The sequence below is a fragment of the Pinus tabuliformis genome, chromosome X (assembly GCF_031772625.1).
Source record: "Pinus tabuliformis cultivar Carrire ecotype Pingquan chromosome X, CPIR1, whole genome shotgun sequence".
NCBI classification, from domain to species: Eukaryota; Viridiplantae; Streptophyta; class Pinopsida; order Pinales; family Pinaceae; genus Pinus; species Pinus tabuliformis.
The window spans coordinates 588,403,213-588,475,301 of NC_142308.1; the positions used below are offsets into that span (position 1 = coordinate 588,403,213).

General features: G+C 36.8%; 1 protein-coding gene across 1 annotated transcript; it reads right to left on the reverse strand.

Annotated features, from left to right (window-relative positions):
• Nucleotides 1–42,628: 42,628 nt before the first annotated feature.
• Nucleotides 42,629–50,149, reverse strand: LOC149141391 (putative WRKY transcription factor 25). The gene is made up of 6 exons (XM_089449694.1): nucleotides 49,367–50,149; nucleotides 48,192–48,368; nucleotides 47,101–47,650; nucleotides 46,809–46,974; nucleotides 46,530–46,688; nucleotides 42,629–43,690 (listed from the first exon to the last, which is right to left on the reverse strand). Exons 1-6 carry the CDS (start codon nucleotides 49,733–49,735, stop codon nucleotides 43,108–43,110), a joined length of 2,004 nt encoding a protein of 667 aa, XP_089305820.1. The 5' UTR covers nucleotides 49,736–50,149; the 3' UTR covers nucleotides 42,629–43,107.
• Nucleotides 50,150–72,089: the final 21,940 nt, after the last annotated feature.

Consider the following 72,089-nt stretch of genomic DNA (forward strand, 5'->3'; position numbering starts at 1 on the left):
GAATCAAATGAGGAATCGGATGAACCAGGAGAAGAGTCAGTATGGGGACTTAGAGGGCTTTGAACATGAACCTGGTGGGGAGGTTTAATATACCCAAGCGGAAACTGGTGGTGAACGCCTAATAGTCTCCACGATAAATACCTTGGTGGCGCAATGGTGGTAAGACACACGTGATAGGGAAATGGTGAAGGGAGATCAACAATATGCCTTTGTCTCGATGAGGAGAGAAAAATTTATTATGTTAAGTCTTGGCTTGGCGGTGTAAACCAAGTGCCCTTCACTTAAGGTGTTCTTGTGTATGTGAGCGTATTTATTGATTAAGCCTAGATCATGTTTGTTAAAAAGAAAAATATTTGCTAAAAATAAATTGAAATCAACAACAAAACAATTAACTAAACCCCACCCAAACTGGGTTTGCAAACACTGTGTTGGTTGGTGGCTAAATTGAAGGAAAACACACTAAAAAGGTCAAGAGATCTAATTTTCGGTGTGACTGCGATCAAGTAACACTAGGCTACTGGAAAGTGGTGCAGCAACAACAAAAAACTAGAGAGGAAGATTGCTGCAAAAAGAAAAGGAGATGGGTGAAACACCCAGGGCAACCGATGGGACCCTAAGGCCAATGACCAAACAAGGTTTAATATGAAACTATGGATGGTGACAACCTATCTTTAGAGATCTAAAACAAAAGGTTACAGATCTAAGAAATATGGTTGACAGTGTTGCAGAAACTCAGACTACTCACTCAACTAAACTCCTCCTATAAAGGTGGAAGCGTACTAGAATCCTTAAGGGGTCGAAATTCCACTTCGATGAGTAAATTAGAGCAGATCACGGCATAATCGGGATGAGACAGAGGTCAAATAACCTAGTAGACAGCTCTTAGAAAAACTGAGAAATATTATTTGATAAAAACTCGGAAACCCTAAAATCGCAGGTACTGACCTATTTTTAGGTGAGATCGCACTTTTTGGGCTGAAAGGTAAGCTCTGGACTCCATATCACAATTTTTGGGCTGAAAGGTAAGCTCTGGACTCCATATCACAATTTTTGGGTTAAAATGTGTGATTTCTGCTCCTTGATTCCCAATCGACAAATCTCGGAAAAAATTGTCGTCTCTGTCGCGGCTAGTTCCTGTGACCTGCAAAAAAGACCAGAAAGCTTGCGGAAGTCAGAAATTTAACATATCTAAGGTTAAAAAGCTAGGAAACATTAATAGACTATAAAAAGAAGAAACCCTAAGCCGAAAACGGAAGGTCACCCATGTTTCTAGATCTGAGGTATAAAACCAGTGGAGTCGCCAATTTTGTGGTTGGCAACAATAAAAAAATCCCAGGTGGAGTCGCCAATTTTGTGGTTGGCAACAATCAAAAAATCCCCGGTGGAGTCGTCAATTTTGTTGTAGTGTTTTCTTCTCAAAGATGTACGAAAATAACCCACTTAAGATTGTGGATGACAAACAATATAAACAATATAAATCGCTGCTAAACATTGTAGATATATAGCAACTGATAGAACCAAAACCTGTCAAAGTCCTCACCTATGCCACAATCATAGTTAAACAGCAAAAAGAAATAGTAATAACTTCAATCATCCAATGAAAACTAGATATAAAAAGAATAGTTTTTATTATAACACCTGTGAAGGGAAAAAATAAATGTTACCAGCCCCCCCATGGGATGGGTTCTTGGCTATCCTCAAACGTCTTCAGCTTGTGTAGAGTCTCTCTCCTCTATAATGTGTGAACTGAGCAAATAATGGTGTGCGACAATGAAAATAATTAGAGTTACAGCAACGAGTGCAACAATGAAAATAATCAAAAGTGAATAATGAATGGAAAACCCTTCTATTTATAACAAAATATTGAGTTATCCTCGAATAATGAGCAATAATAAAATATTATTAACCCCATTCTTAGAATAACCACTTGGAATATTTTATTATATTTGTTTAAGAGGCAAAAAGTATTTAAACTTTTATTTAAAAATAATAAATAAATAAATTATTTATTTATCATCTCAAGAAATTGATTAAGGAAAGGGCCTGGAGTATGCCCTAAAACTGCTTCTGCTTGGCTAAGAGCTCGTCTTCCTCGGACGTAAGGAAACAGGTTAACGGCCCAAGACCCAGAGGCATCTGGTAGGAGTGAAAGCCTGCTCCCTTATGGACCACCAGCGGGTTATTTCAGGTGGCGTGGTTTTCCTTGATAACAGTGATGTGTCAACTGACATTCGCGGATAGCAGCCAGAGATGGCTGTCCTCACTGTTGGTTTGACAAACTGAGTTTGATAGGTTTTTCCACCTTTTGAAAAAAAAAAAAAAAAAAAAAAAAAAAAAATTGATTAAGGAATAATAAAAAATAATGATTTATTTAATTATTCCTAAGGGATTTAGTCAAATTTGACAAATAATAATAATTAATTAGTGATTAATTAATTATTCCTAGAGAAAAATAACATAATTAATGATTTATTTTTTTATTTGTCATAATTGGGTCAAATATGAGAAAGAATAATAATTGAACAATGGTTTAATTAATTATTCCTAGAAGAAAATCAAATAAATAGTGATTTATTTAATTATTCTTCATGCGTTTAACTATAAATTACTTAACAAAGATGGTTTATTAAGTACTTTCTCACAGTGAAAACAATTTTACTATGGTAAAATTGGCTTTACATGGTGTACTTCGATCCATCTAGTAAATTAGGCTAGATGATCAATTTTTAGTGATAACATAGGTTATGGTAAATTTCATAAAATGAAATAAGGAATTAAAAACTCAATTTTCTTAATGTCAAAATTTTGGCGAATATGTTAAAATGAAATATTCAAATTAATACTAAAAGGACAATTTTCAAAATTCAAAATTTGCCTTTCCTCCGAGATAAGTTAGGGCATTAATAATCAATTTTAAAAATAAAACAAAACCCCTTTTTATGGTGGTGATTTGGCTGCTCTAATGCCTCTCGAATACTATAAATACAAAGGTGTTTTATCCATCAAATTATGATTAAACAATTGAATTGAATCAACTTATGACTGAACTAGCTTTCGGCCCTATGGAAGACAGACATATCATAAGGATGCTCAAAAATCCTTATTTGATGTTGTGGTTTTGAATGTTAGCTTTGGGAGATTTTTTTTTTCTCTATGGGCTTACAGTTTATTGGCTCTGGGTTTTAGGGCTTCGTATTTGCAAGTAGTCTTCATATTTCTTGTGTACTTTGCGGCCAGGAGCTATCAAATTCCAAAATGGGTATGGTATTCGTTGTTTGGAGTACATTGTTGCAAAAAATCTCTGAGATTTTTCGTGAGGGATGAAGTATCTTATCGGCCATCTCTTAGAGTCCCTTATCTTGATGGATTAACTATAAATTAGAGGCATAGGTGAAGCTTGTGGAAGTTATTAAAAAAATGGGAGGTGCATATCATCTCACTATTTTTGTATCGTTAACACAGCGGTTATGTAGGACTATTTTCACATTATTATATGCAACATAAAATTTTAGTTCTTGTTGAACCAAGAAGCTCATTCTACAGACTAGTATGAGGTGTAAGGATGTCCGTCCATTGTCAAAGTTGAAATCATCAAATTTGAAATCTTGATCATGCATGCCAAAATAAAAGTCTAAAAAAAATTAAATAACCATACAAAACATTTAAATAATATGGACTCATAAAAAAATTACACTTAAAAACACTACATCTCTCTAGACTCATGTTAAATCCGTATATGATAAATCTGTATATGAAATGTATAGTAGTAATATTAGAAAAATCAAGAGAACGTTTCTACTTTAGCTATTCCGAACAAGGCTGAACAAACGGTATTTGTATGTATACGATGCATGGCATAAATTACAAATTCGAGTCTCCAAATTGAAACGAATTATGTGATTTGCGAGATTGGGCCCATTGTCATCCACTTGATTCAATGGCAAAGAAAGATTAACGAAGTCGATTCATGTTTTCCCATTCTTGCGATGCCATATTTTCCATTGAATATCAAATCCCACATTCTGAGTCTTGATATATATATACCCTGGCGTGATCGGTGACATAAGTGTTAATGCACCATGCATATTGCTGAAGGATATCCATTTATGCTTATGTATTGCAGGGACAATGTGCATTGAATAGATGAAGAGACGGAGTTTGTGCAGTGGCCTACAAGTCCCAAAATTGGTCAAATATTTAATGTCAAATTTTCTCAAGTTGTGCAGTGGCGTATTGAAGTTGTTACGATTTGTTCAATCGATTTGGTATGAACCTTTTCCGTTTAGCTTGGGTTGAGTTTCAAATCACAGAGCTGCATTCGATTTGTTGTGTTATAACATTGGAGTTCTTCTGCAAGCATATGCCAACGTAGCTGCAAGGTTCAATCAAAAGGTTGACGAAGACACGTGAACCGTGCTTGCTTCAGGTGGTTATAATCAATTCCAAGTGTCGAATTATTATATTCATATATATCAAGGTCATATGTCTGTTAATATTGGAGAAATCAACTTTAATTTTATAAAGTTACTTTTCGTGTCAGCTAGAAAATAGACCTTTCATAGCACCAAGACCAGAGCTGGGGTGAATTGTAGAACAGTGCCCGGAAAGGAGAAATTGTAGAAAAAATAATTCATTAAAAGTTTATGGGGTATTAAAGTAAATATTGAATCAAATTGAAAACTGGAAGAAGCACTACGCAGAGACGGCTCTAGAAATTACAACAATTTTGGTTAATAGATCTAGGATACCAAAATCTGCAGCCATTAGGGTTTAGGTCTCATGATTTGGTAGGTTAATACACTATAGTTGTTATGTACACTTGATGAGATTTGATAGTTTGATGAGCAAAGAGTTTGCAGTGGCCGAAGTTGCAAGTTGCATCTTTGTTGCAGTTTCAGAGAATGCTTTGAGCAGTAGTTGTTACAAGAGGACCTTTTTGGAACTTAGTTGCCTATGCAGTGAGGGTGTGCCTAGGGTTTTATCTTGAGCGGGTTTTGTCATAGATAAATGTATATGGTTTGAGTCAGATATGTAGGTAGTGATATTAGGGTTTGATTCTATTATACCTTTTTAATAAGCAAGTTTTGTGATAGAGGAAGCAAAGGCAGTTAAGTGGTCTTGGTACTAATGTTGGGCATAGACTAATTTGTGTGATAGTTGATGTAGTTGGAGCAAAGATTGTATGCCAAGAAAAATCATATTTGGTTATGTATTAACAATACATTATTGTAGAGAAGTTGAGCAGTGGATTGATAGAGTTTTTTATGCTAAGGTTTGACATTCATTTTGAACAAAGGCAAAATTTCTTGACATATTTTAAGCATAGGTGGATCTAGTCTGAAAATTGTGAAACGTAGTTCACCGACTGAATAGGGTGGCAGGGTGGTGCAAGGCAGCGAAGTAGAGTATCCTTCAGATTGGAACTTGAAAACACTTCAGGGTGGTAGGGTGGTGCTAGGGCAGGTTGGAGCCTGCACAGAGAGTTGGAGTGTATGTCCAGTTGCAGCTGGTAAGTAGGGTGTTGGAGAATCCTTCAGGGCGGAGCCTCTAAACTAGGGTGTTGGAGCATCCTCCCAGCTATAGTTGGTAAATCAGAGCGTTGAAGTGTCCTACAGCTTGGAGCCTCCTTCAGTTGGAGCTGAAAATATTGATTTACATTTTATTGAAAGAAAAATATTAAGAAGTGTTTGGTGGTTTTTGTCCTAGATGGGTTTCCACCTAAAATCTTTTTCCATTGTCTTTATGGTTGTGCATTATTGAATGGTGTTGTATATTGTTCATATGATATTTATTTATGTTGATGAAATGTTAATGATAATTAATACTCTATAAAGTTTAAAAATACTAATTGATAAGAAATATTGATTCACTCCCCTCTCAGTGTTTCCAACATTTTTATTATTATTACGTTTTAGAAATAAAATAAATTTAGACCCACACATTTAGAGGAGACAATGGCTTATACCTACCACTATTTACTTCGGTAAGTTTAGCTTTATTACCTACCATATGAGAATGAAACCGAATTAATATTAAACACAAAAGGAAAGAAATAAATAAAGTATATCACAAAAAATTCTACATTATTTAATGGTTTTCCATAAAATACAAAAGTTTGAGCCATCATTGGTAATCATGGATAGGGCTAGCCGTGAATGCTACTTGCAAAACCTCACCAGTGTATAACCCAATTCCAATATTTATATATTATATGATATATATATAATTATATAGTACAATACATACATACATATATGTATAGGTGTGTGTGTGGACCCCGAAGATTAGTGACCACTACATCCACATAATATTTATACCAAGAAGATCCGCGTGAAGGGATCACTTTTTGTCGACTCAACCATAAAACCTAACCCCACCGGTGTCTAGATCATTGAACATATGACCTCTCAATAGAAAAAGTACTTTAATGGTGGATACTTAACCAATTGAGCTAACCCTAAAAACTTGTACAAAACATATATATTACAACAACAATGAAAATTATGTTTGCAAAAAAATATAAACATGAAAATTGTATTTACAAAAAAAAAAATAAACTCTAAAAAATTATTTACCCAGAATAAATAAACCAAACTTTAAAAAAAAAATTATTTACCCAGAATAAATAAACCAAACTTTAAAAAAAATGTTGGATAATGAAATAGTTCTTTGTATGTATTTCAAACCTTTGTCAACTAACCAAACTCATGTATGAAGAATACCTATCTTCACCATGTAGAAAATCTCTCTATGTATCCCCAAACCTCTTGAACTGCACAAAGAGAACGTTTTAAACAAAAAGAGTACATGGTCACTTACATCCAAATGTGCAATTGAGATAAAGAGCCAAGGTCAAGCTCAAACCTCCACAATAACCCCGCATAAAAGAATTGCAAAATAAATTATACAATGACGGGGGTAGAGTTTTTGTATGAAGGATTATTTTATCGTGAGAATTGGAGTGGGAGACACATGGGCCTCATGGGAGAGGAGTCACATTTCCAAGGCCAGATGGGATTAAATTTTAATCTTTATATTTATTAAATTTTATTTTTATTCTTATTCATTTTATTTTTAAATTTATTATTTTATAGTATTTTAGTTTGTTTGTATATATAATAAGATAAATAATTAATCACTAATTATATTAAGGTTTAGAAAATAATATTGATTGATTAAAGTATTTTTAGTGTATTAAGGTAATTAAGAGTAATTAATTAATTTTGGTTAACTAATTACATTAAGACGTAATCTAACTTATTGATGAAATGACTTTTTTCAAGGTATTTTTTCTGGTTAATTTTAACCAAAATCCATAGATATTTTAAAAACTTGAGTTTAAGTTGTTTAATCTGTAGAATTTGAGTGTCCTGATGGCTTTTCAGGGTGTTGAATCCATTTATCCATTCAAAAATGAATTTTAAACAACAAAAAATCACAATCTTTCTTGAAATTGTATTTGTCGGATTTCAGTGAAAAAGGTTATTTCATCTATAAGTTAGACAACACCTTACATTAATATAGAGTTAATTAATTATATTGAGGGATGATTAATTAATGTTAACTAACTTAGATACTTAACTAATGTTATAATATTAGTAATAATAAGTTATAATATTCATTAATGTTATTAACATGGGGGATTTGACATGCTAGGGAGACAACTAAGGTAGGTGCATCATAGCTAGTAATGAGAGAGAGTTAATAGGTTACATGACCCTAGCTAACAATGGGAAAGAATTTAATAGATTCTTTAGGATCTAATAATATTAGTAATACTCATTTAGATGCATAGTTAAAAGTAAACCTTACCTCTAACCTTATGTATGTGTGTGAGAGTAAAAAAAAAGGTTGTGAATGTCCTCAGTTGCACTAATAAACATCATATGTGATGTAGAGGTTCAACAAATTCATAATGGTAAGGGAATGGGGAAATTAGATCCTAGGAGGATCATTGTAAGGACCACCTCTACTCGAACCACCACTTGTTAATTTTTCATAGGATTATATTGTTCTTTGCTTTGATAATTGCATATCTTCATTAACACATTGACTTCACCCCACAACATTATAACATTATTCAGATTTACATTATTATTCATCGGAATATGAAACTATGTAGAAAGAACAATATCATCATCATCAATGTAGTTGAATATAAAGAAACAATAGAAGAAAAGAATGCACACATAGAGACACTAGGATTGGTCGGAGACTAGGGCAAAACCCACTATGGCAAAAATCCTCAGAAATTCTTCTTCTTCTTCTTAGATTGTCATCAAATGATTCAACAAAAGAGGGTACAATTATCCATATCTTTATCTGTGAATCAAAACAACTAAAACATCCATAATATTACCTTAAGCATGCTTTTAATTAAAGACCATGATTCTGAGGACTGCAATGCATTTTCACTAACTGTAGTTAACTGCTGAATATGGATGTCACTAAGCAGAAACTTCGGAATACTGATACTTCATCTTATGGTATTGGATGCATGCAGAGATATTATGTGCGAGCATTTAATACAGATTTGGATATTCTTTGGAGAACTAGATGAGTGTGTCTCGGAAAGATTTGGACGCTCTGAGGAGAATTGTATGTAGACGTCCAGGTTCCAACTGCACTACAGAAACCCTAGCCTCCCGGACGCTCCCTTAGACTCATTGTGTGAGCATTCGAGACTGATCTGGACACTCTCTGGAGAACTGGATTTGAGCATCTAGGAACCAAACAGAATTCGGAGACCCTAGCCTCTTGGACGCCCCCTTAGATACTATGTGCGAGCATCCAAGACTTTCCAGACACTCTCAGGACCATATTGTGCCAACTTCCAAGGACGAAATATTTTAGTTACATGCGAGCATCTGAGACTCATAAATCCTAGACACGTGCGAGCTTCGACCCTATGGTTTTGAACCCTTTGCACGAATTTTCCTCAATCAGACCTGTGCGAACCAAACAAAAGAGGAGAGAAGAGAGTGTTTGATTGTTGTTTCCAAATGAGCTTGAGGTCCCTTATATTTATAGTCTTTCATGATGTTCCACAAAATGTTGAGGCCGACCTGTCCAATTTTACATGTGCTTAGGGCCAACCTAATCCATTATACATGAGTAAATAAATAAATCCAAAAACCAACTTTTGCTTGTCCAAATAAGGTGATCTTTAGGTTGATTTTAGTCCTCTTGAAAAGAGAAATCTATTGCAATTATTATCTTCATCATATGAGCTTCCCAAAGTGGAATTTAACCACAATTTCATAATTTTAACAGTCCCTCTCAACTAGGGATAATTAAACCTGCCAATATTTGTCCATCGATCAATATGCCATTCTAGTATCGTCAAGTGTTATCATGTATCATCACTAATCATCTCTATTATGTAGATTAAATTCCATGACCATCTCAAGTGTTTCATCATCAATGTACATCTCCATCTATCCCTTGCTTATTTCTGCTTATCTCTTAATTGTTTCTGCTCGTATTCTGAACATTATCAAATCTAGAAGAAGAAGACCCTCTATCCATCAGGATACTACCCGGAATACCATCAAAAATCATCGTCGGAGAGCATATCATCAAGGAGTACATCTCAACCTGTAACCACATCAGGAAGCACATCCCGACCTGGAATCTCATGGGGAAGCTATACATATACAACACCATATTGAGCAATAGGATATCCAAACACACAGAGGAGCACATCTCGACCCTGGGATCACATCAGGGGCTCAATCGCAACTTGGAGCTGCATAGCGTTATATTGACCCATCTTATTGCTTATTGATCTTCCCATAAATGACCCTAAATAGTCATGTGGTAAAACACTTGCATCATAATCAACTTGGGTTGTACACCCCAAGTACACTTTCAACTTGTTGGCTAAACAAGGAGTGGTATTCCCAACAAGTCTTACTTATGGGTATGATGCCAACTAGGATATACTCTTCAAAGACCAGATAGGGGAGAAGCAATCTTTGACCCTATGAGGATAGCAAAGCAACATCTCCAACCTTATGGGTAACAAATAGGGTTCATACCCTATTTTCCAGAGTTCCCTCAAGAGCCCTCTATCTCAATTCCTCACCTTAGGAGCTCAAACAGGGAGGAAGAGTTGGCTTAGTGTCCTCGATCAGCGCTGATCTCATCATACGCAAATTTGGTATCTTCTTGTCTCAATAACAGTTTTTTCCTGTTCATAAAGGACATCAAATAAAATATCATGTTAGATCATAAATAATCATATAAATCACAAAAGGATATCATAATCATCCTCCCTCTCAAGGAGGTGTCAATCAAAAGCCTAAGCTTGTATCGATCAGTTGCAATATCTCAATATATGGAAGTATCTCAGTCCCAACTATATATATGGGATTCTCTCTCATAGCATCCATCCATGTCATATTCATATCCTGATCAAACGAATCTCTAAGGAGATTCTACATCATGCCTCGTAGCTAGCCATGCTAGCAACATCATACTCAATCTCGGTCGAGTGTAAAGTTATGGACCTTTCATCAATAATATCATGGAATATCTCATATTAAGGCAGCACTCATATGTTCTCATCAGCAATAATCTCCATTAACAACAACATATCCATGCAGTCACATATCAAAGGAGAAATATCTCAGCCTCAAGAATAGAATGTCTTGTGCAAACATTTCAAAGGATGTTCAGTGGCAACTATATGTGAATGAAGCGGCTCAATCATGAATTTATTCAGGTTCTATGCACATCAAGTGTATATATATATATATATATATATATATATATATATATATATATATACGGATGGATGTTCAAAGATGGAACATCAATTCTTTAATAAACTATCAAATTCCATGTCAAGTTTAACAACATTTTGAACTTCAAATCAGAGTGTCCAAGGATTCAAAAACATTTTTGCACAACCTTGAAATATAGAATTTCTTTCACAAAATTCAGAAATCGATTCATCATGTCATGATACATCATTTCGAGCTTCAGAAGTCATCTCCATCTTACTTAGATCATCAGAGGCTCATCACCTATCAAGATTAGACCATAATATGTAAAAACAAAACCATAATCAAAATTAGGGCCATACCTTGGAACTCATCATCCTGACTTCATCAAATAAATGTCAAATATGGACATATCTAGATCGGGCAGCTTGCTTCATACAATTATTTCTACAAGCACATTGCCTTACTAATCCAACATAATCAAACTTACATAAATCAATGTTGTATCAACAAAGTCAGCTCATTAGAGTTTAGAAGTTAGATCAAAAATATTACCAAAGTCATCAATATCATAATATCAATTCTTTCAACCAGGTGACAGGTAGAGCTCATATCAAGTCTTGACTTCATTTATTATCATTCCAAAAGGTTTGTCATATATCATGAAATACCAATCAAAACTTAATCAAGTGATTCTCATAATCATAATACAAGTCATTTATGTCACTAGATGCAAATGCATACATCAAGGATAAGTCATGCACGTTCCATTTTCATATTGAAACACAACTTTCAATACTTCAATCATTGTGCTAGGAATAAGGAGGAAAATACAAAACCAATTTTTTGAATACTCACATAACTCATTACTATGCCCACATAGCATTGATATAAGGGCAAATCAACAATCGTCAAATCAAATCATTTGTCATCGAGACAAGTCCAAATTTGTTACCGTAGAGAGATTTATAGTCCAAAACATATCTCAATCATCAATTCAAAGTTCTAATTCATTGTCAAGCATCATGTCAAAGCTCCAAACACAAATCAATTATATCAATCAGCCAAGTCATGCCAAACTCTTGTAGCACAAACCTCAAACATAATGATATATCTATATGTATGTCCCGGTCACCTGCAAACACAAGTCCAGTCTTGATGTTCATAGTATGGCCAACATTCAGGATTTTCCTACTTGCAAAGCTTATTTTTATTTGCAGTGCATCTATAGTACTAACATTTTCTAGGTGAACATTTGATTTTATGCACAATACTTCATTTTTTTGTAATCAGCAATTTAACACAACTTTAGAAATCAGTTTACAGTGGCAGAATATGTCAGAGACACCTTGATTCACAGTTTAGACATCTTTAGAAAACTTCGGATGATGGTCAACTATAGTCAAACCCTTGGAACCTCCCTTCAGGTTAGCATGGGAGTATCTTTAGCTTCCTAGACGTTGACTTGACCATATCATGCATGCGTCCAGGGATGAAATCTCTCAGTTCTGTGCCTGCATCTGGAACAGAAACCCTAATGTTTGTATGGGATACAGATTTGAGACTTTGATGAAAATCAATAATGTCAGATGCACTAAATCATACTTCAACAGTACAGAATGAAAATAGTAGTTTGAGAAGAGATTCTCCCTCTGACCGGGAATCTACTTCATGCATCTTCATTCAGGTCGTCAACATGTCTCTACTAGAGTCATGTAATAGCATATATGTTAGATCATAAACATATACCTATCATGGTCATCAACATCATGTCATCAATATTTCATCAAGGGTTAGATTATAAATATTAGTGCAGCAGATAGATGTGACATCGTATGACCATAATAACACTTTATATCAAGACAATCCATCAAGTTAGGGCATTTAATTTAACCATATGCCATCAAGCCATGACCACAAGTAGTAAGATATCTAGAATATCAATATCATAGTTATACCTCTAACATTAAGGTTACCATGCTAATCATGATCAATAGGATCAAGTTAGGTCATACAATCAAACTTTTAAAAAGAGTGTCAAACTCTCTTTCCATTATCATGTTTATCACAAGAATTATCAAGAGTATCATCTACTAGAGTCAAGGTGTCATCATTCTTTATAGGATCAAGATATCCAACAGATAGATGTTAGCCAAACATCAAGTATATCAATGTATCAACATTAGATAGCCTCATGGTATTCATGGAGATCAAAATTTTCAACACCAAGTGCATCATTTCATTATGGTAAACATAGATCCAAGTCACTTTCATATGCATGTATGAGCCATTAAAGAAAGAGACATTCTCATCATACCTTAGGGCTTACCTAGCCATGAATGTTACAGTTTAAATACAACATACCATGCATACCTTATGGTATTCAAATACCTGTGAACCTTTTTATTATACATGGGCAGCTTGTAGCACTTTGTCATAGTGTCTCTTAACCTTTTCTAGATCTAGCAATCTTTCTTACATTTCAAATGATCCTTGAGAAGGACCCACTCATCACATCTCGATTAGGAGGTTAGAAACATCCATATACACATGTAGGAAGTATAAATAACAAACATAACAATCAGATCCATAAGTCTAAACAAAATTAAGAAGCATCATAGGTCAAGATATACTTATCTTCAATTAGAGGTGATCCTCTCCCTCTTGAACTAACCTTCAAGAGCCATTAAAGTCAATTGTCCACATAACAATGTTGCCTTCAATGAACCAACCAGGCCTACTAGGGATTATCCCATCTAGGGATTCATCAAATCTTTCACAAGTTCTTGAGCCTCCTTACATTGACTATGCTATATCCCATGTCTTTTCCATAAACCATGGTTTTCTTTCCAACCTTAACCTCATAGAAACCATAAAACCCTAATAATAAAGTTGCCTAGCGTTTTCTTCAAACTCTATATTTGTTTTTAGGTATCCACCATCCTCCTACTGTTTTTATCAATGGTGTCATCGTCGGGTCATCTCCATGGATATTCTTCAGCCCAACTCTGGTTCCATGTTAACTTTTCATAGGGCTATATTGTTCTTTGCTTTGATAATTGCATTTCTTCATTAACACATTGAGTTCACCCCATAATATTATAATGTTATTCATATTTACATTATTATTCATTAGCATTTGCAACTATGTAGAAAGAAAAATATCATCATCATCAATGCAATGAAATATAAAGGAACAATAGAAGAAAGTCATGACACATTAAGACACCAGGATTGGTCGGAGACTAGGGAAAAACCACTATGGGGAAAACCCATGGAAATTATTCTTCTTCTTCTTAGATTCAAAAAAAGAGGGTACAATGATCCATATCTTTATCTATGCAATAAAACACCTAGAACATCCATAATATTACATTAATCATGCTTGGACTTAAAGACCCTGATTCTTAGGACTGTAATGCACTATCACTGACTGTAGTCAACTGCTGAATATGGTTGTCACTGAGAAAAATCTTCGGAGTACTGATACTTCATCTTATGGTATTAGATGCATGCAGAGATACTGCGTGTGGCTATCTACGACAGATTTGGATGCTCTCTGGAGAACTGGATGATTGCATTTGGGACAGATCTAGACGCTCCCAGGAAAACAGTATGTGGGCGTTCGGGGTCCAACTGTAAGAAAGAAACCCTAGCCTCCTAGATTCTCCCTTAGACACCCTATGCGAGTGTTCGCTACTAATTAGGACACTCTCTAGAGAATTGGATGTGAGCATCTAGGAACCAAACAGAACTATGGAAGCCCTGGCCTCCCGGACACTCCCTTAGAACTGTGTGTGGGCGTCCAAGACTTGTCGAACACTCTCAGGACCATATTGTGCTAGCGTCTAGGGACACAAAAATTTAGTTACGTGTGAGCGTTCAAGACTCCAAAACCCTATATGTGTGTGAGCTTAGACCGTGTGGTTTCAGACCCTTTGCGTGAAATTTCCTTAGTCAGCCTTGTGCGAACCAAACAATAGAGGAGAGAAGAGAGCGCTTGAATTTTGTATCCAAATGAGCTTGAGGTATCTTCTATTTATAGGTTTTCATGAGGGTCCACATAATGTTAAGGTTGATCATTCCAATTGTACATTGGCTTAGGGCCGACCTAATCCATTATACATGACTAAATAAATAAATTCAAAAGCCAACTTTTTCTTATCCAAATAAGGTGATATTTAGGTCAATTTTGGTCCTCTCAAAAAGAGGAATCTATTACAATTATTATATTCATCATATGAGCTTCCCAAAGTGGAATTTTACCACATTTTCATAATTTTAACACTAATTCCATCACTGGAGTTGAACCTCATCTTTTGCTCCCTAGAAGCAATAAATCAAACTTTAAAGGGGTGCTAAGCATATACCCCCTCCATCTAGGGTAAGAAACTCTGAGGGATAAATTAAATATGAATGAGGACCTCCAACTAATGATATTACTAGGGATATTCAAAATATTAATCTTCCAAAGTTTGTTGGAGGTTGTGTCAGTAAACATGCAAAATCTTGGCTTAAAGTAATGACAGGATGCTTTACATTGAGGGAGTATACTTCTAATTATATGTATTTTTATCTCCTCCTCTCTTAGCATTCAAGCATCCTGGGTCTTAACCCCAAAGATTCAGTCATTGGCATAAAAGTGGGTTACCACTCCATGGAAACCAAGACTTTTGGTAGCATAATTTTGTCTCAAAGTTTTGAAACAATCTCCAAACTCCTTTTGGCACCTTTGGAGTCCATTTGTTGGGACATACATTGTAAGTATTGCAGTTGGTCCACAAGCATTATAGGGTTTTTACCCTTGGATCTTCATTCACTACTACAAGATTATTTTTATAAGTATCACTACGTTAATTGGTCTACATTACATAGGTTCAATGACCTCTATAGTAACCCATGTTTCTCTACAAACCCTTGGCATCCTTTGTGGCCCTTTGCACTTGGTATTCATGCATTCATTGTTATTATAGATTTATACAACCATGTCATAAATTGAAACATTTGTATGCATAAAATATAAGCTTGGAAAACCTGATTTTAGCCAATTCTCAACTTGTCCTCTGTGGTAGGGCCTCCATAGAAGCATAATAATGGATGGAACATAGGGAAACAATATTCAACGAAACTCATGCAGGTTCCATGACCTCTATAGAACACTTTTGGCTAAACTCATGAAAGTTCCATGACATTTATATAACACTTAAGAGGGTGCACAATAGCTCATCTTAAAGGAATTTTTTGTTATCTCGAACTGGGTTTTCACAAAATTTGATTTGGCTTTATGGTTTGAGAAATATCATGGATTGAACTCACACATGTTTATAAATCAACACAACCATGCATAGCTTGAGTTTCAAGGATGGTTTTCTCACTCCATATATTATTACAAAGCAAGTATATTATATGAATAGAATGGTTTCTAAGATACTTAAAATGAATCTTTGACAAAATTTGATTTCATCACCTGTAGCAAAATTTATTGACAAAGTTGCAACAAGAGGTCCATTTCTAGAAAAATTCAAACAAAGCCATGGTTATGCACCATCCACAAACCCATGGTTATGGGTAAACCACTCAAAACCCTTCTCCAAGCTTGCCCTTACCAAATCAGTTATGACTCATCCAAAAATCCATGGTTATAGGTTAACCATGCAAAACCCTTCTCTTCATTGGCACTTGACACGTTGTAATCATGATGGTTATGGGTCATTCGCAAACAGTCCACGGTTAAGGGTTAAGAACACAAAACCATTCTCTTCATTGGCTCATGGAATATTGTAATCATGACAGTACATTAAACATAATGGGGTGCCTTTATTTTAGTATGAATGAATTATGGGGAGAATTATTTTCTAAGGGGGGAGGATTGATTCGAATATTAGGGAGGCTTATAGTCTAAGTTTAGATGTATAAGCCATAAAGTCACCTTTTTATTGTAAAGGGGAATTTGATAGATATGTAACTAATAGAGTAAACCCTAATTAAAAGCTGACACCATCAATGAGACACCTTATAAGAAGGCAGCAGGAAGAGAGTGAAGATGGAGAAGGAGAACTCTCAAAATTGGCCTCATTGCATGTAATGGTTCTTCTTAGTGGAATCCTTCTCCTCCAGTTCTCTCTCTCTCTCTCTCTCTCTCTCTCTCTCTCTCTCTCTCTCTCTATATATATATATATATATATATATATATATATTTGTAATGAATTTTTTGAGGAAAGGTTTAGGAAAAAGATTACCTACCAACATACATACATATATATATATATATATATATATATATATATATATATATATATTTGGAATGAATTTTTTGAGGAAAGGTTTAGGAAAAATTACCTACCAACATACATAGAAGGTAATGGCTTTCCATGCTTTGGTTCAGGGAAATCAAACATTATAATATTATAAGACAAGGTCCATGGAATTAGTCAAATACGTCTTGTACATAGATACTAATTAGTGCTAGTCATATCATTTCATGTATGGATTGAATCCTAAGAGGGGAATGGTAGAAATGTGGAAATTGTATTCAATTGTTGAAGCAGTTGAAAATGTTCGTTATGTGGAAGAGAATGTGGACTTAAAAGAGGGAACATGGGTTTTATTTCCACAACAACAAAATCCTTTGGGAAATCTCCCTTGGACCTTCCTTAGGGGACGAAATTCTAGGCCACCATCTTATGGAAGTAGGGTTGTACCTAGAACAATGGTAAGAGGGATTTCAATGGTTTCCAGTGTAGCCTTGTCAACATCCTCAAGAAATCGTGCAAGTCTAGGAAAAATGCATGGAGTTTATAGTAAGGGTAGAGCTCCTAGTGCAAGAAGATCAATCCAGAGGGATCTACAAAACCCTATTTAGAATCCACCTTTTGTCATTTTTTAGTGATGTAGGGGACATCATTACCAACATGATTCATTCATTAGAGAAATTTTGAGGTAAAAATGGGCCTCAAAACAAAAATGTACAACCAAAATCAACTTTATAAGAACCAATAGCATTCAAGATGATGATGTCAACCATGGGGGATTATTCACCATTTTGGAAGTAAAAAGGTAAAAAGATAAAATAATAAAATTAAAAAAAAACTACATCTTCAACTTGTATTTTCAACTTATCTCCCCACTGCTTTACTCAAATTTTGAGCGGGAGCACTCGTTGGATGCATAATTTAATTACTCATCCAAGGAGTACCCATGATCCATACTTTTTATGGACCCTACTACATGAAAATTTATAAATACATGAAAAAAGGTTATTGCAATCGTGTTTTTTCATGTATTTAACATTTTTCGTGTAGCAGGGTCCATCACCTTTTTTCATGTATTTATCATTTTTCATGTGGCGGGGTCCATCAAAAGTATGCAACATGGGTACTCCTTGGATGAGAAATTAAATATTGCATCCAACGAGTGCTCCTACTTGAAATTAGAGTAAAATTGTGGGGAGATATGTTGAAAATACAATTGAAAAAGTAGTTTTTTCTATTTTCCCTCCCAAATTGGATGAGATAATACAATCTTATTTTATTATTTCCTCTATTATTTTATAATATTCATTCCCATTTTAGACCTAAAAATTTCTCTAATGTGTGTCACAACTTGGTACCAAATGTAGAGAAGGAAAGGAATTGATGGGAAGAGTAGGCATTAACTATCAAATTTATGCAATGGTTGATAACCATCAAGTTGAATGCCAATCCATTTTGGTGGAGACTTTAGGTATGAGAAATCATGTAAAAGTTAAATTTATGTTTGATTATGGTGCAAAAGATAGTTTCAATTCACCATATGCATTAGAAAATGTTTGTTGTCAGCCTCTAAGCATAATGAATTTTAACAAATAAGATGGATTTTGGGGTAAAACAAGTGGTAGGACCTAGTTTTCACTAGTGTTTGGTAGACCTATGGGGTGCGTACAATTGATCCAGGTGGACATTGGTGGAAACCCACCTATTCCACTTGGACCCCCAACATTGTTTCCTATCAATTTCCTATTTCAACATGTTTCTATTTTGGAAATTTGGGTCCTGAACTTTCAAAGTTGTTTTGAGTCCTTAAACAATGTCTTTTTGGGGAAACAGGCAAACATAAGTCAAAGAATATGTTTGCAGTTGAAATTTGTTTTTCTTGGATAGATCTTTTTAATGGGATATCGTGTGTGCCAAACGAATATTGTATGTCAAAGTTACAACCCCAGGAAGTTGATGTTCCAACCAACCCCATTGGGGCCCATAAGCTTTTGGTGCTTCATCTCCTAGGGTTAGGTTTTTGGATGTTTAGGGTTTCTCATTACTTATTCATGATAAAAAGGCCTCGAAGCCTCATTATAAAATAGTTCAAAAGGCATGTAGTTGTCACATCTCTTCTCAGAGATAGCCTACCATCGCTCGAACTAGTTTGCTTTCATTCTGCATGTAAACAAATTTCAACATTTACTATTTATTAATTGAAGTTTAGTTTCGTTGTATCTCTGTGTTTTTGTTTAAATTTGTATTTAATTTTGTTCCTTCATAAATCCATATCAACAACTAAGTTGAAGGTTTATTTCATTTCCCTAGGAACATACAATGTAATCATCGAAATGGATTGGCTACAAGCTCATTGAGCTTTGGGTGATTGTTTCAAAAGGAAAGTGATATCTTTAGATGATGAAGGAAGATAAATTGAGATCTACTGTATCAATAGGGAATTGTCCCTACAATTCATCTCAATGATGAAGGTTAACATTTCCTCAAGTAGGGTTGTAAATTGTATGTGGTTGAGGCAATAAATGACAAGAAGGGACCCTCCTTAGTTCAACACCTAGTTTTGTCACAATTCAAGGATGTCTTTCCCAAAGAGTTGCCATGGCTACCTCCTAAAAGGGATATTTATTTCATAATCAAGCTAAATTAAGTCATAGATCCAATATACAAGACACCATATAGGATGATGGATTTTTAACTTTGTGAGTTTCAAATGCAGTGAAAAGAATTGCTAGACTTGGGACTTATTAGAACTAGTATTTCACCTTGGGATGCATCAATGATTTTTGTCAAGAAGGATGGTTCCTTGATATTGTACATATATTATATGGATTTGAGTCGATTTGTAGTGAAGAATAGGTATCCAATATCTTGGATATATTATTTCTTTGATCAGATGAAGGGAGCAACATTTTTTTCAAAAAATGATATGCAATCAAGATACCACTAGTCAAGGATTAAGGAGAGTAAAGACATCATTTCAAACTCAATTTGGGTAATATGAGTTCATAGTGATGCCTTTTGGTTTGACCAAGGCACCAACAATATTCATGAGCCTCATGGATGGTGTATTCCAAAAGTATTTCAACTACTTTGTGTAGGTCTTTATGGATGACATTCCTGTATATCCCAGGAATAAAATGGAACATGAAGAACACTTGAGGGTTGTGTTGACATGATTAAGGTAAAACAAGTTGTATTGAAAACTGTCAAACTGATTTTCTTTCAGGAGGATAACCAGTATCTCATCCACGCCATATCAAAATGGATTTTGATGGACCCAAAAAAGGTGAAGGACACAATGAACTAATTAGTGCCGAAAAATTCTCATGAGGCATGAAACTTCATGGGGCTAATAGGTTACTAGAAAATATTTGTTAAAGGGTTCGCAAAGGGTTCATTCATCCATTATTGTAGTGCAAAGGAGTTGGGTAAGAATTCATGTATGAATGCAGCACTACATTCATTGAGTTAAAGAGATTACTAACTAGTGCAACAATCCTCCAAGTGCCTAATATGGATAAGAACTGCACATTCTGCACAAATACTTTAAAGTGAGGATTATGAGATGTGTTAATGCAGAAGGGGTAGAAATAGTCTATGAATCTAGGAATTTGAAGAAACATGAGGATATTTATGCTAAACATGATTTAAAATTGGAAGTGATGATGCTAGCTCTAAATATTTGGAGAACTTAACCTGTTGAGAGAAGTTTTGAGCTAATTATTGATCATGAAATCCTAAAGCATCTCTTCACTTAAAGGGATCTTAATGCTAGTTAGAGATTATGGAATGAATTCATGAGTGAGTATGATTGTGGGATTTTTTACATCAAAGGAAAGGAGAATGTGGTGGTTGATGTACTAAGCAAAAGACCCCAAATATTCTCCCTGCTACACTTAAGGGTAAAATTAAGGAGTGTGTGGTAGAAACATTATTTGGAGATAATTGGTATTTAAATGTTTCATCACTTCTCCTAAATAGGAATAATATAAAACCAAATTTTTAGGGTGGTGTCGTAGGGCCAAATGGATTGTTGAGATTTTAGGAAAAATATATATCTGTAAGGAAGGGGATATACAAAAAAATATCCTCTTGGAATCCCATAGGGCAATTTATTATGTGCATCCTAGTGTGAAGAAGGTGTATGCATACATGAAGAAAATTTCTTGTGGGAAGGCATGAAGAGTGACATAGCCTAGTTTTTCACTAAGTTTCTTAAAAGTTAGTAAGTGAAGGCTAACCATCACCACCCAGTAGAACTCATACAATCACATGGTATTCCTATGTCCAAGTGAAAAGTCATATCTATGGATTTTGTTGTGGGTTTTCCACTCATGTCACAAAGGCACAATCCACATTGGTAACATTTGATAAGTTCACTGAAATTTCACATTTCATACCAATTAAAGAAAGTTATGATTGTCAATAATGTGGCATGAATTTTTAAGTTATCTGACTGCATGGGTTACCTAGAAAGATCATTTTTGATAGAGACTCTTGATTTATGTTTAGTTTTTTAACAAGATTTTGGTCAACACTATGACTCAATTACACTCAAACATTGTATATCATTTGAAAACATATGATAGAATTAACTATTAAATTAGGTTATGGAAGACATACTTATAATGTATGTTATGGATAAATAAATCCAATCAGATAAGTACCTACCATTTATAGATTTCAACTACAATAATAGTTACCAAAATTCAATTGGGATGCCTCCTAATCAAGCTCTGTATGGGAGGCCATATAGGACACAATTAGTTGGAAATGATTGGAGCATAGAGTAATATTAAGGCTTTAATTGGTACAAAAAATGTAGGAGCATTTGATTTATATTATATGATGGTTAAAGGAAGCTCGGGATAGACAAAAGGGCTATACTAATGCACATAGGAACAATCAAAGTTATGAGGTGGGGGATGTTTATTTTTTATGGTTGGGTAGCATCGGATAGGTGTTCTAGCCTCAACTTTGGTCAGAGAGGCTAAGAAACAATAGATCTCCAAAACCCAAGAAACGTTTCAGGAGAAAACACCTAGAGATGGCTCAATTAATTTAAATAGTCAATAATTAAATATTTCCTAAGTCTAACTTAATAAAAGTGATTAATTAACAGGAAATATTTGAGAAAGGTGAGATTTATCTAGGAACTCACATGGATCGACTCAATGATTATCTTAGTCATTGATGAGGATTTAACCATGGGCATTAGTGAGCCAATGAGAGATTATAAGAGGAGATCGATGGGGTTGGAGAAAGATACACTTGTGAGATCTATTTCCTTGGAAGATCGAGCTATCTAGCAGCACTAGCTAAGCAGGGAAGATGAAGCCAAAAGGGGAGCAGAGATAGTGATTACGTAGGAGATTCTAGTTCTAGAGAGGCAATAACAAATAACATAAGTATTTCACATGAAGTTGTGTCGGTGCTTCATTGAGAAAATCAATTTCGCTGAAAGGGAGGTCAATTCAGCTTCCAGAGGCTGGGAAAATCTTCTAGAGGGATAGAGAGTCACTTCCAGCAGTGGAGACATGAAATACGGCTTGATCAGAGACTAAATCGAGCCACACGTGTGAGGGCCTGTAAAGAGGCAGCGCAAAAGACCTGTGCAAGGGTTTGGATAGCCAATTTTCTTAGGTAGACAGTTGTTAGGATTGCTTGTGGAGAGAGAATTTTCTCTCTAATATTTTTTGTCATATATTTTCTGATTGGATAGCCAGTTGGGCATCCATAGATTGTACTTAGATATTTCACTCTTGCATAATAATAAAACCCTCATCTCTTGCACCGATTTTCCCGCATTAGGTTTTTCTGGGGACAAGTGTCTAAAAATAATTGTGCTCAGTATTTCTCAATTTCCAACAATATATTTTCTATAGCGTTTTTATGGTGAAAATTGTAGTTGTGATTTTATTCGTTATTTTTTGTAACAAATAAAATGCACTTAATTTTTAATCAGTTAGAAGAATAATTTCCAGTTTCTACAATAGATTAAAAATTTCACATGGTATTAAAGAATTTTTTATCAGATCAGAGGCTCGGAGATGGAGAGGTAGACATTTCGCAGTTCAGATGGAGTTTGAGCATATTTATTTTGAGTCTGCACAGAGGTTGGCCAAGTAGTTCGAATTGTTGGACAAGGTTCAATTTTCCAGTTGCAGGTGACAGGAAGAGTTCCATTTGTGTAGTAATAGTTCCATCAAAAAGTAGCGATGCCAAAAATAAGTTCCTATGAGAAAATTAGTATTCTCATTGGGCAGATCTGGGTGTAGTAATTTTGTAGTAGTTTTGCAATAAAAGAATCAATGTTAGGTGGAAGAGAAATTGCACGGTCGATTAAGCTTCCTGAGGCCGAGAAAATATTCCAGAGGATAGAAGACTCACTTCCAGTAGCAGATACAGGAAATATGGCTTGATTAGAGGCCGAATCAAGCCACACATGTGAGGGTATGTGTAAAGGTAGCGCATAAGGCCTGTGCAAGGGTTTGGACAACTATTTTTCTAAAGGAATTTCTTGATTTCCAGTTGCAAGTGGTAGTAGAAGCTAGCATAACTACGCATTCCAAGAGGGAGTACGAGTGGTAGAAAAAGGAGCCAAGAAGGAAAGGAGGAGATTCAAGTTTATTTCCCAGTTGTGAGTTTTTCATAAAATGGCCTCAAATGGTCTTCGAGATCAAGATAAGCTAGATGGTGCCTCAAATTATTATATGTAGAAATCCAAAATGTATTTCCTACTATATGAGCATGATTTGAAGATGTATGCAAAGAGAGTTGTAGTCGTACTGACAAACCCAAAGCAGCTAGAGAACCACAATAAGGAGATGGCTAACGAAAATTAGTTGATCCTCTATGGAGTTCAAGATCATGTAGTCTCACACATAGCATCCAAGAATACGACCAAAGAAATGTGGGATGCTCCCGCATCACTCTACTAGAATCCTTCCAAGAATCGGAAGATGTTCCTGAAGGAAAAGTTGAGAACCTATAGGATGTAGAAGGGAGAAGGAGTTACTCCCTACCTCACTAAGATTGAGGATGTCCGGAATGAGCTTGCCACAGTTGGAGAGACACCCCAAGATACTAAGTTGGTGTGTGTAACTATTAACGATTTCACCGATGAATAGGCTACTTCCATCCAAGGGATCACTAGACGAGATCAGCTGCCAAGTTGGGATCAATTATCAGAAGATTTCATGCAGGAGGAGATGGGACTTGCTCTAGTCAAGAGTAGTCTCAGTGGTAGTTGCAGAGGATCGAAGAGTGTGAAGGAGGAGGAAAATGTATCCCTTGCATCAAAGGGAAATTCAAAGAAAGGTCCCATTCAAGGATAAGGCTCATAGGGAGGAGAAAAGAAGAAGAACATTTTGTTGAAGATCAAGTGCTTCGGGGGTGGTGAGTTTAGTCACTACATTACCCAATGTCCGAAGAGAAAGAAGGACAATAAGGAGAAGTAGGAGCAGGAAATAGCTTCAGTAGAGATAGGCAATTTGTCTTCCAGGTTAGAAGATGAATTTGCTTTGTATGCAGCTATACCTCCAGGAGAGAAGTGGAGTGACATTGAACTCTAGTCACCAGAGTTGCAGAATTTTGGGCAAGGTCCAAGGAGGATTACATCTAACAGGTGTTTCGTCATCGATCAATACCCTTGTTACAAGGGCCCAAAATATTTAGTAGTAGATGAATCAATGTCAGATGACATAGTTAGTTCTTGAGATCCGTTGCAGTACTAGATGCAATTAGATGTTGAGGGGCACAAAGCAGTTGTAGTGCAATTAATCTTAGTGGATAGTACAGAGACTGGTAGCAGTCAGATTCTCATGAGACAACTGCATTTCATAGGACAGTTGATTCAATTCTCGATTGCAGTACTTGTAGCAGCAACAACATGAGATCGTTGCAGCGTAAAGCAGAGTTGGCAGCAATACAAGTTGTACAGTGCAGTGTTAGCAGTAGCGCATATGTGGGATGGTTCATCTCAGAGCATTAGATGAATCAGTTGCATAGTGGTTTGGTGGGCAGTGGAAAATTGTCATAGTTGTCATACATCAGCAATGTGTATGGAAGGATATTATGAGATAGTCTAGAACACCTTCCTTACTAATAGGGAGTGTTAGTTTTTTATGGTTGGGTAGAATTGGACAGGTGTTCTAGTCTCGACGTTGGTTAGATAAGCTAAGAAACATTAGATCTCCATAACCCATAAAAATTTTCAAGATAAAACACCTAAAGATGGCTCAATTAAGTTAATTAGCCGATAATTAAATATTTCCTAAGTTTAACTTAGGAAAAGTGATTAATTAACAAGAATTAATTGAGAAAGGTGAGATTTCTCTAGAAAATCACATGGATCGACTCAGATATGATCTTATTCATTGATGAGGATTTAATCATGGTCGTTGGTGAGCCAACGAGAGATTATAAGAGGAGTTCGATGGGGTTGGAGCTAGATATACTTGAGAGATCGTTTTCCTTGGAAGATCTAGCTATCTAGTAGCAACAACTGAGTAGGGAAGAGGAGTTCGAGCAAGAAGGGAAGAAAATTTACTGAGGAGAAGAGACAGTGATTCTTGAGGAGATTTTGGTTCTGAAGAGGCGGAAACAACTGCTTCACTTAACAATTCAATTTAGCTGAGATGGAGGTCGATTTAGCTTCCAGAGGCGGGGAAATTTTTCCAGAGGGTTGGAGAGTCACTTCCTGTAGTGAAGACAGGCAGGACGTCTTGATCAAAGGTTGAATTGAGCCACACGTGTGAGGGTATGCAAAGAGACAACGTAGAAAGCTTTCACAAGGGTTTGTATGGCCAATTTTCTGAAGTAGCCAGTTGTCGAGATTTCTTGTGGAGAGAGAATTTTCTCTCTAATATTGTTTGTCATATATTTTGTGATTGGATAGTCAACTAAGAATCCATAGATTTTACTCAAATTATTTCATTATTGCATAATAATAAAACCCTCATTTGTTGCACCAATTTTCCTGCATTGGGTTATTCAGGGGACAATTGTCCAAAAATAATTATGTCGAATTTGTGTGTACACTATATATTTCTCAATTTCCAGCATTTTATTTTCCGTGACGTTTTTATGATGAAAAATACAGTCCTGATTTTATTTGTTATTTTCCATAGCAAATAAAATACACTTGAATTTTTAATCAGTTAGAAGAATAATTTCCAATTGTTGTAATAGACTAAAAATTTCACAAGGGACCAAATTTTAATTGTATCTAACCTAAAAAGAGTACCATTTGGTTTGGAAAAAGGATGAAGTTGTCACCTCAATTTATAATATCTTTTAAGATCAAAGAGAAAATTGGACCAGTTACCTATCATCTTGTACTTCCATCCCAATTGCATAAAAGTCATGATTTTTTTCATGTATATGTTCTTAAACATTATGTTGTTGATGAATATCACAATATCGATTTAGGGAATTGCAAGCCTTGGATGTGGGAATAATTTTGATTGAACCATTATCCATATTGGAACATAGAGTGATAGCTCAGACGTTGTTTGGTGAACTAGAGTAATGATCTGAAATTGAATTAGGTGATTTCTTCCTCTTTTCCAAAATCAAATAAAACAAAACTTAGGATTGTCTCAATGCTTTAGAAGATTAAAAATGGGTCTCGAAACATGATGTTTATTCAATGTCTCTTCAAACATGAATTAGTCTTCATATGTAACTAAACATAATGAACATAACACACATAATCCATTAATGCATGAAGAAGAACAAGATAAAGGTTTGTTGACGAAGTTCACCCCACTTGGGCTACATCTTTGGGCTTGTCAACATGAGTAGACCACTCATATATTCAGTATCAATGAAGTACATAAACATTTGTTGTAGGTAAATAAGTGGATATTACCTCTGCAAGGTAATGTTCTCCTACAAAGAACTCTCACAATAGTAGAAACTTAAAACATCTTCTTCAAATATGACATACTTCAACTGAAATGAGCTAATAACGTCATGTGCATGCTTCAATTCCACATTGAAACATATAATAAAAACTTCATGATAAGAGAAGTTGAATTTGAGATGAACACTACTGGTTACAGTTGTTGTAGTAGCCTTTTGGAAGTGATAATACTCCTACAAGGTTTTCTCTATGCCCAAAAACTTCCCAGAACTGCTTCCAAACTATGACTAATCGATACACCTTTAGTCTCAAACCTACAAAAACACCCTCTAGATGTGCTCAAATTAGAAAATATAGGTTACCAATGGATTCAAAACATCTAAATACCCCTAATCAACCTCTTTCTGACCTCAATTTGGATAAAAACTCCAAAATTTATGAGCTTCCATGCACTCTCATGAACTTCTTTGTTAACCATCCTATAATTTGACCTAAACCTGGCTTGAGCGCCCCAAACCCAAAACCAGAGCGCAAATATGGCCTACAATCCCTCCTAACAGGTGAAATTATCGGACAATTAAAATGTCCACTAACACACACTTTCTGAAAATGCAGACGTATGGAGGCCATGTGCCCAGGGATTGGGGCTAACCGCCCACCCTACCGGTCAGACCCCCAATGATTTGCAACGTGGTCATGTGCTGGTGCAGAGCTTCGTATTAGGTGCCGAAGTTTCTGGGCTCACCAAAAGCCGGAGGTGGTGGTCATATTACGAGCCATGGGCCCTGGGGCTGGCCCCTGCTCCACGCTCTAGGGGCTGGCCCCCGCTCCGTACTCTAGGGGTTGGCCCCCTAGGGGCATATGGCTTTGTCTCCGCACCCTAGGGGTTGGCTGCCATCCAACTCCGCCTACAGTCCACTCTGGTTTTTAAACATAGGGTTGTGACCATGGCTTGGGGCTGGGGCTAAGCCCTAGCCCATGGTCCCGCCCCTTGGTTCTGAGGGCGTAGGGACTAGGGTTAGGGCTTAGCCCCAACCCTAAATCCAACATAAAATGTGCTCACATTTAAATAAGGACAAGAACCTATTGTGATTAAGTCTCATGGAAATGGTGCAGTGGTAGAGTTTCTTTCTACTTGGTTCTTGGTCTACAATTCGAATCTTGTGGGGTGCTTCAGCCCTTAACCAATTTTGACATGCCACGAGGAGGCCATGTGGCAACAAACCATTGGCCCACATGGCCTCCAACCATTGGAGCCAACAAGTTACAAGTAAGCCAGAAATATAATAAAAAAATTTGAACCCATGAAATTCCAATATGTTTTGACCAATCTGGAGAGGCCAAGTGGTAGCATGCCATTGACCCAAAAATGCACAGTCAGCCTATCACCAACAATTTTTTTACCTGTTTGGCAAAACAGTCAGTAGACGATAACTTGAGAATATGGTGTTGGATTGAGGTGAAATGAACGTCGTTGGATTCAGAACAACGGGCAATTCGATTTGGCATTAGTTTCAACAAGTTCTGGGCACTTTCAATTTCGAGCATAAATTTGACCACCTAATCACACCTCCCCACTAGGAACTTTTTGACTCCAAAAGTTTACTTCCCTAGTCAATATAAAGAGGCTAGAACTCAAAAATACCCAAAAACTCAATCCAAACTGCAAATTTTCAACTGGTGCCCTATAAGCCCTAATCAAGGCACTTCACTTATCATCCTCATGAAGATCTATTGTCCTGTGAAGAATTGAGCCAATATTCTTATTGTTGTTGCAGGAAAAAAATACCAATGAGTGGAATCCAAACATTTTCTTTAAGCTCATCTTTGCACGGCTCCAAAAGCACTTCGTCTTGAAGTTTAAACAATTGAAGACAAACTTGGCTCCATCTTGGAAATAAGAAACAAAATAAATTTGCTTTAACATCTTCAAGTTGAGCTTGTTCATGAAAAGTACACTACTGAAAATGTTTCCATGATATAATTGACCTTGCCTACAATATATAGTCATCTTATACAATCTTAGAAACAAATATTCAATTCACACAAGTTTCAAATCGAATACTTGCATCAATGAACATATGACAATTGGTAGACAACTTTGAACGACAATCTTGTACATTCACAAAAGTCCTTGAACATGTGGACTTATAACAAGTCAATACATACATCAATGAAAACATCTACCTGTTGAACATAGTACCAATAATGTTCACTTTACAAAAGTACCTAAACAGGTAATGACAACAAGTATTTACATAAAATTTCAAAACAACTTTACAATAAGTGTACCCAAAATTTGCCTCTCCTAGGCTTATGGGTTCTCTTCTTGCATCTTCTTGTCTTGAAGGTCACTTAGGATTGTGGAGAGTCCTTTTTGCCACCTTTTGTTTTCCTTGCATTATGCAGCATAATCTCTTTACCTTTCTTTGAACAAAGTTCTGGATGAAACTTCCAACATCGTTTAGCGTCATGTCCATGCACTTTGCAATGAGCACAAAAAAACTTCTTCTTATTTGCTGACATAGAAGTTCGCTCATGAAAAAAATTTGTTATGCTTGATGCCCAAAATTTGGTTCATTCGTTTAACCATTAACATACGTTGCTCACATATAGCCACACAATGGTCAAAATCATCACAAAATGTACAAGGGTACTGATTCCACAAGTATTCAAAATTTCCATGCACTGGAAAACATTCTTGAGAGTTATACATGTCTCTAGAGTTGCAGCTTCAACGGTTGTCACAAGGTGGTGACATCTCATGCTTAGATGTTTGATGTACCTCAAGTTGTTTGGAGCATTCTCCAAACTCCTTTCGGCTATATCCCAATCCCTGGTACTTCGGTATTTCCACAACCATAATCAGATTTGTAATACCTTGACCATTTTTTCCAAGACCTCCACCTTAATATCCCATCTTGGAAATCAACTTCATTCCGATGCCCTTGGTATGCTGCTCAAACGCTGCAAAAGAGTTTTTATGCATGAAAACAGAAGGAGTGGAATTTGAGATACTAATTACCTCTTTAAACTTGTCATGCATCCTTTCAGCTTTTGATGATGACAATGATGGCCAACTTGTATATGTCTCTAGCCACCCACTCTTGTCCACTGGAATATGGTGTGCTTCTTGAAGATGTTTGAAAAAAGCATGTGAAACATCTTCCACATATGGTCCAAAACCACTATTTGAACCATGACTGCACACTGGCCTCATTCTGGGGGTTTCCCTTGTTGGTGCAGGAGTATATCTTTCTGCAAATTTCTCATCAAGAACTTGCTCCAATAAAAAATTCATGTGTTTCTTCTCCTCTTCAGTTATCTCCAATGATCCTTCTCAATTCTATGTTCTCCATTCGAAGAGACAAATTCTGCTCCTCTAGCTCTTGGAGATTCTTTTTGCTGCCCATCTTGCAACTTGGTTAATTAGTGCTTTGATACCAAACTCATTTGAAATTGGATTATGTGATTTCTTCCTCTTTTCCAAAATCAAATAGAATAAAACTCAGGACCATGTCAACGCTTTGCAAGATTAAAAATGGGTCTTGAAACAACAAGTTTATTCAATGTCTCTTCAAACATGAATTAGTCTTCATATGTAACTTAACATAATGAACATAACACACATAATCCATGAAGGCAAGAATAAGAACAAGACAAAGGTTTGTTCATAGAGTTCACTCCTCCTAGGCTACAACTCCGGGCTTGTCAACATGACTAGACCACTCATATATTTAGTATCAATGAGGTACATAAACATTTGTTGCATGTAAATAAGTGCATATTACCCCTACAAGGTAATGTTCTCCTACAAAGAACTCTCACAACAACAACAACTCAAAATATCTTCTTCAAAGGTGACATACTTCAACCGAAATGAGTTAAAAAAATCATTTGCATGCTTCAATTCTACATTGAAACATAAAATAAAAACTTCATGATAAGAGAAGTTGAACTTGATTTGAACCCTCCTGGTTACAGCTACTAAAGTAGCCTTCTGGAAGTGAGAATACCCCTACAAGGTCTTCTCCATGCCCAAAAAATTCCCATAAATGCTTCTAAACTCTGACTGATCCATACACCTCTAGTCTCAAACCTACAAAAATACCATGTAGATGTGCTCAAATCAGAAAATAGAGGTTACCAATGGATTCTGAACATCAAAAAACACCTAAGCGAACTCTTTATGAGCTCAATTTGGATAAAAACTCCAAACGTTATGAGCTTCCAAGCTCTCTCATGAACTTCTATGTTAACCATCCTACAATTCAACCTAAACCTGGCTTGAGCGCCCCAAACCTAGAACTAGCGCACAAATCTGGCCTACAATTCCGCCCGATGGGTAAAATTGTCGAATAGTTAAAATGTCCATTAACCCCCACTTTCTAAAAATAGAAACATGCACAAGGGTTGGCGCTAACCGCATGCCCCCGCCCATAGGGCCCACAATGGTTTGCAACGTGGTCATGTGTTGCTGCATAGAACCATATTGGGTGTCTAAATTTATGGGCGTGCCAAAAGTCAGAGGTGGTGGTCATATTACGGGTCATGGGCCCTAGGGATGGCCCCCACCATGCTCTAGGGGTTGGCCCCTTCTGATAGCTCTGACGTCAGTTATATTGGATCACATGTGGCCTTGTCTCTGCACCCTAGGGGTTGTCCCCCATACAACTCCACCTGCGACCTGCTCCAGTGTTTAAACATAGGTCTGTGTCATGGCTTGAAGTTGGGGCTAAGCCTTAGCATATGGTCCTGCCCCTTGGTTTCGAGGGTGCAGAGACTAGGGCTGGGGCTTAGCCCCAACCCTAACTCCAAAATACAATGTGCTCACATTTAAATAAGGTCGACATCCTATAATGATTAAGTCTCATGGAAACGATGCAGTGGTAGAGGTTCTTGCTGCTTGGTACTTGGTATGAGGTTCGAATGCTGTGGGGTGCTTCAACCCTTAACCAATTTTGGCCCATGTGGCCTCCAACCATTGGAGCCAAAAAATTACACAGTCAGCCAAAAATATAATAAAAAAATTTGAACCCATGAAATTCCAATATTTTTTAACCAATCTGGAGAGGCCAAGTGGCAGCATGTCATTGGCCCAAAAATGCACAGTCATCCTATCACCTACAATTTTTTTACTTGTTTAGGAAAACGGTTAGCGGATGATAACTTGAGCATCTGGTGTCAGATTGAATTGAAATGAACATCGTTGGATTCAGAACAATGGGCACTTAGATTTGGCATAGACTTCAACAAGTTCTGGGCACTTTCATTTTCGAGTATAAATTTGATCACCTGATCACACCTCGCCACTAGGAACTTTTGGACTCCAAATTTTTACTTCCCTAGTCAATATAAAGAGGGTGGAACTCAAAAATACCCAAAAACTCAATCCAAATTGCAAATTTTCAATTGGTGCCCTTCAAGCCCCAATCAAGGCACTTCACTTATCATCCTCATGAAGACTTGTTGTCCTGTTAAAAATTGAGCCAATATTCTTATCGTTGTTGCAGGAAAAAAATACCAATGAGTGGAATCTAAACATTCTCTTTAAGCTCATCTTTGTAAGGCTCCAAAAACACTTCATCTGAAGTTTAAATAGTTGAAGATAGACTTGACTTCATCTTGGAAATCAGAAACAAAATAAATTTGCTTTAACGTCTTCAAGTTGAGCTTGTACATGAAAAGTACACTTCTACAAAATTTTCCATGATAAGATTGACCTTGCCTACAATATATAGTCATCTTATACAATCTTAAAAACAAAGGTTCAATTCACACAATTTTTAAATCAAATACTTGTATCAGTGAACATATGACAATTTGTAGACAACTTTGAACAACAATCTTGTACATTCGCAAAATTCCTTGAACATGTGGACTTATAACAGGTCAATACATACATCAATGAGAAAATATACTTGTTGATCATAGTGACAATAATGTTCACTTTACAAAAGTACCTAAACAAGTAATGACAAGAAGTATTTACAAAAAAAATCAAAACAACTTTACAATAAGTGTACTCTACTAGGCTTATGGGTTCTCTTCTTGCATCTTCTCGTCTTGAAGGTCACTTAGGATTGTGGAGAGTCCTCTTTGCCACCTTTGTTTTCCTTGCATTATGAAGCATAATATCTTTACCTTTCTTTGGACGAAGTTCCGGATGCAACTTCCAATATCTTTCAATGTCATGTCCATGCACTTTGCAATGAGCACAAAAAAAGTTTCTCTTGTTTACTCACACAGAATTTCGCTCATGCAAAAAAAATTCATTATGTTTGATGCCCAAAATTTTCTCCATTCGTTTAACCATTAATATACATTGCTCACATTCAGCCACACAATGGTCAAAAGCATCACAAAATGTACAAGGGTACTGATTCCACAAGTACACAAAATTTCCATTCATTGGAAAACATTCTTGAGAGTTATACATGTCTCTAGAGTTAACAGTTGTCAGAAGGTGGTGACATCTCATGCTCAGATGTTTGATGTACCTCAAGTTGTTTGGAGGATTCTCCAAACTCCTTTCAGCTATATCCCAATCCCTGGAAATTCGGTCTTTCCTCAACCATAATCAGATAGGTAATACATTGACTAGTTTTTCCAAGACCTCCACCTTCATATCCCATCTTGGAAAGAAAATTCATACCTATTCCCTTGGTATGTTTCTCAAATACTGTGAAAGGGTTTCTATGCATGAAAACGGAAGGAGTGGAATTTGAGATACTAATTACCTCTTTAAACTTGTCATGCATCCTTTCATCTTTTGATGATGAGGATGATGGCCAACTTCAAGTAGATGACTCCATCCACCCACTCATGTCCACTTGGCATATGGTGTGCTTCTTGAAGATGTTTACAAAAATCACATGCAACATATTCCACATATGGTCCAAAACCACTATTTGAACCATGAACACACATTGGCCTCATTCTAGAGGTTTCCCTTGTTGGTGCAGGAGTAGAGATTTCTGCAACTTTCTCATTAAAAACTTGATGCAATACAAAATGCATGTGTCTCTTCTCCTCTTCCGTTATCTCCAACATCCTTCTCAATTCTATATTCTCCATTCGAAGAGCCAAATTTTGCTCCTCTAGCTCTTGGATATTCTTTTTTTTGCCCATCTTGCAACTTGGTCAACTAGTGCTTTGATACCAAACTAATCTGAAATTGGATTAGGTGATTTCTTCCTCTTTTCCAAAATCAAATAAAACAAAACTTAGGACTGTGTCAACGCTTTACAATATTAAAAATGGGTCTTAAAACAACTAGGCATGAACATAACTGAACATAACACACATAATAAGTCTTCATATGTAACTGAACATAATGAACATAACACACATAATCCATGTTCAAGGCATGAATAAGAATAAGATAAAGGTTTGTTGATGGAGTTCACCCCTCCTAGGCTACATCTTCGGGCCTGTCAACATGACTAGAACACTCATATATTTAGTATCAATGAAGTACATAAACATTTTCTGCAGGTAAATAAGTGGTTATTACCCCTACAAGGTAATTTTCTCCTACAAAGAACTCTCACAACAACAACTCAGAACATCTTCAAAGATGACATACTTCAACTAAAATGAGTTAAAAGCATCATGTGCATGCTTCAATTCCACATTGAAATATATAATCAAACTTCATGATAAGAGAAGTTGAACCTGAGATGAACACTACTAGTTACAGTTGTTGTAGTAGCCTTATGTAAGTGATAATACCCCTACAAGGCATTATCACCTTTAATCTCAAACCTAAAAAAAAAAAATACCCTATAGATGTGTTCAAATAAGAAAATAGAGGTTACCAATGGATTCCAAACATCTGAAAACCCCTAAGCAGCCTCTTTCTGCGCTCAATTTGGATATAAACTCCAAAAGTTATGAGCTTCCAAGCTCTCTCATGAACTTTTATGTTAATCATCCTACAATTTGAGCTTGAGCACCCCAAACCTGGCTTGAGCGCCCCAAACCTAGAACCGGTGCGCAAATTTGGCCTACAATCCCGCCCAAAGAGGCGAAATTGTCGAACAGTTGAAATGTCCATTAACCCTCACTTTCTAAAATGTGCGGTCATATGGGAGTCACATGCCTAAGGGCTGGGGCTAACCACCCACCCCCATCGGTCAGGCCCCCAACGATTTGCAATGTGGTCATGTGCTGGCATCTAGAACCGTATTGGGTGCCGAAGTTTCTATGCGTGCCAAAAGTCGAAGGTGGTGGTCATATTACGGGTCATGGGCCCTAGGGCTAGCCCTCGCTCCATGCTCTAGGGGTTGGCCCCCTCCGATAGCTCTGACGACAGATATATGGGATCACATATGGCCTTGTCTCGTGGCTAGCCCCCATCCAACTTCACCCACAGTCCACTCCAGTGTTTAAACGTAGGGTTTTGACCATGGCTTGGGGTTAGGGCTAAGCCCTAGCCCACAGTCCCTCCCCTAACTCCACAATAAAATGCGCTCACATTTAAACAAGCCTGGGAGTCTATAGTGGTTAAGTCTAATGGAAATGGCGTGGTGGTAGAGGTTCTTGTTGCTTGGTGCTTGGTCTGCAGTTCAAATCTTGTGGGGTGCTTTGACCCTTAACCAATTTTCCATGCCACAAGGAGGCCATGTGGTAGCCAACCATTAGCCCACGTGGCCTCTAACCATTGGAGCCACAAAATTACACAGTCAGCCAAAAATATAATAAAAAATTTGAACCCATGAAATTCCAATATTTTTTTACCAATCTGGAGAGGCCAAGTGGTAGCATGCTATTGGCCCAAAAATACACAGTTAACCTATCACCTGCAATATTTTTACATGTTTGGGAAAATGGTCATTGGATGGTAACTTGAGCATCTGGTGTCAGATTGAGGTGAAATGAATCTCGTTGGATTCAGAAGGATGGGCACTTCGATTTGGCGTCGGTTTCAATAAGTTTTGTGCACTTTAATTTTCGAGCATAAATTTGATCACCTGATTACTTAAGTTCTAGTGGGATAAGTATAGCCCAAGTTTTGCTACCTCAAAAGATGCAACAACTTTATGTTGAGAATATGATCTATAAATTACTAATATATTCCACTCAACAATTGGTCACAACAAATTTACTAAAATATATTTGAAAAATCCAAAATGACACTATGAGGGTTAATATTTTCTTAAATTTTTGGATTTGTTAATTACTATGTTATTCTTATGCATGCAATAGATAAAATATGGGAAATAAAGAGTAGTGAAATGAAACTCGCAAACCACAATGAGCACAAGATATGATATGGGAACCCCTATGAGAGAAAACCCAATTGGAAAGGCAAAGTTGCTCTACTCTCTCTTTCTCTGAATGGAAATGGATGCAAGTGCAAAGGAGTGAGACTTGTGGCTTGTGGGTGCTACATTAAAGAAACCATCTCTATTTTCTCACCATCTATCCACTCTGAACTACTTTTTTCATCTATGGAACAAAATGCACTCAAGTAGAATGCATCTTTTCCTCCTAGTGGCCGATCATAACACAATTTGATAGTCTAATAGTTTTTAAGTTTGAATCCTTCAACTCTTAACTAGAGTTGCAATATCAACTCTTCTAGTTTATTCTTCATTATGATCACATGGCTAACCTATTTTCCATGAATACTAGGGGTTGATGTGGCATCCTCTCCAATCATGGTGGTCAAAGCAAGAAGGTTAACTTCTGGGTGGCATAACTTTTGCATACAAACTTTGATTGAGGTGATTCTTGTGTTGTTGGAAAGGTATCTTTGTTTATATTAGCATTAAGGGCATGGAACTTAAGAAACAAAGTTCCACCCCAAAAAAATGTCGTTTAATGCCTCAAACTGCTTCCAAAGGTCTTAGACCCCAATTTACTAAACTGGGACCCACCAGTGAAAATGGTCTTGTGACTTGATTCCTCCACTTTTTCCACTCTAAAAGCATAAAGATGGATGAAAAATAATTTAAAGATGCAATCTGGATCAGAATACCCCTCAATTTTTTTCGACCTCATGTAATGCCTTGTTTTGACCTAGGAAACTACTTCTATTAAGGCTCTAATTGTAGTTTCATGATGTGTTATTTATAAATGTTAAGTGGTATTGTTGAATTTCAATTTTTGGAGAGGTAGAGCCATTTATATAAAACATTAGATGAATTATGTTTATGTTGTTAAAAATAGATGTATGATTAACTTCCATCATGTTGGTATTAACTAAAATAATTTTATACATGAATATATATATATATATATATATATATATATATATATATATATATATATATATGCTTAGAGGAAAACTAAATTGCAGCTTGGAAAGAGGCTACATGATAGCTAGAGAACCATACTAGTGGTTGGTTGATGTTGGGACATTGAATGAGTAATTGTATGATGTACATTGTTATATTTTCGTTTGTATTAATCGATATGCATTGCTATGAGCTTGGGTAAAATGCAGGTTTGCAGGTAGTTTGACTACTTGATTAATTATTCAATGAAAAGTGTCTAGAACCAATGTTGTAGTGTGATCTATGATAGGGTTCTAACCCTAGTTCTATGAGGAGAGGTGGAGGCATTCCCCACCGTGTAACATCCAAACTTGAGTCTTGGGAGGTCTGTGATGGGCATACTCCCATAGATTGTATGATGATGACTACTAGTTCCCTGCTAGATAAGTTAGGTCGCTATAGTTGACACTTATGCCGTTTTGGTTCATCAATAGTTAGGCGAATATAACCAATGCTATAGTATATTGCAGCAAATGACAGATAGGATGGTAGTGGAAACAAGGTAAGGAGAATGGGTGGATATAGGTTAGTTATGAACCCTATGTGGGAAGTGATCTCTTCATATGTTTTTAATTAATTATGCTTACTACTTCTTTCACTATGTTTTGTTATGTTTCATTGTTATATTACTCCTTGACTACTTGTATCCTCATGTCCACTCTTTGATCCTATTATGTTATGCTTAGTTATTAGCCTACCTATTGAAAGAATGATCGTTGTATTAATTTATTTTTGGTGTTATTTGTACACATGAAGTATGCAAATGCTAGCTACATACCCACACCTCAAATAAATACACTAGTATAGTATACTATGCTAATTGAATCTTAAGTAGAGCTTGTATTAAATTAATATTTAGTCCTTAAGCTTGATTAATGAATTATTAATGTAAATTTATGATTAGTCTTTAACCTGGATTAATGATTAATTAATGTAACATAACTCTTACATAACTCATTGACTTTGAAAAGACCACTGAGATTGGTTGATTTTTTAATGTGTATTTATTATTTGTTGAACTCGTTGCCTTGTCTTATCCTATAAGGGGGGGCACTAAAGACATTAGGGGAATTTTGAGGTCTAAAATGGTCCTCCTAAGGAAATAATAAAATAGTAACTAAAATAATAAAATAAGACGTGGATTTTTAAAGAAAATTAAGGAAAATATAGGATAAGAACATATCATTTGGACTTGGAGGAGTCAAATGCATCCACATCTATAGGTTCCTTGCTACTGTAATGCAACTTAGGTATGAGGGAATGCCCATATGAGCTTCAATTCAACCAAGGTATTGATTTAGGTTCCTTATTGTTTGTTGCAACTCATCCAACAGTAGTAGAAAATTCTTCTTGGCCTCATTCCTGATGCTTCAAAAAAAGTAGATATCAATAGTGTACATAATTACTATAATGACCTTGGGTATGCCCCATGTTAAACACCCAACAACAATCTCCTCTAGCACCTTTGAATCCATTAAACAACCTCTTTCTCTAGCTATTTCCCATTCCACCTGTGAAATTTCCTCTGATGGCTTGATTATTTGCCATGTAACGCTGAGTAGAGCTCTCTGCTCCCAACTAAGCATGAGAGCTTCCTTGTTCTCTAAAATAAGTTGAACCCCTTCTACTATGAGCTCATTAGCACGACATGATGAATAGGGACCAACAGACAGTGTCAAAACCCAAGACTAAGAAAACATTGCTGGATGGAAGGAATAGGAGGTTGATATACCAAAGTTGGTCACAAATTGGAACCTAGAGTGAGAGACCAAGAAATATATGAGATCAGAAGGCTTAGAATCAGTGCAATTGGCATGGGAGAGGGACCATGGATGAAAAGTGATGTTATTAAGGCCACAAGGTTTAGAGACCGAACCAAAACCCAAAGGTAGGAATTAGTGGGGAGGAGGAAAAGCAAAAGTAGCAGGTCTTCAAGGACGAGTAGAGGAAAGAGGCAAACAATAAAGGAAAAGGGCAAGAACATGGAGATTTAAAGAGGAAGACAAGAAGAAAAATCACAAGAGAGAAAACCATATAGAGCGGAACATTTCCATGAGAATTGATAATGTGCCACCATACTCACTTTAGTCAACATAACCACTCCATCATGTTGCAATCTTCCACCTCGCAAAATGAATGGTTGTCCCAACTCGCAATGATGATAATGCATGGGAGAATTGGCCAAGCCATACTTGTGCATCTTTAACATGATAAAGTTCCAATGAATCATGAGCATTATAATTCGATATTGAAACCAATGTGAACTTGCATCATGGATGTATTAAACCACTCGATCATTTGTGTGAGGGTATTCAAAACATGATGATGGCCTAAGGGGTGGCGTATGGCCCCGTCCTCAGCTAGGTATACGTGGTGGGATGACGGCCATGTGCCCCCTCACTTGTTGCAATGCAAACACCCCATCCAAGTACTTGTGATATGAAACCTTAGAAAGGGAATGTGAATCACTTAGAGAGGGAGAAGCATTGGTAATGAATGATAGTAATGATTACGCTCAAATATAATGGAAATGCAAACTAAGACTAAACAATTAGCAACCATTTTCATAAAAGACAAGGACTTGGAACCTATAATCTAACTTGAAATTCAAAAGAATCTTTTTGACATTGATTTTGAATGTTAATTTCACATTGACATTAATGGTGAATATTAAAAGTTAATCTTAGTTTGTAAAGAGCTTCATTCCCATGAGTGCCAATCCCAGTATAAGACCGCATCCCTTTATTGTGGTAATTATAGTGGATTGTATATGACCATGTTCCTTGATTATGGTAGGCATAGTGGATTGTATATTGTATATGATTAATGACTTGTGTCATTTTAAGAAATCAACTTTGGATTTCCAACGCCACAATTTTGTCATAGCCTCCTACATATATAGAAAAAAACATATTTCTTAATAATGCAATAACAACTTATATTATGATAGGTATATAATACAAAATATTTTTGAAATTAAAAGATGATTGTAAGCATTTACTTATTTTATTTTAATAGGACTATTTAAAAATGTATAATATTCCTATGTAATAGTAATACCACTGAATGTCATTAATCCTTCTTAAAAAATATAAAATATAAAATATAAAATTGGCAATTACAAAACTACTTGTCTCCACCCTAACACTAAAAATTAAATATTTGCATTTAATTTTTGAGCTTTAATAATATAAGTTATAATTTTAACAAATTGTTATATTTAATCAAATTATATTAGTTTTAAAAAAATTAATGATATTATGAAATAACAGACATTATTATCATCAATAAAATTAATTATATTTAATATTTTGTAATTACATTGGAAAAAAAACTATAAATAATAAAAAAAAATTAACAAAAAATTTAATTATCCCAAATTTAAATAAATTTTTCCCATAAATAATATAATACAACCTAACTATGCATAAGCCAAATTTTAAAATGGAAGTAGTTTATATTTAAAAATAGACTAAATATAAATTAACGAATTACAAATTAAATATTACTAGTGATTGATAAGTATTGTAGCGAAAAAAAAAATGCATAATATAAAATGTTAATTTATAAAACAATCAATAAATAACTATCATTAAATTAATTAATTACAAGTTAAATCTTATTAGATGCAAGTAATTTATATTTAAAGAATGATATAATAATTTAAAAATAAATTAAAGAATGATATATTAATTAAATATAAATTAATGAATTACTAGTGATTGATATAGTATTGTAGTGATAAAACAAGCATAATATAAAATGTTAACTTATAAAACCATTAATATATAACTATTATAAAACCATTAATATATAACTATCATTATTAAGATGTCGTATGGTCATAATTAAATATCAATATGATTGTAATAGATATTATTATATTTTTCATTTATTTTTCTATAATAAATAAAATAAATAATTGTTTATTTTCATTTATAAAAAATAAATCGTAGTGTCGATGACATCCTTTTCTGAAAGGAATTTCACAAAAAAATGTCAGCATTAGAAAAACACATTTTCAAGGAAACATTTGTCTTGAGAAAACCAGACCATTTGGAAAGGCACTGATTTCAAGATGATATTTGGCTCAAACTAACTTCATCATTCTCTGACATAGAGAACAATTTGGAAAGGCACCTTTCAAGGGAAAGGCTTGTTTTGAAAAATCCATGAGTGGGGAGGCTAACATAATCATTCTCTGACATAGCAAACAATTTGGAAAGACACATTTCCAGGGAAACATTTGTCTGGAGACACCCAGACAATTTTGGAAGGCGCTGATTTTCAAGCTTATATTTGCCTTGAAAAATCCATGAGTGGAGGCTAACATTTGTCAAGAAGGTCTAGGAATTTATCTTACCGTGCATGGTCAAGGATTTTATCTTACCATGCATGAGTGGAGGCTGGCATTTGTCAAGATGGTCTAGAACCTATCTTACAATCCAGGAATGGAGGCTAACATTTGTCAAGATGGTCTAGAATTTACCTTGACATATTATTTGATATCATTACAAATATTCATATTAAAAATCCTTAACAACAACTTCTAACCGAAATAGAGAACTAGCTAATTATACCTGGAGCATCCTGAATGAATGTCATGTATATATGTTTAGCATAATGTGGAGAAAACAACAGTTATTCATTGAATCAACATTAAACCCTGAATGAATGTCATGTATATATGTTTAGCATAATGTGGAGAAAACAAACAGTTATTCACTGAATCAACATTAAAAAGGAGTGACATGATGAATAATGTTTAAAGAGGCTTGACTTCCCAAGGCTATACTGCTGGATAGTCTCTTCCTGACCTAACTTTCCAATTTAGACCCAGTCCATCAAACAAGTAACTTAAGTGAAACAAAAGGCGATTGCCACAAAGTGTGTGCACCATCTAGCTTCCTCACATACCATTCTTGATAGAATGAAGACAGATATAGAGATAGACAAATAACAGATAACAACAGTTATGCATTGAATCAACATTAAAAAGGAGTGACATGATGAATAATGTTTAAAGAGGCTCGACTTCCCAAGGCTATACTGCTGGATAGTCTCCTGACCTAACTTTCCAATTTAGTCCCAGTCCATCAAACAAGTAAAGTGAAACAAAAGGCGATTGCCACAAAGTGTGTGCACCATCTAGCTTCCTCACATACAATTCTTGATAGAATGAAGACAGACATAGAGATAGACAAATAACAGATAGATGAGACTGGTCCATTGCATAATTTTGCATTTTCTTAAAAAAAAAAAATTGTAACATGTCCTCAGTATGGTTTATCGATAAAATCCAGATATGCTGTAGAACAAAACTCAAAACTAGTTTACAACATCTGGATAAACAATTGTAACATGTCCTCAGTATGGTTTATTGATAAAATCCAGATATGCTGTAAAACAAAATTCAATACTAGGTTACATCATTAAACAAGTTATCCCCTTGAACAAGGATGACATTTGGTAACGTAATTGAAATAGAATAGGCAGGAATAAATAAATGTCTAGAAACTATTTACAAGCTCCAGAGATTGAATTGAAAAAATATATAACAATAATCATGGCTCAATATAACAATTCACTTGCTGATCCTTTCAGATGAGGGGTCAAAAGTTAAAGCTGTAAACGGTCTCGGCAAGATGCAGTCCAAAACAACATGACTCACTTGGCCCCACAAATTAACATGTCAAAATTTCACATGTACATGTTATGTCAACTTGAAGCCAAGAATATTCCAGAGAGCTTGCTTGAGAAGATATTTAAACTTGGTAAGGACAGTCAACTGTTCAGTTATACTCTACAGTCTGCACCACCTGGCACTAATCCTCCAACAACGTCAAATGATAGCAAAAATACGTTGCTTGGAGCCACACTCACCAATGTCGAAAAGAATACAGAATGGTAGGCACATACATACGTTAGTCTCTTCTCTCTTTGTATATATTAGAGGCACAATTCAATGTAAAGAAGTATCAAACAAGAAATTGCCCCTTTTGTTCTTCTTTAGGCCTGATTAGTCCATCTCTCTCATTAGGCTGGTTGTAATATAAGTGAACAGAATTACCTGAACCAATACTAGAATATTCATGGCTTGCAGGCTTAATCTGCATTGGAAAAGAAGTGGGAGCTTCTGCTTGCTGTATTTCTGAGTGCTTACTCTCTAGACCAAATGCCCCAAGGCTCATCCCCAACCCCATACTTCTCTCGGCAATACCTACACCTGCACGCCCATTTTGAGAATTATAATTCTCATTTGCAGTTCTTCCAAACATGTAATTGTTGTTCCCATAGCCATTATGAAGATCAGGATGCCTATCAAAATGTGAGAATGTCTCTTGAATTCCATTTGTGGAGGGTGCAACACTATTCTGCAAAATAGGTACTGATGGTTGTCCACTCCCTAATCCAGCATTGGTATGGCTACTGTTTCTTGGAGCTGGGACATCGTGGTTGTGTTTTCCCTCATACGTTGTAATTACTGCCTTCGGGTCATGCGAGGCTCTTTCAACATGCTTCCTCACTGAACATCCTGCATTTGTGCATTTATAGTAGCTCCTGCCAACACCACACTCTCCAATGGTAAGAACTCCAGAAATAAGCTTTTGAAAAGAAAAATATAATGGTTATAGTATTTCATATCTTCACTTCATCCTCGGGGGCCTTCACATTTGGAATTTCACTGCAGTACAAAGCATGTTCAAATTCTTTTCTTTGCCAAGTGTAGGAGATTTGGAAACGTATTCAAGTGTTTGGTAAAACCTATTCTAACAAATGCATTATTCTATTCTACAAGTATAGAAAGCAATATATCCAAGGTGCAACACATAATAGATCAACATATGATTACAGAAGCAATAGTGTAAGTTCTATTGGCATGTATGATACTGTGTTATAGCATTCATCTTTTCTACTATTTATAAGTTCCATATGAAATGCCCTATATTGTATGCTGTGTTCACATATCTTGTTTAGACAATTGTTTAGCTACTGGAAATCTTATATCAAAAAGAACCTTCACAGAGAATGCAACAAAACTAATTTCAAAGAACAATACTCATTCAGAACTGGTTATGGCAATTCTCTTATTACCTCAGAAGAACATTAATCTTACAAAAAACCTAAGGCAATGTCACCACCTGAAGATGAATCACAGAAGAGGTTCCAGATCTGGAAAAAAAAATGAAAGAATGTAGCATCTGGAAGACAAAAGTAAAAACAAGAGGTCTCAATGGAAGACAGTAGTCAGTAGAGTTCTTCGTAAAGGGCAAAGTATGGAAGGGCGATATGAAAATTCAAGAGTTTGAAGAGGTGGCCTAGAAAGCCTTATGTTCAAACATGCAACAAATGTGCAAATGTTTATTTCCATCTGCTGCCACAAGCCACATAGATTATGACTGATAATGGGCCATTCTTAAATAAAACCCATGTTTGGAGAATAAGTAGTTTAAATAGCGCAAATATGGAGTATAAACAAGAACTTGAAAAAATGGAAACAAGGAAGCAAATATGATCCAGAACCATATATGCCGGCAAGATGCATTTGTACACCAAGCAACCCAAGAAGGCTAGCACTTTATTTCTTTTATCATATACATATTAAGACAAACATTATTAGTTCACATTACCGAGAATGGATACAAAATATAGACAAGCAGATACCCTTTGGATGCAAAACTTGCCATGACCATACCTGATGTGGGGAGTCGGGACAGCCCAATAAACCAGAAAGTTAGCTACAAGGAGAAAACTGATCCAGATCGTTTCAAAGAGGCTAAATCTAAATCCAACGAATCAAAACAAATCGGAAAGAAATAGGAAGATCAGGATATAAACCCTAACAAAAAACAAGCATTAAACAGCTTGAATGAGAAACAAAGAGCTGAAAAAAGTGAGTCCTGAGACTCCAAAAAATAGAGTTTGTCAAGTAAATCGCCAAAAAGCTAGGGCAAGGAAATCTCAAAATCACAATTACCCTTCTCAGGCCAAACCTTAACAAAAAAATAAGTATTAAACAACATGAATAAGAACAGAGAGCTAAGCAAAGAGCATCCTGAGATTTGGACAAATGGAGATATTCTAGTAAATCTCCAACAAAGCTTATAATAAGGAAATCACAAATCCCCTTCACAAACTTCTGAACCAAGCAGGCTAACACGAGACTCTTGCCCGCAACCTGCAGTCAGAGTTGGTGAAGAAGCTTGAAAATAAACTTGGTGAAACCAAGCAGCAGGAAATAAAGAAGAAAAATAGGAAAGGCCAAAGCAAAATAGGGGTGAGGAAAGACGAGCGATAATGAGATCGAGGGAGGTCAAACTTGTAATTCACAAGAAGTCAGGTACCAAGAGGATTGAGATGTAATGAAGACACGGCAGCAGAACATGGATGAGGAGACAGAATCAGAACCCTTTATGAGAAAATGGAGGATGTAAACATGGAATTTTTAGCATTATTGTATGATCATAACTTCCTAGAAACTCTATCTAGATTCTAAAGATAACCTTAGTGTTCTGCAACACAAAATACAAGGCCTCATTTAAAATCAAGTTAAAAACTTCTCAAGAGTCAAAGCACTGGACATCAAAGCAAAACCTTTAAAGTCCCAAAACACAAATCCAAATAAATATAAGAATGGATGGAAAATATCTAATGAAAAACTAAGGAAAGAGGATTAGTTACTTGTTGATTCAAGTAAAACTCAGATTCTTTGAGAGTTTAAACTTTATCTCCAAAACAGTTATAATAACTCAAAATCAAAAACCTATCCTGAAATATTAGTGGACTCAATGCTCCAGGTAAAAGAGGAGACTCCTAACGAGGAAACACATGATGGGTAAATCAGGTCTGTGATTTCTCCAAGAGGCAAAGTGCCAGAAGATTTGGAGGGGGTGTAGATGTATCACCCCCATGATTTTGCAAGCCTTCAACCACAAATATCTTCCAACTCTCCTACCTAGCATCTTTTTTACTTTCTAAAGCTCAACTTATGTTAGCTTATACTTTGCAGTTTTCTGTCTCTGTCCTTGTCCTCTTTTCCAAGTATTTTGCTGAAATTATGCTAGACTTACCATGTCAGATAGTTCTGCATCAGACGTATACACTTTGACAGGACTTAATTGACTTACTTTCGACTGTTATGATATGTTAACAATCTACAAACTCCATGTTCCAGACATCACAACATTCTTACATACCAAATGGCAGCATAAACTTACACGGAAATGTACTGGAAAAAATAAAACGCATAAACTTTACCAGAATTCACCTTACTGTTATGACATATTCTTTCAAATACTTTTTAATACACATGACAATTTAAAATTTTAAGGAAATTACAGACGTTGACCATCAAGTAGAAAGAAAACACCAGTATGAAGAAAAGAATAATTTAGGATACCTTGGGTTGGGATTTCCTTTTACTACTTTCTGTCCATACTTGCGCCAGCGATACCCATCGTCAAGGATATCAATATCACTTGTTGTTTGTACAACAACACGAGGCTCCCGAATAGTTCTAGTTGCCCCTATGATATCCATCGTATTAACTTCTTTCTTCCTGTAAATTTTCAGAGAAGCATTTGACACATATTAGAGCAAATAATTAATTACGTCTTCAAAAATGATCAAATAGCTTCTACCAAATGAACAAATTAATATGAATTCTAATAAAAGTAACCTGCGCTTTGAATCAGATTCTTCTTCATCAAGATCTTCTTCACCAGAGAACTTGTCCACTTGGGTTCTTGCATCATCTTCTTCACTAGCAGAAATTGATTGCTCCGGTGTACCTAGTGACTCCAGGTGATTAGAGTTTTGCCTTCGTGGTGGAGTAGACGATGGATCTGAGAGATCAGTAACAACAGAAGCTAATAAGGATCTTTCAAGACCACTCTTCCCTTGTTGGGAATAACTTGAAACATCATTAACTTTCATTAACCCTAATTTAGTATTTTTCCAAGAGAACCCACCTTCAACTTTGACAAGAGCACCACAGCCTTCAGTATTTTCTCCCTCTTCATGACGAGCGGCCGCAGCAGCAGCAGCAGCTGCAGCTCCCATCCGACGACTGGGCTGAGGTTTATTATGGTTATGAAGACCCTTGTACACAATCTCCGTTACATGTCCATCCAGAGAACGTTCAATCTTCTTTTTGGTTGGACAACTAGGGTGTGTGCACTTGTAATAACTCCGCGGAAACTCACTACCTTTAACATGCTTTTGCCCATATTTGCGCCAGTTGTATCCATCGTCAGAAGGCTTTTCAATTCCAGCAGGCGGAACTATTGCAGTTTCGTTAAAGTCTGAAAGCGGCCTCTGTTGCTGCTCCTCAAAAGAAGCTGCCTGTGAATGAACAGCCTGAAGAGGAACAGCTTGCATAGCAGTAGTGCCAGTCGTTGTTGGTTCAGATGAAGGATTTGCCACAGTCTCGTTTGTCTGGCTAAAGATTGGCGAAGTCCACATCCGAGCATCATCCTGAACCCCTTTTAGAGACTGATGGTGGTTGTAACCAAAAGTTGCCTTCAAGATAAAACCCATACAACTGTTACTTTTCCAACTTCCAAAGTTACTAACTTAAAATAAAATCTAAAGAGAGATAAAATGGGAAAATCAATCAAATATACACATTTAGAGAGTAAGAGAATATACACATATAGAGAGAAAGAGAGAGAGAATCCCAGTAAGTTCAAGATAAAAATGCTCACTGAAGCCCTATCTAAGCTTATTAGTGTGTGCAGTTGAAACAACCCCCTATAAATTGCAATTGTTTGAATTGGATGACAAATCCAAATAGAAGTAGATTTCTAATCTGTAAGTATAGGCCAAATTGCAGTTCCCTTTTCTACCTTGATCCCTACTTTTCATTCTAGGCCAGCATTCATTACATCTTGCTGTTTCTTTTCTATTCTAGTCTAAACAGGACTGAATTTTACCAAGGCATGCAAAGCAAAAAACATCAAATTCTTGACTGCACTCTTGTTCAAAAACATAAATCTTCCTATACTGCTACCAAATTTTGTGTTTCCAAAAAGCCAGAGGCACAGAGGTGCATGATGATTACCAGGTTTCCCAAAGGTTGCATGTCCGAACTAGGGTTGGAACCGGCAAGAGGTTTGAAAGCAAAGCTAGAGCAGCTGCCATCCTCATTCTTTACAATATCTAAAGAAGCAGTAGCAGCAGTGCTTTGAAATGAAAACGATTGCAATGGAAAAGTACCCGTTGTTGGAGATTCCATATCCTGCATCACATCCATTCAAAATGAGCATGTTAAATCTTTATCCACCGCTGTTGATTAAGCATCAGGAAAGGCATAACCTAAAACTTCTAGGAATGCTTATGAAACTTATCACAGTAAAGATTGATTAAAGTATATCTCCTTGCGCACACCTCATCCACAACCAATATCATGCTAGAAAATATTTATTAGAAAAAGAAGGTCCCAGCGGCAACAACCATGCCAGAGACCAAATTAAAGCTACTCATACGTTTATGTCTTTCAAAGCCTAAAAGGGGGCAAAAAAAAGAAAGGAACGCCCGATTTTCTGGCCAAAGTGGCGTCAAACTCTGGGATGTGTCACTCTGGCGACTTTCAGGTACTTGAGGGACGGTGCAAACGCAGGGATCGGAGCTAGGCCAGTTGAAAAAATACTTCCACTAATTTAATACACAACCGCAGCCCAACCAATATTTCATTAAAGCCAATTTGACTGGATATATGGCTTCTGCCAGTTTTGCAATTCAAAGAAATAGCAGCATCAAAATTCTCTCTTGTCATCAGCATCAAATATTTTGTTTAGCATTCAAATAATAAATCCTACCCAAAGGGATGACCATGGCTGTCAAATTCGATGCCTAATCCTCTTGACTACAGGCATGAACGCAGATATCTCATAAGGTTAACACAGATCACGATCCCAAAGGCCTAGTAATATGAAAAACAAAAGGGATATATCACAAAAATTAGTAAGATCAAAATCAAAATCACAAAATCTTATGAGACCCCAAAAAATGCACTAGTATTTGAAAACTATCCATCTGAAGAACACATGAATTCAAATCAATGAGTGAATTTCAGAAACTCTATATAGACCAAAATTGTAAGGAGGCACAAATGAAAACTGAATTCCTAAATCTGGAAAAATCATGCTTTATAACAGGAAACATCTTCAAATTTTACACAGAATTAGAGTATGGAGTATCGATGCTTGACAGTCTGCGAGATTATTCAAGGCTTACCTGCACGGTGGAGAGCAAAACCGGAGAGTCCAGCAAGGTGGTAGGGCTCAAACCAGGGGGAATTGAGAGAAAGGGCGATCTGGGTATGGGAAGAGAGCTGGGGGGCATCGTTTTAAACTTGGCTGTGCTCAGCTTCAGGGGCTCCCCTCCCCTCGCAGCAAAGCGTTCGGCAAAGCTGTTCCCACCTCTGGTTACCCCCCCTGCAGCGCCAAAGTCCAATTTCTGCTCATTCGCACCCCAAATAAGGCTGTCTCCATTATTATCAGCCAGAAGATCCGAAAAGGATTTGGAATTCATGTCCAAATCTTGATCTGGGAAGTAAAAATGGGAACTTGAGGTGACAGGATGCTGTTCCTGCTGATAATCCATGTGGGTAGAAAAACAGGAAATGGGGATAGTACCACAATCTATACCAGTACTAATTATAAGTAGTATTGTTAAATGTAAAGAAGCGGTGTGGGTATGTATTGCCTAATGTCGTCAATCTGTGTGCGTATCCATTCTCTAACTGTAATTTGTGATGGTTTTTGTTTGTGGAATCTCCATGGAAAGACACAGCGATGATATAGTTGAGCCGCCGCCTCCTCCTCCGACTCTGGGGATTAGAATATATGGAGGTAAGAGGAGGTGGTGGTGAGTAGCACGCGATCGGTACGCGCAAAAGAGGGAGACCGAACGAGATTACCAATTCGCAAGTCAATATTTGTGTTTGACTGTCTCGCTTCCTCACAAAACTAACGCCGTGTGGTACAAGTCAGCCGCTCTGTTTTGTCTGTCGCGGCACTGGAAATTTCGTACACACCATCCAGGAAGTTAACTGGTTTTTTCCCCTTTTTTCAATTCATCAAGAGGGCGGCGGGTCTCCCATCAACTGTAACTACGGAGACTTCATTAACTAGTCTCCACAGATCAAAGCCCCGAATTTAATGCTGGTTTAGGGATAAAACTGAATTTAATTATTATTAAACTGATTTAAATGTCCATGTCATCCAGAACGTTTGTCCTTCCGGGGACTCTCGAGGCACAATTGAAATTTTGGCACGTTCTGCAATTCACAACGAGCTATAATAATTTGTTTAAAAAATTGCATTAATCATATGAATTCGATGACTTTTCATGGTGCCCTTTGAATTTAGTAATAAAATACCGTTGTTACAATCATTTTTTTTGACTGGTGTTACTGTAAAATGCCTTCATTTTTAGTTGCTGCTGCTGTGAATGGCTTCATTTTTTAGCCGGATGGTACTGTGAATGCAGCTTCGTTGGCTTAATTAATAATATTAGGGGAACTGAGAAAATAGAATTAGTGTTTTTTTTTGTTTTAATAGTTTTTTATAATCTTTGCATTTATTTCAAAACAGTTCATATAAAATTAGTTTTACAGAGGTTATTATAAATATCTTATGATCTTCCATATTTAACTAATGAAGTTATGGTTCTGTTAATATGCTATTACATTTATTTTATTTTAATGGAATATATTCCCGTATCTATGTTGGTTTGTTTAACGAAATTGATTCATTTTCAATTGATCCATCTAATTTGGCATGCCACCTAGGATAAGAATTTCAAAATGATACAGTGAGTTAACTTTAATCGTTTAACCCATTTCCTCACTTGTTTTTGTAAGTTTAATAAAAAAATATTGATAGTTTTAAGAAAAAATTTACTATATTTGACCTTGATATCTAATTATTTTATGTTTTGACCATTAAAAATGAGTTTTAATATAAATTAAATTAGCCCAAAAATATGCCCAACAAAACTAGGACACCTAAAATAGGTAGACTAAGGTTATACGGTTCATTTTATGTGTTTGGTTGTTTAAAATGTATTTTAACAAATATTTGTGCCATTGCGCAAAACTGGCCATAAAATATGCCACTTGGGGTAAGAATTTCAAAATGATACAGTCAGTTAAATTTAATTGTTTAGCCCACTCCATGACTTGTTTTCAAAGTTTGTTTTATAAAAAAATATTGACAATTTTAAGAAAAAAATTACTATATTTGAACCTTGATATCTAATTATTTTATGTTTTCGGTGTTAAAAATGAGTTTTAATAAATATTTGAGCCATTTCCCAAAATTGGCCGAAAAATAAGCCGGGGAAAACTCCAAAACATACTTAAAATAGGTAAACTAAGGCTATCTAATAATTTTATAATTTAGGTGTTAAAAATGAGTTTTAATAAATATTTGTGCCTTTTCCCAAAATTGACCAAAAAATAGGTCAGGGAAAACTCCAAAAAGTACCTAAAATAGGTACATTAAAGATATAGGGTTCATTTTATGTTTTTGGTTGTTTAAAATATATTTTAACAAATATTTGTGTCATTACATAAAATTGGCCAAAAAATATACCGGGGTAAACTCTAAAACATAAAATGCATTTTAACAAATATTTGTGCCATTGCGCAAAATTGGCCCAAAAATATGCCCGTGAAAACTCCAAAACATAAAATGCATTTTAACAAATATTTGTGCCATTGCGCAAAATTGGCCAAAAAATATGCCGACGAAAACTCCAAAACATAAAATGCATTTTAACAAATATTTTTGCCATTGCCCAAAATTGGCCGGAAAATATGCCGGCGAAAACTCCAAAACATAAAATGCATTTTAACAAATATTTGTGCCATTGCGCAAAATTGGCCGAAAAATATGCCGACGAAAACTCCAAAACATAAAATACATTTTAACAAATATTTGTGCCATTGCCCAAAATTGGCCGAAAAATATGCCGGCGAAAACCCCAAAACGTAAAATGCATTTTAACAAATGTTTGTGCCATTTGGCAAAATTGGCCGAAAAATATGCCACGAAAACTCCAAAACATAAAATAGTTAGGCTAAAGTTATATGGCTCTTTGACCAGTTAATCAATCCAACAAACCATTTATCTGTCAAATCTCATCCTATTAACAAATATTTGTGCCATTGCCCAAAATTGGCCGAAAAATATGCCGGCGAAAACTCCAAAACATAAAATGCATTTTAACAAATGTTTGTGCCATTTGGCAAAATTGGCCAAAAAAATATGCCAGGAAAACTCCAAAACATAAAATAGTTAGGCTAAAGTTATACGGCTCTTTGACCAGTGAATCAATCCAACAAACCATTTATCTGTCAAATATCATCCTATATGTTATTTATTTATCTTTTTATTTTCACATTGGTGATACTTATCATAACACAATTGTCAAACCAATACTGGGACAGCGATCACATCTATCTACAAATGCATGTTGACTCATCAGGATTATTCAAAGAAAATCACTTGGCCGAAAAATATGCCGGGGAAAACTCCAAAACATAAAATAGTTAGGGTAAAGTTATACGGTACGGCTCTTTGACCAATAAATCAACACAACAAACCATTTACGTGTCAAATCTCATCCCATAAGCTACTTAGTTATCTTTCTGTTTTCACATTGGTGACACTTATCATAACTCAATTGTGAAACCAATTGTGAAGACAACAATCACCTCTATCTGCAAATGCAGGTTGACTCATAACCATTTTTCAAATAAAATCACCCCACCTCGAATTACCCATTGGTGATCCATAAAGAGGCAGACTTTCACCTACCATATGCCCTCGGGGCTTGAGAAATTAATTGTTTCCTTGGGTCCGAGAAAAACTAACTCTTACCCAAGCATAAGCAGATTTAAGACATTCTCCAAGCCCAATACTAATTAAAGCTATATTACAGTTTTTATGGAATTACAATTATTTTATCGGAACCTGTCGTGCATATTTATTAATACTATGTGATTGTTTTTATAGCCATGGTATGTAAAGGGACAGGCTTTTACTTCTGCCAGATATTCCAGATATTCTTTGGTCCTGGACGGTTGACCCATTAACCTCTTCCCTTACACCCGAAAAACCAACTCTTCCCTTATATCCTTAAAAAACCAAACTCTTACCACATTACCATTACTTTATCTAAACCTACCATGCTTATCTTTTAATACTGTGTCACTGTTTTCATGGAATTACAGTTATTGCATCTTTGATGACATTCCATTTCTGTGCCCGGATCGAAGAAATCGAACCTTTTTCCCTGTAATTTAGTAACTTGAGCGTAGATTACATGCTAAATAAATTCAATTATAACTATATTTTATTCATTTTCTAATCATGGTTTCGGATCTGGATCTCCACAGATAATGAATCCTGATAAAATTACTGAGAGATAAGCCAAAAAATAAGGAGGGTTAGTGTAAACAAATAAAGAAATCATAATGATCACAACTACCTTTCACCCTCCATTAATCTTAACAGTAAATTCTTCAGTCCTTCTCATGGTTTACCTATTCCTTACCTACAGTGTGGGATACTCAGATTTGACTTTGGTGTTTTTGCTGATTTCTTCCACGTTTGGATAAACGGTTTTGTACTTTGTTTTATTGAAATAAATCCCTTTTTAGGAATTCTAAATCAGTTGGTACATTTATTAATCACTTTTACACTTACCAGGAAACTTCTGTCCGGATTAAATAATGCATTTAGGAAATTTCACAGTTGAGAATGTACCATCGCTGTGAAAAAATTCTCCGCAGACAGCGTTGGGGTTGACGAAAAATCTTCACGCGTCTGTTGGTAGCCCAACACGAATATAAAATTGAGTCACATTTTTCTAATGTTTTTTAAATGAATTTTTGGATTTTCAGTTTATATATTTGAAAATACATATATATTTTTATAACATTGCTTGATTATAAAGCTAATGACTATAATATTGCTTTTTAAATAATAATTTGAAATAATAAATTTGGTTTATAAATCTGTCTTTAAATGATTGATGGGAAATTAGAAATAATAAATTTGCTTTTTATATCTGTTTTTAAATGATTGGTTGCAAGTTGTGGGGGAATTTATACATTTTTATTTGTCTGAGTATAAAATTAGTGATATTCACATATTTTTATGATTTTTTTATCTATATTTAGAACTTTATGTTAAGGATATTATGATATTCACTACGTGGATAATACTTCCATATCAGCGTAAAAAACTATTAAATTTGTGACCAATAATATAAAATATATAAAAATAATTAAAAACTATTAAATTTGTGACCAATAATATAAAATATATAAAAATAATTATATTAACAAAAAATAATGATATATATATTATATAGAAACTAAAAATAAAAATTATATATATATATATAGATCGATAGATATATTTATTAGTTTTTTTAGACTATAGTTTATAATTTAAATGATAAAAAAATATATATTAATATATTTAATTTATTTTGATGTGATATTAGTTAAAAAATGTCTTATATATAATTAAATAAAATGCAGCGAAATAAAATGATTGTAATAAGCCAATTTTAACGTCATGGTTAAGTTGGACACGGAATTGGTCTTTTTATTTGTGTTATAAAGTACCCACCTTTTGTGTTATAAAGGACCCACCTCTATGTAGCGATTTCATCGCTAAGGCTACAAAAACATATACTCTAATTCTTTTTGTTTTAAAAATGTGTTAATCCATTTTGATGTTAGTTGGGATTATATATAACTAAATAAAATAACAATAATAATCCAATTTTAAAGTCACAGCCAAGTAAGACACAAAATTGGTTTATGAGATTTCTTTATTTGTGAGATAAGGGACCCATCTCTGTGTAGTGATTTGACTATTAAAGTCTACAAAAACATGTGTATTCTAACGACCTCTTTATTTGACTTTGTGACTTTTTTAGGAGGAAAAACATGCTCTTAATCATTAGGTCCATTCAAGCTAGACCAATAATTTATTTTTATTTTTTTTTAGATTTGGAAGTAAAGATAAATATATTACATATGTCATTGGGGTTATCTTATGTGGTTGGGTGTAAAAACTAGTATCCTCCCTACCCTAGTTCAAATCCTTGCTTGTGATATAATAAGCTTTGATGTCCTGATAATTAGATTAACTCTCTTTCGAACTGAGAATGAAACAACCAAATAAAATATAATGAAATAAAATTAAACTCTTAACATTTATAATTTGTTTTTTTAACTTAAAATTATGTCCAACATATCACCTCAATCAGAGAAAGAATTGAACCGATAACTTCATATCAAAAAGTATCTTAACAAACACCCGATCATTCATATCAAAAAATATCTTAACAAACACCCGATCACTCTCTATCCGAAACCCATGAACATTTATAATTTAAATTTAAATTTATATTAAATATAAATTTTAAATAATAAAAAATAAAATTATTAAATAAAATCTATATAGCAATAGATTCAAACTTGTTTTATAAATACACCAAATTGAAAAAAAATCATATTATTTAGAAAAAAAATATTGTAATGTATTATTGCATATTTTTGAATTTCTTGGGAATTTTCTTTTAAGAATTCCAAAAATACCTAAGTTAAATATTTATAAAAATAAAACTCAAAAATAAATATAAAAATAAAACTCAAAAATAAAGAAACATAATTTAACATAAATATCATCTTATAATAAAATTTCTAATAAATCTATAACAACCAAGCATGTTAATATTTTCACCATCCTTTCACTAACACAATATATAATTTGTTCTGTGTAATTTTTTTTAACTGAATATGGCCATATCTAATAATATGCAACCTTCACTTTAAGCGATATTTCAATAGCAGAATACAACCTTAAGTTTACATAGTCAGTGTCTCAATATTTATGTTTTAATTTCTCCTTCTCGCCCATATAGAATAGAATAATGGGATACATGTGCAAGTGATTTATTATTTAGTAGGTCTCTCGGTGTTTTTGTTTTAACTATACTTGGTTTTTAAGTTCTATGTCTTCCCGCCCAAAGAAAACCAAAACAAAGGCACAAGTTACTCCCTATACCTTTTTGCAGGTAGATATGTGGAATGGTAGTATAGCCTCTTAAAGATAATGTGATCTTTTAATTAGACATTGTTTATGCTCATGTTTGTTGATTAAAAAATTATGTGGATAAATAGATTTAATAAAGAGAGTATATTTTTAATAATTTTTAAAGAAAATAAGATTAAATTGTAATTAATTATTTTTTTATTGCTTTATTTTATTTATTTTAACAATAACATATATGTATTTCATAATAATTATTATGAAAAAAATAAGATTAAAGAGTAAGATTAACCAATAAGATTAAAATAGAAAAGAATTATTATTATAAAAAAAGAATTAAAAAAATTGTTTGATTGTATGCAGATACATTTTAATTTTAATGATACTCAATATATTGGTATTAATCAACTATTTAATTATATAGATGTGATAGTTATATTTTATCTATATTTATGTTTTGAATTATCCTTCTTGTTGAAAGAATATTTTTTAAATAAATTAAAACTTGATATCGAACATTTTAAATAATATATATTAATATAATATTAAATGAGTTTCCAATATTTACATTATAATTTTTTTTTAATTTTTTTGTAAGTTGGTATTCTATTCATTAATTAAAAAAAAAGTACATAGATACCAAAAAACAGATGGCCTCACTCTGACCAGGTTTGTTGACCAATGCTAGTTGGGCATTACATACAAGCAAAAAAGACTAAGGGGAGCAATCTAGAGCCTGAAAGGCCAAAAGCACCAAAATACATGCAAAATAAACAAAACACCTGTCACCATGCTTAATCATCTAAAGTAACAGAAGTTGGATTATTTGGCCCAATCCCTAGAGGGGGAGGAGGGCAGTATGAGCATCTAACATGCTACTCAAAATGAGCTAGCTAGGTTTCCAGCTTGTCTACCTTTTCAGCAAGAAGATTTTGCCCTCACTAAATCACCACCGTTCGCTCCTAGACGTGACATTGAAAATATTGTAGCTGATTAAGCATCTCCATCACAACTTCATGTTCTTCCTTGTGATTCCTATCCTGCAACTACAAAGATCCTGTAGACATTTCATCAAATTCCGTTGAGCATTGGGATGACTAGACTGGCCAGCTTTCTCGTGCCCATCCATGCCTTCGCTACCACGTCGGCCACCACGCCCTCGTGTGTTGTTGTCCTTTGAGTACTTTGCGGTAGCCTACGACCACTTTGCCCACTGCTACCACACGAGGAATTTTCTCCACTACGCCCATAGATGTTTGATGCTTGTCCCCTTCAAACCCACCCTCGCTTAGGTGTCGAGACCGAAGGGGGAATTTTAGCCTGCGTACACCTCAGAGTTAGCTTCATTGCGCACCCACTAAACCAAGTTAAGCACCTCCAAACCAACCCACCTAACAAACCTATCATGCAGAGGCACTCCCCGTCCACACTCAAGCATAGTAGAAAACCAACCTCACGACTGTCAAGCAAATTAGTGGCTAAGAAATCTTCAAACGAAATAAGCTTCTCCAAGGACGAATCCCAGTACGAATTCCAAAGAAACAAGGACTCAATAGAGCACAGCCAAAACCCAAGCCTTGGAGGACACTCGAGCCCTACCGAGCCCCACAAAACGGTAACCACCAAATTCCAGACACTTACAAACAAACACTACCACCCCAACTCGAACCCCAACCAAAGCTAAAAGAACCCCAAAGACACCAAGACCACCCAACTCATTGGATAAAACCTCTCCACACTCTGCCTGATCTAATACAAACTTGTAACAACATGCTTCACTATTCGAACCCAGATAATAAGGACCAAAGACCAAACCAAGATGCATCCCTGAAAACCAAGAGATGCCCTAGGCATAAACAGACCCTAAACACCATGACAATGGTACGCAAAGTAGATACCAGATGGACACTTGGTCTGAAGAGGCTGCAAACCACTATCCCCAGAGCAATAAGGACGAAGACCAAACCTACCCACACGACGGACAACCCAAAACCAGCAAAAGAGGAAGCAGAGAATAAGCAGAGAAAGAGGAAGCATTATATAGATGCGTTAGTTATATTTTATCTATATTTATGTTTTGAATTATCCTTCTTGTTCAAAGAATATTTTTTAAATAAATTAAAATTTGATATTGAACATTCTAAATAATACATATTAATATAATATTAAATGAGTCTTCAATATTTGCATTTTAATTTCTTTTCATTTTTTTGTAAGTTGGTATTTTATTCATTAATACAAAAAGGAGTACATAGATATTAAAAAGCAGATGGTCTCACCCCGACTAGGTTTGTTGACCAATGTTAGTTGGGCATTACATTCAAGCAAAAAAAGACTAAGGGAATCAGTCGAGAGCCTGAAAGGCCAAAAGCACCAAAATACATGCAAAATAAACAAAACACCTATCACCATGCTTAATCATCAGAAGTAACAAAAGCTGGATTATTTGGCCTGGTCCCTGGAGGGGGAGGAGGGTAGTATGAACATCTAACATGATGCTCAAAATGAGCTAGCTAGGTTTCCGTCTTGTCTACCTTTTCAACGAGAAGATTTTGCCCTCGCCAAATCACCATCATTCGTTCCCGGACATGACATTGAAAATATTGTAGCTGATTAAGCATCTCCATCATAGCTTCATGTTCTTCCTTGTGAATCCTATCCTGCATCTCTAGAATATCCTGCAGACATTTCATCAAATTTCATTGAACATTGGGACGACTAGACGGGTCATCTTTCTCGCGCCCAGCCATGCCTTTGCTACCATGTAGACCACCATGCCTCTGGGTGTTGTCGCCTTGACTTCGAGTAGTTTGCAGCTACCTGCGACCACCTCGCCCACCACATGAGGAATTTGCTCCACCACGCCCACCGATGTTTGATGCATGTCCCCTTTGAAGCCATCCTCGCTTAGGTGTCGAGTCTAGAAGGGGCATTTTAGCTCGTGTACACCTTGGAGTTGGCTTCATTGCACACCACTAAACCAAGTTAAGCACCTCCAAACTAGCCCACCGAATAAACCTATCATGTAGAGGCACTCCCCGTCCACACTCAAGCATATTAAAAAACCAACCTCATGACTGTCGAGCAAATTAGTGGCTAAGAAATCTTCAAACGACATAAGCTTCTCCAGGGATGAATCCCAATACAAATTCTGAAGAAACAAGGACTCAATGGAGCACAGCCAAAACCCAAGCCTTAGCGGAGAATCGAGCCCTACCGACCCCCACATAATAATAACCCCCAAATTCCAGACACTCACAAACAGGCACCGCCACCCCAACTCGAACCTATGACGAATCCCAACCAAAGATAGAAGACCTCAGAGACACCAAGACTACCCAACTCATTGGATAAAACCTCTCCATGCTCGACCTGATCTAATACAAACTTGTAACAATAGGATTCACTATTTGAACCCATATAATAAGGACCATAAACCAAACCAAGATGTGTCCCCAAAAACCAAGAGACGCCCCAGGCATAGACAAACCTTGAACACCACGACAACGATACGCAGAGAAGATATCACGCATATGGACGCCCGATTTGAAGAGGATGCAAACCACCATCCCTAGAGCAATAAGGATGGAATCCAAGCCTACCCACATGGAAAACAACCCAAAACCAGTGAAAGAGGAATCAGAGAACAAGCTAGACGAGCTTACCTCCCTCAGGCAATGAACTAGCTTCACATTGATGCCAACCCCTCAGAATTTCCAATGCCTCAGTCTCTGCCACCATTCTAGCTCCTCCAGAAGCATAGCACCATCCCATAGAAAGATAACCCTCACCACTGAACTTTTTATTGTCGCTCTTGCATTCTCATAATAGCCCGGGCCTCTCGCCACCTTTTGCATTAAGTTTCCAATTTTCCTTTGTCTTCCCCATGCTACCATATCACATGCACGCGTGAACGCCATTAACTTAGCCAGATACACACTGTTGGAGGGCAGATCCTCTGCCTTCCCATCCTTCTGCCGTATGCCCCTTGTCATAGCCCATGCGTCATCGAAGTTAATGTGAGTCATGAAATGACTGGTTGGCTTGATTAGCCCTGACCCATGAGCATGTAAGTCATTAAAATCACCCAGGCATCGCACCTGGCTTGGGCGACAACAACCCTTAGCGTGGCTGGATTTTTGCCCACTAGTTTCTAATTGATGACCTTTTCACCACATAATATATTAACAAAATACTTCGTCACCATATATATTATGCCTCATAAGCAATATTAAATATTTTAAATAATATGTATCAATATATTACTAGATATGAATCCCTTGTGAAGAGAATTAAAAAATGATGCATAATTTGTTCCCTATAATTTGTATTCGTATGTGGCAATTTGGAATACTTATTTACTAATTTTTCCAATATTTATGTCTTAATTATATTACATTTTTAATTTTTCCTTTTTAAAATTATTTTCCAAATGAATTAAAATTTGTTATATATATATATATATATATTTATTTATTTATATATATATAAGCACACTATACAACTATACATTTTCTTCCTTCTTGGATTTAGGATCCATGATTGTACATTGGTTTTTCTCTATTTCCTTTCCTCTTATGGATGTCTATCCATCCTAAGGGATTTTCATGAACACATGGAGATGAGACAACAACTTCCTTTCCTTGAGATGCTTCTATTGTTGAGTTCTCTAACATATTTGTTGGTTCCTTGTCACTATCTGAGTGGTATGATTCATGGGTTTGTTTGTGCACATTCTTTGAAGATACCAAAATAATGTTTGAATCGTGTGCCATATTGATCGAAGGGTGAGCTTCCTCTCCCGAGGGTTGAAGTGGCATATCATGAGTCTAAGCTGAGTCTAAAGGAACAATGTTGGCATTACGTGACTTCTGATTCTATGAGTTGTTCAGCCTGTGAGCCACGATGAACTTGGAGCCTTTGGTCCTTTTAGATCTTGCCAACCACGATTTTGGGTGGTGTGTGTTGGTCATGCATGCATGTCAGTTGCATGTGTGTCTCTTACACTTGCATTTCATGTGCTTGTTGCATTGGCTTGATGATTGATTATGGTTGTTCTGGAGAATTTCATATTGATTTCGTGAAATGTGATTGTCATGAGTATGTGACTGTTTGCATATGGATTATATGTCGCTTACATGTTGATTTTATGTTGCCTACTTACATCCTTGTATGTTAGGTTACATTCTTGAATATGTTGATTACATGTATCAGTCTTGTAGGATGATTACAAGAATTGATCACTTATGTTTGATTACATGCATTTATGCGTATGTGTTGTTGATTAGGCATTGGTTATGCATGTTGTTGATTGCATGTGGCAATGTGTACAATGGAGTAATGGTTGTTGTCATGCATGAAGTCATAGCATGCATTTTTGATATGGCCTTGCATTGATGACTGGATCCTATCTAGAGTGATGTTTATGTGTTGATACATTTATTTTCATATGTTTATATGTTGTTATGATTATGTTATACATGTATCACGTTGATTTGGTGATCTTGCAGACAAGGTATCCTCCCCGAGCTATAATAAGGTACGTCGATTTATTGTGATTTGGTTTATATGACATATTATGCATTACAGGAAGAAATATCAAATGTATAACAAGATGGTTGACTACAAAGACTCTCCCTATGAATCCGAAGAGCAGTATGGTGTTGGAAATCCCTCTGATTTGGCAATTACACTAAGGATCTTAAATGAAGAGATAAGGAGTTGTAAGGAAGATAATAACCGAATCATACAGGCATAAGAGAAACAAGCAGAGGTTAATGCTATACTTCTTCAGAGTTTTTCAGACTTGCAGCATCAAGGGCCACTCAACGTCAGCCATGGACATGGGGATGGAACTATCGGGGCATATGGCAGCAGGTCTCCTGGAATACATAGGTCGGATAGATATGAAACAGTGAGAGATGGTAGGTTGTCGAACACTCCGAATAGGAGGGGCGATGAGTACATGTACTATTCTAGTTCTAGTTTTGATAGACATCATGATTGTCATCGCTATCATCCTTACTGGAGGAATGATAGGGGATACTTCCCAGATGAATTCAAAAAATCAAAACCACTGACTTTTGATGGAGATGTGAAGAAGTCAGAAGATGTAGAGGCTTGGATACTTGGGATGAACAAATTCTTTGAGTTGCATGAGTACACATATAACATGAAGGCCATAATAGCTATCTTTAGCTTGAAAGGTAAAGCAGACATCTGGTGGGAAGATGTTAAGTGGGTCAGAGATATCAGGATAGATGATTTGAGTTGGTGGGAGTTCAAGAGGATTTTCAGGAAGAAGTACTTGTCAGAAAGGTACTATGATAGTAAGGCTAAATAATTCTATGAGCTAAAGATGGGATCAATGACAGATGAAGAGTACACGACCAAGTTTCTAGAGCTATTGAGGTATGTACCGTATCTTATTGATGAGAAGGCTAAAGTTCAGAGATTTGTCAGTGGTTTTCCATTAGCATTTAGAGATCAGATTGAGTATGATGAGCCTCAGTCACTTGAGGAAGTTATTGGGAAATTGAAGCATTGTTATGAACAGTCAAAGCGTAAGAATGAATCTCAGCATGGATGGAAGGGAAAAGATAAAGGTAGAGGTAAATGGAAACCTAAGAGGACAAGGCCTCAGAATGCAGATGGGAAAGAAAATGTGGCACCGCAAAAGAGATTTAATGTAGCTAGACAAGGACATGGGTCACAACAATAGCATCAACAACATAGAGGTGAGGGCACTGGTCGGTTAGAGTGTTGGACATGTGGTGAGGAACACCTTAGGAGAGATTGGTTGCAACATCAAGGTGGAAGGCCTAAGAAATACAGTGCACAAGAGGCGCAGACTATTGGGGATGTTGGTTAGAGTATTCCACGTATCTATGCAACAATGGACAACAGGCAAGCCAAACACCAAGCATCTATCATTGAGATGGACGGTAAGATTTGTGATCAAGTTATTTCTATTTTGACTGTCCCTGGATCTAATTATAGCAATGTTAGTCCTGACTTGGTGGATAAGTGTGGTTTGAGTAAGGAATTGCACACAGAGTCTTGGTTAGTGCAGTTGCCTACATGTACAAAGAAGTGAGTTCATCATTGGGCAAGAGCTTGCACATTTGACTTGAATGGTGCCTACTGCAACACATCTCAATGTGTTACCATTGGGATCATACAGTATATTGTTGGGAATGGATTGGTTGTATCTTCATAGAACCAAGGTAGACTGCTATGACAAAGCCATTGAGTGTGTTGATGACAATGGGGAACCAAGAGTCTTGCAGGGTAAGAAGAAAGCCACATTAGTTAGGATGGTGACAACTATGCAATCAAAGCGTAGCTGTAGGAAAGGGTGCAAGATATTTGCAGTACACATTTCTAGTGATAAGGGTAAGGAGGTTGAGGATGTAGATGTGTTGAACAGGTATCCAGTTTTGCAGCAGTTTCAGGATGTATTCACTGAAGACATTACAGATTTGCCACCTAACAGGGAGGTAGAATTTTCTATTTAGTGAGTGCCAAGGGCAACTCCAACATCGAAAGCACCTTACAGGGTGAGCACACTTGAGTTGGTTGAGCTGAAATTATGGTTGAAGGAAATGTTGGACAAGGGATACATTAGGCCAAGTGTATCACCTTGGGGCACACCGGTCTTGTTTGTGAGGAAGAAAGATGGTACTCTTAGACTATGCATCAATTACAGGAAGGTGAACAAAGTGACTATCAAGAAAATGTACCCTTTTCCGAGGATTGATGACTTATTCGATTAGCTGAAGGAATTATCAGTGTTCTCCAAGATCGACTTGAGTCCGAATACCACTAGGTACGCATCAAAGAGGAGTAAATTTACAAGACTGCGTTCAGGACCAGGTATGGGCATTATGAGTTTGTTGTTGTTCCATTTGGCTTAACTAATGCTCCAGCTACATTCATGTACTTGATGAATAGTGTATTGCGTCCATATTTGGATAAGTTTGTTTTGTGTTCATTGATGATATAATGGTATATTTTAAAAAAGAGGAAGAGAATTCTGAGCATTTAGAAGCAGTGTTGAGGTTGTTGAGGGAGCATCCATTGTATGCTAATCTTATCAAGTGTAGTTTCTTTCAGACTGAGGTACATTACTTGGGGCATGTTGTCTCCAAGGAGAGCATTACAGTAGATCTAGAGAAGATAAGGGCCATCATGGAGTGGGTAGCTCCTAAGAGTGTGGATGTTCATGGGTTTGGCAAGCTATTATAGGAGGTTCATCTGGAACTTCTTGTTGATTACTTATCCTATCACAACATTGCAAAGGAAGGGTAAGAAGTTCGAATGGACAGAGGAGTGTGAGGCTAGCTTTGAGTAGCTTAAGCAGTTGTTGACACATACACCAATGCTACAGATTGCAAATCTTGACGAAGAGTTTGTAATATGCATAGATTCTTGCAAGAGAGGGCTTGGTGGAGTCCTTACATAGGATGGACAGGTGGTATGCTATGAGTCCTGGAAACTAAACAAGCACGAGCATAACTACTTGACACATGATCTTGAGTTAGCAGTGATCATACATGCATTGAAGATATGGAGACACTATCTTCTTGGAAGAAGGTTTGTACTAATGAGTGATCATATTGGGTTGAGGTATTTGTTTGACCAGCCGAATCTAAATTCCAAGCAGGCTATATGGTTGGCCACGATCAATGAGTTTGATTTCGAGATCAGGTACATCAAAGGTAAAGAGAACAAGGTGACAGATGCTCTCAGTAGATGGGTACAGGTACATCACTTGGTAGCTATGAGCTCCTATGGGACATACTTACATGATAGGATCTTGCAGGCAGGATAGAAGGATATCAGGTATATGGATATTGTGCACAAGTTGCAGCAGGATGTTGGTACATGTACAGGTACAGGTGCAGATACAGGTACATGTACAGGTATAGGTGCAAGTTCAAAGGGTATGGATTAATGTCTTACAACGGATGGATTGGTCAGGTTTCGAGACAGGGTATATGTACCGGATAACAGCGAGCTCAAGAAGGTGATATTGAGGGAGTTTCATGAGAAACCGTATTCGGTTCACCCAGGGTATAAAAAGACACTGAAAATAGTGAAGAAATTTTATTAATGGTCGAATTTGAAGAGGGATGTAGTGGAGTTCGTGGCTAGATGTTTCGACTGTCTGTGACTGAAAGCACAGTGTAAACATTCAGGTGGACTGCTAGAACCGATTTCGATTCCATAATGGAAATGAGAGGATATTTCCATGGATTTCATCACAGGGTTGCCGAAGATAGTGAAACAACATGATTCCATTATGGTCATTGTGGACAGGTTAACAAAGGTTGCACACTTCATTCTGGTGAAGTCTACGTTCTTAGTTAGTGATGTGGCATAATTATTCATCAGAGATGTGGTCAGGTTGCATGGTGTTCCAAAGAAGATTGTGTCAAATAGGGATGCAAAGTTCACTTCCAATTTTTGGAAGGAGTTATTTGCAGGTTTAGGCACAGAGTTGGCCTTCAGCACAACTTATCATCTGCAGCAGATGGACAGACATAGAGGGTCAACAGGATATTAGAGGACATGTTGAGGATGTATGTGATGCATCAACAAAGGAAATGGGAAGAGTATCTTCCTTTGGTAGAGTTTGCACACAATAAAGGTTATCACGAGTCACTGAGGATGAGTCATTTTGAGGCATTGTATGGGCGGAGTTGTAACACTCCCATCAACTGGAGTGATCTGGTTAGTAGGGTATTGACTGGACCAGATATATTGGCAAATATGGAATAGGCAATGCAGGTGATCAAGAAGAATATAAAGGCAGCATAAGATAGGTAGAAGAGTTATGCATATAGGAATAGGTTGTTCAAGGAGTTACAGGCTGGGGAACAAGTGTACTTGCGCATCAAACCAAAGAAGAGATCCTTGTGGATTGGAACATGTGCCAAACTGGCACCACAGTTTTGTGGACCCTTCAGTATCATTGAGAGGATTGGGCTAGTAGCATATCGACTTACACTGCCTCCAATAGTGAAATTCCATTATTTTTCCATGTATCTTTTCTTAAGAAGTATGTTAAGGATGTTGATCATGTGATTGACTAGTCTGTATTGCAGGTGGAACCAGATGGATAATTCTAGCCGGAGCCTCAGTGTATATTGCAAAAAAATGTGCTCATGCTTCGGAACAGAGAAATCGAGCAATTTAAAGTGCAATGAAAGCACTTTGGGCTTGATGAAGCTACATGGGAGATGGTGGATCAGATGCGGGCTATGTATCCTTCCTTGTTTTCCAGTTGAGGCAAAGCAACTTCGATATGGTGTTTTGGTATATGCTTTATGGTGGTTGATATATGCCTTATGATGGTTTGGTATATGTTATATGATGTTTTGATATATGCTTTGGTATATGATTTGGTATATGTTTTTGGTATATATTTTTGGTAATGTTGCTATATGTACATTTGTATATGGATGTAAACACCACCATGAGCTATGTTATAAAGCTCCACTATGTGGTATGGATGTTATGTCATTATAATTATGTTGTCATGTTACTATGCTATAATGTGGTTATGTTATCATGATGTTATGATGTCATGTGGGTTGGTACTCAGCACGATGATAATTTAAAATACCATAATGAGTTGTGTTATAAATCTCCACTATGTGGTATGTTATCATGTTGTCATGATGTTTTGCTTTGAGTAGATATTTCATTGTAATTACTGCATCGAGTTGTGTTATAAAGCTCCATGAGTAGTATGTCTTGTTTTATCACGTTGTTGAGGTATATGTGTGATTGAACATCGAGGACGGTGTCCCCTCAGGGGGAGGGTTCTGTAACAACCCTGGAGAAAATTCCATTTAATAAAAGTTAAAAACAATAACCATGGTCGATGGGACACTTATTCCAAGCTGAATATTGGGCAAAACATCCTAGTGGGTGTTCATTTGGTTGTTTATGGCTAAGGAAATTGGCAATGGCAATGGATAAGGCTTTGGAAAGGAAAAATGGAATTTTTGGCACAATTATTTATGAAAATAATGGAAATCAGGAGAAAAAGGAGGTGAAAGGTCATAGGTTGCATGAGAGGAGGAAAATGAAGGAAAATAATGGAAAATTAAGAAAATAGAGGCCTCATTCATAAAAATGCTTTTGAGGATCAATTGGTAACCTTTTTTCAGCTAAGTTTTGGAGATCTCTCATTATTCTCTCTCTCTCTCTCATACTCTTGGACACTTAGAGTTTCTTGGAGCACTTTAGCATTGGAGCAAGAAAGGCAAAGAAGGTAAGAAGAAGAAAAGACCAAGCAGGGAAAGGCAGGATCAAGCAGCTACAGTAGGCTTCATTGTAGGTATCAACTTGCATGTGTATTTTGCTTTGCTAGATTTGGCATGCATGGGATTGCATTTGGTTCTTTTCTACCATGGCATGGGTTTTTCTAGGTGTGATAGTATTTTCATCCTAGCTTTGCCATTTCCTGCTAGCTTTGATGAGATAGGTTCTCTCATTCGATTTATGTGGGATGGCCGGATTGGATGCGAAGCTGAGTGGGGTGGATATATGAATTGACAAACATATGGTCTGAGTGATCCCTGAATCAGACTGAGGATCACAAAGCCACTGGCCTAGTAACCCCTGAAACAGACCGTGGGTTGCGGTAAAGCCCAATTGTGTGCCTCGGTGAGCCTAGGAATCCTTACCAGTGAATGGAGGAATATACGTAAATCCAGGAGGTATATTTTCTCTCCGTTGGGCCTAGTGGTCTTGGGATGGGATGTACGGTAAAGCCTAGAGAGTATGTCTTGATGTAGGGCTTACTGATCCCTGGATCAGATTGTGGATGCATGGTAAATCCTGAGAGACTAGGAGGCACTCAAATTCCTCGCAATGTAGGTGGATGATCCAAGTGGATATTGGTGGCCACCTGCCAAGTCCACCTGGACCCCCACCAATGTCTTTCTCAACATTTTCAGTTTCCTTAATTGTAGCACAGTTTACTATTTTTAGCAGTTTTTCGGGTCCTGAACTTCCGGAGCCGTTTTGAGGCCCTAAACGACGTTTTTTTGGGAATCTGGGGCAACATGGGTCCATGGACCGATGTTGCCTCCCAAAGTGGTAGTACTCGGATAGATCTTTCTAACGAGCTATTGTACGCGTCAAACGGAGATCATATGCCAAAGTTACGACCCCGGGAAGTTGATGTACCAATTTACCCCCAAATGGGGCCCACAGTTTGGCGTTTCATCTCCTAGGGTTAGGTTTTGGAATGTTAAGGGTTTTCCATTGTTTCTCAACAATAAATAGGCCTTCGAGCCTCATTGTAACACAGTTCAGAGGCATGTAGCCATCACATCTCTTCTCAGAGATAAGCTACCATCGCCCTAGCTAGTTTATTTCCATTTCTGTTTGTAAGCATATTTCAGTATTTTCCATTAATGAAATGAAGTATTATTTCCGCTGCATCTTTGTGTATATGGTTATCTCTGTAATTTGTTGCGTTCCTGTTTAAATCCGGATCAGTGGTATCAGAGCGGTCTGCTTTTTCTCTGTTTTTCTTTGCATGTCCCCAACAAGGTCGGGATATAAGGAGTTAGGGCTTGAACCTTTGCAAGACCAGCCTCGCAAATCCCGACGGCCTCCCATGGCGGACGAGAAGAAAGACGAGGGGGCAGGAGATCCCATCAAAATCTTGCTCGAAGAAGCGCTCGAGCGACAACGGAACGCGATGATGGACAGCTTTGCGCAGATCCTTCAGCGGCTACCCAGAAGCGGCGCATCGGCTTCCAGCAGCTCCTCTGGAAACGCCACACCCTTTAAGGTACAAGTTAATTTTGAAATCCCCATATTCGAGGGTCAGATAGACGCCGATGCCGTAGATAAATGGTTAAATCTGCTAGAGGGTTATTTTTCTGTTCATGAATTTTCGAGTCGGGAAAAGATTGTTTTTGCTCTTCTCAAAGCAGCCCCCCACGTCAAGGACTGGTGGGAAACCTACTGCGAGCAGAAGGATGAAAGTACTGGCTCACTATTTTCAGCCGCACCCACCTGGGATTCGTTCCGGGATGCCATCAAGGAGCAGTACTACCCTGTCGGAAGTTATGAGGATGAATACATAAAGTGGACCACGCTGCGGCAGGGAAGGGACCAAGACGTGCCGGAGTTCACCAATCTTTTCCATACCCTTCGCACAAAGTTGGGTATCAAGGATTCGGAGCAACATTTGATACTCAAATACCGTGGCTGCCTGCACAAGTACATCCAGGAAGAAATACAGTTCCTGAACATCCCCTCGCTCGGCGCAGCATACCGGTATGCCGTCAAGGTCGAGCAGAAGTTTAAACAAAAGAAGCGAGACTTTGGATCTGCGAATCCAAAGCAGGGGAAAGGTGCCCCTAAACCACAGAACAAAGGACAAAGCCAAGGCGGGACAGCCCAAGACAACCAGCCGAAGCTACAAGCAAAGAGCAACGCTGCGAAGCCGAGAAAGGACACTGGAAAATGGTGCGAGTTCCATAAGAGCTCCACTCACAACACAAGTGAGTGTCGGGCCAAGCAGTCACTGGTGGCTGAGCTAAAGGTTTCAGAATCAGATGCATGTTCCGACTCTGAGTCAGAACCCGATAAGGGGTATGAAAAAGGGAAGCAGATCATTGATGCGGATCCCAGCGCCACTGTTGCTACCGCAAAGATCCAGAAAAATGAACCCGAAGATCCAGAGGAGGAGGAGCGTCTCTTCCACTCCCAGATGTGGGTAAAGGGCTCCCCGATACAGTTCATTGTTGATAGCGGGAGTCAAAAGAACCTCATTTCGGCAGAGGTCATGAAGCGGTTGGGCTTACCGACACAGCACATCCACAACCATACACCATTGGGTGGCTTCACCAAGGGCGAGATCTTCGCGTGAGCCAGCAGTGTCGCCTTCCATACAACATCAAGCCCTTCACGGATGAGGTATTGTGTGACATTGCTCCCCTTGAAGTTTGTGATGTATTACTAGGACAACCATACTTGTGGAAGCGACATGCTGTGTATGAATCAAGGCCCCGTGCTGTTATTATTACATTGGGAAATAAGTTGTTCAGGATACCAGAGGTAGCACCACCTGCCGCCATCTCTTTGATTACTGCAAAACAATGCAGTAAGATCATTTCCAAAACCAGGAAATTTGTTTTCCTGATGATACGCCCTCAAGGGAAGAAGAAGACAGTGGCCGCGGCCTCCAAACGGGGCCCCTCTGCACGACAGCTACAGATGGATAAGATTGTGGAGGAGTACGAAGACATCTTCACCTCCCCGGCAGGGGTTCCTCTGCACTGTCAAGTCAAGCACTCCATCGATCTGACCCCAGGTGCGCCGCTACCCAATGGACCAATTTATCGGCGCTCTGTCCTGGAGAACAATGAAATCAAGAGGCAGATTCAGGAGCTCCTGCAGAAAGGTCACATCCGTCCGAGTTCTTCGCCCTGTGGGAGCCCGATAGTATTGGTACATAAGAAGGATGGGACGTGGAGACTCTGTATTGACTATCGGGCACTGAACAAGATCACTGTCCGTAATAGGTACCCGATCCCGCGGATTGATGACCTCCTAGACCAACTAAAGGGGGCGAAATATTTCAGCAAGATCGATCTGAAGTCAGGATATCACCAGGTACCAATTGAACCCTCAGATGTGTGGAAGACTGCCTTCAAATCCAAGGAGGGCCTCTTCGAATGGTTGGTCATGCCTTTCGGATTGACGAATGCTCCTGCAACCTTTATGAGGCTAATGGATGACATCTTGCGGCCATTCACCAACTCCTTTGTAGTAGTATACTTGGATGACATTCTGATCTTCAGCCAGAGTTGGGAAGAGCACCTCCACCACATCCGACAGGTTCTCCAAACACTGCGGCAACACAAGCTATGTGCCAATTTGGAGAAATGCACTTTTGGCATGACCGAGGTTCAGTATCTGGGATACATCATTGATGAACAGGGGGTGCATGTCGATCCAGCCAAGGTCCAAGTCATTCGGGATTGGCCCTCTCCAACCACTCTAACAGAGCTCTGCAGCTTTCTAGGTCTTGCCAACTTCTACCGCAGGTTTGTGTTGGGATTTTCTCATATTTCTTGGCCCTTGAGTCAAGTCACCAAGGGCGGGGCGAAAGCAAAATTCTTTTGGTCTAAATCTCAACAGAAGGCATTCAGGGAGTTGAAGGATCGCCTCTGCACGGCACCAGTGCTCGCGTTACCAGATTTACAACAACCATTTGAGGTCGAGACAGATGCCTCTGACTATGCTATTGGGGCAGTCCTTACTCAACATGGACATCCAGTGGCATATCACAGTGAAACACTTTCAGACACAGTCCGGAAGTACCCCACTTATGATAAAGAGATGTATTCCATTGTACAAGCCTGCCGACAATGGAAGCATTACATTTTGGGGAAGGAAACGGTCATCCACACAGACCACCGACCTCTGCAGTTCATACAGACCCAAGGGAAATTGCAGAATGATCGCCATCAGAAGTGGTCTACATACCTGCAACAGTTTCACTTGAATATCAAGTATAAAAAGGGCAGCACCAATAATGTTGCAGATTGCCTCAGTCGACCACCGATCATGGCGCTAACCACCGTGCTCAACTCTTGCGGGCACGAGACTTCTGATTGGCCACTTCTCTACAAAAGCGACCCAGAATTCGGCCACACATACCAGACACTCTTGGAGGGTCGGCAGGTTGCAGATTTTCACCTCCAGGATGCCCTATTATGCCACCTCGGTCACCTTTGTGTTCCTTCAAGCGAGCGTGCCAAGATGATTTGGGAAGCACACTACAGTCGGGCTGCTGGGCATTTCGGGGTCGAGAAAAAAGTGGCAGTACTGCAAAACTA

Coding starts and splice junctions, on each gene's coding strand:
- LOC149141391 (XM_089449694.1), bottom strand. CDS start 49,735: ATGGATTATCAGCAGGAACAGCATCCTGTCACCTCAAGTTCCCATTTT. Junction 48,369..49,366: donor TTTTGCTCTCCACCGTGCAG/GTAAGCCTTGAA, acceptor GATGTGATGCAG/GATATGGAATCTCCAACAAC. Junction 47,651..48,191: donor TGCAACCTTTGGGAAACCTG/GTAATCATCATG, acceptor TTTATCTTGAAG/GCAACTTTTGGTTACAACCA.